The sequence below is a fragment of the Leopardus geoffroyi genome, chromosome E1 (genome assembly GCF_018350155.1).
Source record: "Leopardus geoffroyi isolate Oge1 chromosome E1, O.geoffroyi_Oge1_pat1.0, whole genome shotgun sequence".
Lineage (NCBI taxonomy): Eukaryota > Metazoa > Chordata > Mammalia > Carnivora > Felidae > Leopardus > Leopardus geoffroyi.
The window spans coordinates 27516655-27577602 of NC_059330.1; the positions used below are offsets into that span (position 1 = coordinate 27516655).

Consider the following 60948-nt stretch of genomic DNA (forward strand, 5'->3'; position numbering starts at 1 on the left):
CATTCCTCTTGCTCTAGATCTCAGTGTAAATGCCACCTCCTCAAAGAGGCCTACTTGACCGTTTTACCTGAAATAAGCTTGACTTTATTATTTATCGCAATCCCTTGTTTATGTCCTTCAGAATATTTGCTTCAATTTGAAGCTATCATGTTTGTTCACTCTATGTTTGTATTCCCAAGTGAAATGTAAGATCCATAAGCCTATATACTATTTTTCTCTTGCTTACCATTATAGCATACCTCCAGATCTAATAAGTGACTAACTATAGGAGGTGCTCAATAAATATTTATTGCATAAATGAATAACATCAATTTCCTATTTCTTCCAGAGAGGGAATTCAGTTACTGGAGGATAGGAAGGAGAAATGTCACTGTGTACCCTTTTGTACTCTATGAACCAGTGACTATATTACCTATTCAAAAATAAATTATATTAAAATCATAAAAAAGAAAGCAGTTGTATGGTTTCAGTCTAGAGATGATGGTGACTTGTACTGGCATGGTGGCACTGGGGTTGGAAAAAAGCAAATAGATTAGATATCTAGGATTTTATGATTGTTTGGGTCTGATGGAATGAGGTATACATAATAATGTCCATCACAACATTATTCATACTTATAAACAATTAGAAACAACTTAAATTTCCATTGTCAGAGTACTAGTTAAGTAAATCATGGCACATCTACTTGATTAAACAGCATACCGTATTTTTATTTTTATTTTTTTTTTATGTTTATTTATTTTTGAGAGAGACAGAGTGAGAGCAGGAGAGGGGCAAAGAGAGAGGGGGGAATCCAAAGCAGGATCCAGGCTTTGAGCTGTCAGCACAGAGCCGAACATGGGTCTTGAACTCACAGACTGCAAGACCATGACCTGAGCTGAAGTCAGATGTCTAACTGACTCAGCCACCCAGGTGCCCCAGAAAGGCTTTTATTTTTAAGTGATTTTTTATTAATTTTGATTAATTAAAATTGATGTCTATTCATTGTAGAAAAGCTAGAAAATCTAGACAACTGAAAATAAGTCACTTGTAATTCCATCAGCATAAAAAACCACAACTGAAACTTTTATATCATTTCAGCTTTATTTATTTATTTTTAAAGTTGATTTATTTATTTTGAGAGAGAGAGCATGCACAAGCAGCAGAGGGGCAGAGAGAGAGAGAATTCCAAGTAGGCTGTGTGCTGAACCCAACGTGGGGCTCAATCTCATGACTGTGAGATCATGACCTGAGCTAAAATCAAGAGTCAGACTTTTAACTGACTGAGCCACCCAAGCACCCAAGTATTTCAGTTTTAAAATGCATATGAAGGGCTGCCTGGGTGGCTCAGTCAGTTAAGTGTCTGACCGGCTCGGGTCATGATCTCCCAGTTCGTGGGTTCTAGCCCCACATTTGGCTTTGTGCTGACAGCCCAGCCTGGAGCCTGCTTCAGATTCTGTGTTTTCCTCTCTCTCTGCCCCTCCCATTTGCACTCTGTCTCTCCCTCTCTCAAAAATAAACATTTAAAAATATAAAATGAATATGTGTATTTTTGTTTACACAGTATACAGCTTTATGACCTAATCTTTCCGCTTAATAATATCTTATATCAGTAGATATAGAACAGTAATATGATACCATTGTATGTATCTATAATTTATTTAACTAGTTCCTTAATGTTGCATGTTTAGATTGTTTCTAATTTTTCACTCTGCAGATGTACTGTTAGGGCACTTACCCTGTTATTTTCTTAGGATGTTATTCTTAAGAAATGTATTTAAAGATAGTGTCAGGTCGATTCTCAAAGTGTTCTGCCAATTTATATTTCCGCCAACAACTCCTGAGTGCCTGTTTCTCCATGCCTTTTCATCAAAGCTTTCACTCTTGCCCATCTAAAGAGTTGGAAATTGGTATTTCACTCAATGTTGTTTTATTTTTTATTATCTTAACATATTTTGGGGGTGCCTGGGTGGCTCAGTTGGTTGAACATCTGACTTGGCTCAACTCATGATCTCATCGTTTACAGTTTCGAGCCCCACGTCGGGCTCTGTGCTGACAGCTCCGAGCCTGGAGACTGCTTCAGATTCTGTGTCTCCCTCTCTCTCTGCCCCTCCCTGACTCATGTTCTGTCTTTCTCTCTCTCTCAAAAGTAAACATTATAAAATAAAAAATAAAAATTTTGCAGGCGCCTGGGTGGCTCAGGTCATGATCTCCCGGTTCATGAGTTGGAGCCCCACAAAGGGCTCTGTGCTGACATTTCAGAGCCTAGAACCTGATTCAGATTCTGTGTCTTGCTCTTTCTCTGCCCCTCCTCTGACCATGCTCTTTCTCTCTCAAAAATAAATAAAAACATTTAAAAACTATTTTTTAAAGTTTTATTTATTTAAGTAATCTCTACAGCCCACGTGGGGCTTGAAATCACAACCTTGAGATCAAGAGTCATGTGCTCTTCTCACTGAACCATCCAGATGCCTCTGGCTCAATGTTTTATTTATTTATAATTTTTATTTTTTAATTTTTTCCCAAATTTTTATTTAAATTCTAGTTAATTAACATATAGTGTAATATTGGTTCCTGAGTAGAATTTAGTGATTCATCACTTACCTATAACACCCAGTGTTCATCATAACAACTGCTCTCCTTAATACCCATCACTCATTTAGCCCATCCACTACCCACCTCCCTCCATCAATCCCGTTTGTTCTCTACCATTAAGTCTCTTAGCATTTGCTTTCCTTTCTTTTTCCCTTCCCATATGTTCATCTGTTTTGTTTCCTAAATTCCACATATGAGTGAAATTGTATGGTATTTGTCTTTCCCTGACTTATTTTGCTTAGCATAACACACTCTAGCTGTATCCATGTCGTTGCAAATGGCAAGATTTCTTTCTTTTTGATGGCTGAGTAATATTCCATTGTGTGTATGTATGTATGTATGTATGTATGTATGTATTATGTATTATGTATTATGTATGTATATGTATACTTCTTCTTTATGCATTCATCAATTAATGGATATCTGGGCTCTTTCCATAGTTTGGGTATTGTTGATAATGCTGCTATATACATCAGAGTGCACTGTACCCCCTTTGAATCTATTTTTGTATTCTTTGGGTAAATACCTAGTAGTGCAATTGCTAGATCATAGGATGGTTCTATTTTTAACTTTTTGAGGAACCTCCATACTGTTTTCCAGAGTGGCTGTACCAGTTTGCATTCCCACCAGGAGTATAAGAAGGTTTCCTTTCTCCACATCCTTGCCAACATCTGTTGTTTTCTGTTGTTAATTTTAGGCATTCTGACAGGCGTGAGGTGGTATCTCACTGTGGTTTTGATTTGTATTTCCCTGATGATGAGTGATATTGAGCATCTCTTCATGTGTCTGTTAGCCATCTGGATGTCTTCTTTGGAAAAATGTCCATTCATGTCTTCTGCCCATTTCTTAACCAGATTATTTGTTTTTGGGGTATTGAGTTTGTTAAGTTCTTTACAGATTTTGGATACTCTATCAGATATGTCATTTGTGAACATCTCCCATTCTGTAGGCTGCCTTTTAGTTTTGTTGTTTCCTTCACTGTGCAAAAGCTTTTATCTTGAAGAAGTCCCAATAGTTCATTTTTGCTTTTGTCCCTTGCTTCTGGTGACATGACCAGTAAGAAGTTGCCAAGGTCAAAGAGGTTGCTGCCTGTGTACTCTAGGATTTTTATAGTTTCAGGTCTCACATTTAGGTCTTTAATCCATTTTGAATTTATTTTTGTGTATGGTGTAAGAAAGTGGTCATTCTTCATTCTTCTACATGTTGTTGTCCAGTTTTCCCAACACCATTTGTTGAAGAGACTGTTTTTTTTCCATTGGATAGTCTTACCTGCTTTGTCGAATCAATGTTTTAATTGATAGGTCTTTGACTACTAGGGAGGTTAGACATTTTTGTTGCCTGTTTATATTTGTGGATTACATGTTTATGTCTTATGTTCTTCCCCCACCCACTGATTTTTCTTGAAAAGTTTTTGACCATTAACGCTTAAAGACCTGATTAAATGAAAAAGGCTTAAAGTGGGTTAGGAAGTTAAGGGAAGGAAGGAGAAAGGAAAGGAGGAAGGAAAGAGAGGTTCTATTCAAGCCTGACAGGGAAAAAGACCTTAGATCAAAGATTATAAAAGCCAATTTTTTCCCCCAGAAAACTCCTATTTTAAATCAAACCTTATATGGAACTCATATGTGAAACAGAAAGAAAAGTAGAGCAGTTCTAGTCAAATTGGGAATGTGTAACACAAAGCTATACCTGCCTCAGCCTCCTCTTAGCATAACCATCCCCATTCACCCAGCAGAAGCTGTCTAGGTCCCATCTTATCTTACGATGAAGCCCTATTTCTAAATTTTAAAACGACTAGACAAATAAGATCAATATAGAGCTACTCACAACATAAGCATTCGGTGGAAGAGCAACCTATTCAAACTGCTAGTAGAATACCGAACAGGAGGGGTCCCTGGGTGGCTCCGTGATGCTTTGGACTCTTGATTTCAGCTCAGGTCACGATCTTGTGGTTCATGGGATCAAGCTCCTCATTGGGCTCTTGTGCTCACAGCATGGACCTGCTTGGGATTCTCACTTTCCTCTCTCTCTGCCCTTCCTCTGCTCACACATGCATGCTCTCTCTCAAAATAAATATTTTAAAAAATATATTGAGGGACACCTGGGTGGCTCAGTCAGTTAAGGATCCGACTCTTGATTTCAGGTCCTGATCTCATGGTTCATGGGATCGAGCCCCATGTCAGGCTCTGTGCTTGGGATTCTCTCTCTCTCTCCCCTTCATGTGCTCTCTCTCTCTAAATAAATAAGTAAATAAGCATTAAAGAATAAAATAAAATAAAATAAAATAAAATAAAATAAAATAAAATAAATACTGAGAAGGAACTAACATCTCTAAAGTACTAGTTTTGCAATTTCATACCTACGAAGTATACAAAACTCCTAATCTATTCCTCCAGGACTAGACTTTCCTCCAAGGACTAATGTACTTAAAGCACAGTCACTCAAATGTCTTTCTGTCATTTCAAACTTTCTGTCATTTAAAGAGCACAACATAGTCATCAATTTTACCACCCGATTCCCCTCTTCAAGTTCCCCATTTTTTTGCAGCTTTGGGATTAGTACTGACTTTCCCTTCTCCTTTTAAGCTCTAGTCACTAATGCTCAATAATTCTTCCCTTCAGAGACACATAGATTCATTGTTTCCCTACTTACATTGTCATTACTTTCTTTTGGACGCTTATTGCCTCAGGCCTGGATTGCTGCAAGAAGTCTCCCATTCTGTAGACTATTACCAAATTAATTACTAATTTTTGTGCAATCTAGTATCAACTGGATCTGGTTAGCCTTCTTACCTGGTTTCAGGATTTTCTCTAGCTTAGGCTTATACCTTTCCTTCACATAATAGGATGTTCCCACTTTCCAAATAGTGTGTCTGCTGCATAGGAGTTAGAAAAGCTAAGTATCACCAGTGGCTTTATGAATTGTATGCTCTCACCATTCTGATCTCTTTGATTCCTGGATCTGACTGCTTTAGTTCTGATGTTGCTTTGGTGCCTGGTCTGACTGCTATTTCCATTTTCCTTTTGGTACAGAAATTATTATGTCATATTACTGCCTAGCAGTTTTGGTTCTTACTTTTAAGGTCTTGAGTTCAGCCATCTACTTAAGAGATGAGACTTTTAGGGGCGCCTGGGTGGCGCAGTCGGTTAAGCACCCGACTTCGGCCAGGTCACGATCTCGCGGTCCGTGAGTTCGAGCCCCGCGTCGGGCTCTGGGCTGATGGCTCAGAGCCTGGAGCCTGCTTCCAATTCTGTGTCTCCCTCTCTCTCTGCCCCTCTCCCGTTCATGCTCTGTCTCTCTCTGTCTCAAAAATGAATAAAACATTAAAAAAAAAATTTTAAAGAGATGAGACTTTTATTTAGAACAAACTCTTCAAGCTGGCATTCGTGATTTTCCTTTATTTGGAACTCTTATCAATGGCAGTTCCTTGTGTATTTTTTATTTTTATTTTTGAGAGACAGGGGGAAGGGGCAGAGAAAAAGGGGGACAGAGGATCTGAAGCAGGCTCTGCCATTTTTTTTAATATTTATTTTTGAGGGGAAAAGAGGAAAAGAGAGAAGGGGACAGAGGATCTGAAGCAGGCTCTGCACTGACAGCAGAGAGCCCAATGCAGGGCTTGAACTCACAAACTGTGAGATCATGACCTGAGCTGAAGTCAACTGCCTAACCAACTGAGCCACTCAAGAGCCCCCTTGTATGTTTTTTAAATGTACCTGTCCATCCCTACTATGTTGCACACCTCTAAGCAGAATCATTCAAGTTATGACTCATTCCATGTTAATGGTTTCCCATATGTACAACTGTTCTTCAGTTCTATTACATGAGCTTCTTTCCAAGACTTGGGTCCTAGTTCTGGTACCTTGTGTTCTGTTTTGCCTTGGTAACATGCCCCATACTTAAGTCCTACAGGGAAGCTCTCACTACTTCAATTTTTAAGAAAAATTTTTTAAAGTTTATTCATCTATTTTGGAAGAGAGCAGTGGGGGAGAGACAGAGAGAGAGTGGGAGAGAGGGAGAGAATCCCAAGCAGGCTCCATACCGCCAATGCAGAGCACAATTCAGGGTTCAAACTCATGAACCATGAGATCGTGACCTGAGCCAAAGCCCGATGTTTAACCGACTAAGCCATCCAGGCACCCCTCATACTACTTCATATTAAAACTCCCTCATGCCAATTACTTACTAAAATGCCTGCCAACTTTTTTTAATGTTTTATTTATTTTTGAGAGAGAGAGAGAGAGAGAGAGAGAGAGCAGGGGAGGGACAGAGAGAGAGAGACACACACACACACAGAATCCGAAGCAGGCTCCATGCTCCGAGCTGTCAGCACAGAGCCCAATGTGGGGCTTGAACTCATGGACCGTGAGATCATGACCTAAGTCGAAGTCAGATGTCCAACCAACTGAGCCACCCAGGCGCCCCTCATACTACTTCATATTAAAATTCCCTCATGCCAACTACTTGCTAAAATGCCTGCCAACTCTTGCCCATTGCCACATACTTGGGCTACTAATGGCATACGGGACTTGACCTATAGGTGAGCCTGTCACATCTAGTGACAGCCTTATCCCAGTAGAAGGGTCTAATCACATCTTGTGACCACTTCTCTACCTTCCCCACTATGCTGTTCACTATGCCTAGCAATATCTACCTCAAAATGAAAGGGTATTTAAGCTTGTTTAAAATGTGATGCTCCAGGGGTGCCTGGCTGGCTCCAGTTGGTAGAGCATGTGACTCTTGATCTTGGAGTCTTGGAGTTGGAGTCCCACAATGGGCACAGAGATTATTTTAAATAAATAAACAGGTAGGGGTGCCTGGGTGGCTTAGTTGGTTAAGTGCCTGGCTCTTGATTTTGGCATAGGTTTGTGGGTTCAAGCCCGCATCGGGCCCCATGCTGACACAGCCAGAGCCTGCTTGGGAATCTTTCTCCCTCTCTCTCTGCCCCTCTCCCATTCATGCTCTCTCTCTCTCAAAAATAAATAAACATGAAAAAAAATAGGGGCGCCTGGGAGGCTCAGTTGGTTAAGTGTCCAACTTCAGCTCAGGTCATGATCTCACGGTTTGTGAGTTGGAGCCCCATGTTGGGCTCTGTGCTGTCAGCTTAGAGCCTGGAGCCTACTTCAGATTCTGCGTCTCCCTCTCTCTCTGCCCCTGCCCCACTCACACTCTGTCTCTCTCAAAAATAAAATAAACATGGGGTGCCTGGGTGGCTCAGTCAGTTGAACGTCCGACTGCAGCTCAGGTCATGATCTCGCGGTACGTGAGTTCGAGCCCCGCATCAGGCTCTGTGCTGACAGCTCAGAGCCTGGAGACTGCTTCGGATTCTGTGTCTCCCTCTCTCTCTGCCCCTCCCTGGTTCATGCTCTGTCTCTCTGTCTCTCTCTCTGTCAGAAATAAACAATAAAATAAATAAATAAATAAATAAATAAATAAATATTTAAAAATAAATAAATAATGAATAAAATAAACATTAAAAAAGAATTAAATAAATAAATATAAATAAATAGGTAGGTAGATAAATAAATAAATAAAATGTGATGCTCCAATCAGAAAAGCAGTATTGAGATGTTATAATGAATACAAACTCTCTTATTATAGAGACTATATACTTACATTAAGTGAATTAAGGTCACCTCGACTATAAAATTAGCAAACTTTTTTTTTTTAAAGTAAACTCTACCCCCAACATGGGGCTTGAACTCACAACCCTGAGATCAAGAGTCACATGCTTTACCAACTAAGCCAACCAGGTGCCCCCAAATTAGCAAACTTTTAAAACATAACTTTCTAAACATCTTTACCATATTGGGTACTTTATCTTCTACTGGTTGACACAAAATATATGTTTGCCCTATAATATGAGCTGCTTGGAATCATAACAAAGCAAAATTCAGAACGAAAAAATAACAAAAAGAATCATATCTAAACAATCAAAATGATCCCTAGCAACCATAACCATAAATTATAGTAAGCACAAGTAAAAATGACTGATTTATTGGATTACCTGCCCAAGTTATTATTCAAATGCCAAGAAGCAACTTTTTACCATAGAGTGTTTCCGTATTTTCTTTTGTTTTCCTTATTCTAGAGAGAAATATCAGGTGTATTTACTCATATTATCAATTTATCACTTCATTAAATTCTGCCCCCCCAGAACCTATAAAATCTATAAAGCATATTTAGAATTACAACTGCAAAAAAGCAATGAAGAACCCTTATTTTGTTCTTGTAAAATTTTATTCCAGTTTAAACAAAAAAGCAAAATGTTATTTATGTCATCCAGAGACTGATGGGAGTATAATCATCCTTCATAGCTGCTGACAACTCCAAATGAGAGATGCAATCTAGGTAAAAGGCCCTTATTATTCCAGATTATATTTACCTCCCAAAGAGGTCATGAAAATTAGTCAAAAAGATTAGAAACAGATTTACATGAAGTCATATCAGAAAAGCTGAGAAAGTGATGCCTAATGCTTTGAGAAATTGTTTCCACTTAATATTCAGAAGACTAAATCCTTAAAGGTCAGGAACAGGTGGTTTATACCATAAGTATTAAATCAATGATGTGTACTTTCATCAGTTTTATAGGTTTATTAAGATTCAAGATGTTATTTAAAATCTAGATGTAGGATCAAACAGTTAGTCATTGCCAAAAATGGAAAATTTACACTTCTTTAGAGGAAACATAAATATATGACTATTTGGATCTTGTCTTAATTTACATTTAATAATTCCCATTTTAATGGTTACCAAAAAGAAAGGACATGGTAGCGCTGCTACACTGAAGAAGATTCCGAGATTCCATTAACAACAGCAGCCAAGAAATTTAATTGTCTACAGTTTTTACTTCTGATCAAGTAATAAAATTTCAGTTCCTTGAGTTTGCCTTCTGTTAACAAGGGACAGCTTGTCAAATAGCTATATCACTGATTTCTAAGCTCTCCTCCCACTGTATTTTCCTTCCTCTTTATTCAAGATGTACCTGGAAATAATGAGACAACTCAGAATAGCTGTAGTGGCCTTCAGTAATTTTGCTTTACTAATTAGTTGATCTTATTCCAGTGAAGGCTAATGTCAAATTTATCCAAAAGTCTTTGATTTTGGAATTACTTATAATAGTAGAACAATGCATCATATACAGAACTCTTGATCAATAATCTTCTACTTCCAACTCATAACCAGTTATCTTTCTAAACAAACTATTTACAAATGTAAAATATGTAATATTGTTTAAAATAAATATACAATATATAGTTTCTACATTCTCAGACAAGCTTAAAAATGAGGTAATAAAAACTTAACTGATTAAACCTTTACCATTCTGGAAATGGCTTAGGGAAATGATGGCAAACTTGTTTTGTTTTGTTTTGTTTTCTTAGGTCTCTTCAGGTTTTCTTTGAATGCTTCTGAGTACCTCCTTTTCTATGCTGAAAAATTATGCAAAAAATCCTTAAGTTTTGTTGGATAGTCTGTCATCACCCCAGTTGCTCCCAAATCAAAAGCTCGTTTGTATTCTTGTTCTTCATTTAATACCCAAATATACACCTGAAAATTAGAAGTGTGAGAAGTATGAGAAGAAATGTTAAAATAGAAAATTATTTTTATAATAGCATTTATACACTACAATCTCAGCAGACCTAGAAACAACCTATTAAACCTGTAATTTTAAAAAGTTATTGAACCCTTTAAAAAAATTTTACTTTACTCATTAAATATATACTGTCCCACCCTTTAGCTTCAGCTAATCTCACCTATATACATAAGTGGACTCCAGTTATTAAAATGCCAATGCTTTTGGGGCGCCTGGGTGGCGCAGTCGGTTAAGCGTCCGACTTCAGCCAGGTCACGATCTCGCGGTCCGTGAGTTCGAGCCCCGCGTCAGGCTCTGGGCTGATGGCTCCGAGCCTGGAGCCTGTTTCCGATTCTGTGTCTCCCTCTCTCTCTGCCCCTCCCCCATTCATGCTCTGTCTCTCTCTGTCCCAAAAATAAATAAACGTTGAAAAAAAAAATTAAAAAAAAAAAAAAACATTATAAAATGCCAATGCTTTCTTGTTAAACATAAGGCAGAGCTTAAGGTTTTCATATGTGAACCAGTAAAGCAGCAGCAGCAGCAGCAGCAGCAGCAGCAGCAGCAGCAGAGCTGGGCCCAAATTAAGTCAGTTAAAAGTTCCTGTCCTTTACACTTGTGTTACACTGATGAGACATATTGTTTCCAAAATGCATCATTCCAGAAACTTACCTGAATGCCTCTGGCAGTGAGGTGGTCAAACAAGGCTTTTCTCATTAGTAAGCTAGAAAAGAAAAGCAGAACAAATTTAGTTATTTCTTAGTTCTAATGAAAGACCATAATTAGTCTTTAGAACTAAATTAGCCTAACATTTAGAATTTATAATTCTGATTTAAAGCAATGGCCTCAAGTAATAACTACTGTGGATATATTCATGTCCTAACTGCTGGATCTCCTTTCACTGTTGGCTGCTTGCTGGTGGACAACCAGAACCTCCTTTCTATTCCTTCTGTAACTAGATCCTCAGGAGACCCATTCTTATTGAAGCCGCTTAGGAGAGAAGAGGCTTCTTCACTTTCCCTGTTGACACCATAATGAGAGTCAGAAAGAGCTTGGAAGTCTGTTTATAACTTTCCAAGTTAAAACAAGGTAGTGAATTTGGGCCAAGTTCTATAATATCATTATTTATTTACATAATGGATTGGTCTTTCATGTGCAATCTTAGAAACCTAATGTTCCTTATTTACACTATATATACTGTATATATATCATTTTTTAGAGTTTGAAATAATTGATTTAAAAGTGAACTTTTAGAATACAAATCACTTGAGCATGATGGGAATGAACTATATGGGAAAGTTATACATATTATTTCTACTCTGTTTATGTCTATTAGAATGATTAAATAACAGAAACCAAACATAACAGCAACACTGTGGTATTTATCTAAAATTAAACTCAACATGTCTTAGAAATTAAAGTATCTTTTTTGAAGTAGATGCCCACCCTACAGGTGGGGCTTCCTTTCTGCTATTAAACGTTGGTGCAGATTTTTCTGGAGAAATGTGCCAGTAGTCAATGTATACTTTTACCTATACTGTATTGCTATACACTTCTTTCACCACATCTTTCTTTGACTGCAGGTTACTGAAAACAGCAAACAGGTGGAAGAGAGTGGTTATATATGCCAGCTCTATATACTAACTAGCTAGATCACCCTAAGCTAATCATTTACCTTTGGGTAGGAGGGCACTCAGTTTTCTCTTGAAGCTGGCTGAAACTGTCTCTCAAGATTCCTCTTACAGTTTTGCGGCTGGTAGTTAAAGTAGTTCTAAATGATTCATATACATCCACCTATGGAGTAGGTGCTCAATAGGTCCTTGTTACAAATTATATGCAGCAAGCTTGCTCTAAATTATAAACATAGGACGTAATACATATAGCTAAAGCAATAACTTGTATATCAAGAAAGTAAAATTCTTACATATCAGAAAGCCAGATGAGAAACTTTTGACTTCTGGACATAGTGTGTGGTTCTTTTAGCCTGAAGCAAAATAAAATTTGAAACATACATTAGAAACACAGGAAGGTATCAGTGTGATAAAATAAAATGAGTCCAAAAACAAACACAGTGCCTTGAACTTAGTATGTGCTCAAAAAAATTTTATAAAAAAAACACAACAAACCAAAAGTAAATTAAAATAAAGCCCATTTGGGTCTCTGTTTCTATTGATTTCAAGCTATTTTTTTGCTGCCACTACTGAAAGGTAAAATAATAATAATAATAAAAGTTATGTTTCCAGACCCTGCGTGCCTAGAGCTCATGTGTCTTCTCTTTTTTGGTGAAGCGTCTTTCTCTCACTTTGCTATAACTGAGTACATGGTAGATTTAGTATATGTACTGTCAAAGCAAGCACACCTAGTATATAGTAGATGTAAACATACAACCAAACTTTACTACAAATTAAAAGACATATGGGGTAAAAATGAGACTAAAAAGACCCTGAAAGCATGTTTTTTCTTCCCCTTTCAATATTTGAAGACCTGGGCCCTGTTCTTCTTCTTTTTTTTTTTTTTTTTTTTAGTTTTTATTTAGTTTCCAGTTAGTTAACATACAGTGTAATATTAGTTTTCAGGTGTACAATATAGTGATTCAACAACTCCACATATCACCCAGTGCTCATCACAACAAGTGCTCTTTAATCCCCATCACCTATTTAACCCATCCCTCCCTACCATCCTCCCTTCTGGTAACCATCAATTTGGTCTCTATAGTTAATAATCTGTTTCTTGGTTTGTCTCTCTTTTTTTCCCTTTGTTTTGTTTCTTTTTTCCCCTGCAAATGTTTAAATATTTATTTATTTTTGAAAGAGAGAGAGAGAGAGAGAGAGAGAGAGAGGGCATGAGTGGGGTAGGGGCAGAGAGTGAGGGAGAGAGAGAAACCCAAGCAGATTCCCCACTGTCAGCACAGAGCTGGATGTAGGGCTCAAACTTACGAACCATGAGATCACAACCTGAGCCGAAATCAAGAGTCAATCGCTTAACCAACTGGGCCACCCAGGTGCCCTGTTTGTTTTATTTCTTAAATTCCACATATGAGTGAAATCATATGGTATTTGTCTTTCTCTGATGGACTTTTTTCACTTAGCATAATAGTAATATGTCACCTTCTTTATCCATTCATCAGTGTATGGACATTTGGGCTGTTTTCCATAATTTGGCTATTGTAGATAACGCTGCTATCAATGTCAGGGTACGTGTATGCCTTTGAATTAGTATTTTTGTATTCGCTGGGTAAATACCTAGTAGTATGATTGCCGGATCACAGGGTAGTTCTATTTTTAATTTTTTGAGGAATCTCCATAATGTTTACCACAGTGGCTTCACCAGTTTGCATTCCCACCAATAGTGCATGAAGGTTAGCTCCTTTCTCCACATCCTCACCAACACCTGTTGTTCCCTGAGATTTTATTTTAGCCGTTCTGAAGGGTGTGAGGTGATATCTCATTGTAGTTTTGATTTTCATTTCCTTGATGATAATTGATGATGAGCATCTTTTTTTTTAATTTTATTTTTTATTTTTTTAAATTTACCTCCAAATTAGTTAGGCATATAGTGCAACAATGATTTCAGGAATAGATTCCTTAGTGCCCCTTACCCATTTAGCCCATCTGCCCTCCCACAACCCCTCCAGTAACCCTTAGTTTGTTCTCCATATTTATGAGTCTCTTCTGTTTTGTCCCCCTCCTTGTTTTTATATTATTTTTGTTTCCCTTCACTTACGTTTATCTATTTTGTCTCTTAAAGTCCTCATATGAGTGAAGTCATATGATTTTTGTCTTTCTCTGATTGACTAATTTCACTTAGCATAATACCCTCCAGTTCCATCCCCGTAGTTCCAAATGGCAAGATTTCATTCTTTTTGATTGCCAAGTAATACTCCATTGTATATATATATACCACATCTTCTTTATTCATTCATCCATCGATGGACACTTGGGCTCTTTCCATACTTTGGCTACTGTTGATAGAGCTGCTGTAAACATGGATGGGGGTGCATGTGTCCCTTCGAAACAGCATACCTGTATCCCTTGGATAAATGTCTAGTCATGCAATTGCTGGGTCATAGGATAGTTCTATTTTTAGTTTTTCGAGGAAACTCCATGCTGTTTTCCAGAGTGGCTGCACCAGCTTGCATTCCCATCGAGCATCTTTTTCATGTGTCTGTTGGCTGTCTGTATGTCTCCTATGAAAAATTTCTATTTATGTCTTCTGCCTATTTTTTAATTGGATTATTCATTTTGGGGGTGCTGCATTTTATAAGTTCTTTATAGATTTTGGATACTAACCCTTTATCAGATAGGTCATTTGCAAATATTTCCTTCCATTCTGTAGACTGCCTTTTAGTTTTGCTAATTGCTTCCTTCGCAGTGCAAAAACTTTTATTTTGATGAAGTCTCAATAGTTTATTTTTGTTTTTGTTTCCCTTGCCTCAGGAGACATATCTAGAAAGAAATTGTTATGGCCAATGTCAAAGAAGTTACTGCCTGTGTTCTCTTCTAGAATTTTTATGGTTTCAGGTTTCACATTTAGGTGTAAAAACCCTTTTGAATTTATTTTTTGTGTATGGTGTAAGAAAGTGGTCCAGTTTCATTCTTTTGCATGTTGCTATCCAGTTTTCCCAGCACCATTTGTTGAAGAGACATCTTTTTTCCCTTTGGATATTCTTTCCTGCTTTGTCAACCATTAATTGACCATATACATGTAGGTTCATTTCTGGATTTTTTATTCTGTTCCATTGATTCATGTGTCTATTTCTGTGCCAGTACCATACTGTTTTGATTACTATAGCTTTGTAATATAACTTGAAGTCCAGAATTGTGATGCTTCCAGCTTTGTTTTTCTTTTTCAAGGTTGCTTTGACTATTGAGGGTCTTTTGTGGTTCCACAGAAATTTCAGGTTTGTTTGTTTTAGCTCTATGAAAAATGCTGTTGGTATTTTGATAGGGATTACATTAAATGTATTGATTGCTTTGGATAGTATAAGCATTTTAACAATATTTGTTCTTCCAATCCTTGAGCCTAGGATGTCTTTCCATTTGTTTGTGTCCTCTTCAATTTCTTTCACCAGTGTTTATAGTTTTCAGAATACAGGTCTTTCACCTCTTTAGTTAGATTTATTTCTAGGTACGTAACTGGTTTTGGGGCAATTATAAATGGGATTGATTCCTTAACTTCTCTTTCTGTTGCTTCATTATTGGTGTATAGAAATGCAACAGATTTCTGTACATTGATTTTGTATCCTGTGACTTTGCTGAATTCATTTATCAATTCTAGCAATTTTTTGGTGGAGTCTTTCAGGTTTTCTATATAGAGTATCATGTGATCTGCAAATAGTGAAAGTTTTACTTCTTCCTTACCAGTTTTATTTCCTTTTGTTGTCCGATTCCTTCCAGTACTATGTTGAATAAAAGTGGCAAAAGTTCACATGCCTGTGTTATTCCTGACCATAAAGGAAAAGCTCTCAGTTTTTCCTCATTTAGGATGATATTAGCTGTGGGTTTTTCATATATGGCCTTTATTATGTTGAGGTATGTTCCCTCTAAACCTACTTTGTTGAGGGTTTTTATTAAGAATGGATGTTGTACTTTGTTAAATGCTTTTTCCATCTATTGAAATGATCATATGATTCTTATCCTTTCTTTTATTAATGTGATGTATCACGTTGTTTGATTTGTGAATATTGAATGTAGGCCCTGTTTTTTTCAATTATCTTTTCTACTGAAAAAGCGTACTTGACCTTTAGACCTACACTGAGTTCCTTCTTCAATTTCCTCAATGCCTAGAGCAGCACAACTACCTGTATCATTAATTTGGCATTGTGCCCATAGCAAATCTCTGGTTAGCCTCTCTCTACTATGAAGACTTCCCAGCTTCTAAGTTTAACAGCACACAGTGATTTTCATTCTCCCCAGATCTTCACTTCTTGTTTCCTTTTTAACTCCTCCTGACTATACTGTTAGAATATTTGAGTCTCCACACTTAAATTCACTTTTTTCTTTCTCTCTGAATTCAGTTTTTATTAGAAGCTCTTCAAATAAAATCCTCTTTTCTTTAACTCTAGCCTAGGTGGGAAGAACTTGTTGCAGTTTTAGGAATCTCTGTTTTTTAGTATCTCAAACATTAATCAGCTCATTAAACAAATTATTATGTTGTCTTAGAAAGCACCCACTGTCATCCATCAAAGAAAAATTAACACACACACACACACACACACAATATTCTACTTTGTCTTAAGCCACAATTAGTTTTTAGGAAAAGATTAATTCTATGAGTTTGTTCATATGTCTGTATTTCGGTAATACCTACTTCTAAAAGGAGCATGTGCACATAATTTAGAGAGCACAATAGTTCATGCCAGGCCAGAGGAAAACCTAAGTACTTTAGGAATAAATGGTTAGGAATCATTTTAATCCAGCAAATTAAAATGGTTTCTTTGTAGGCAAGAAGTGGTTTCTGTTTTGTCTGATAAATAGCTACAAAGACTGCCCAAAAATATAACTGGGAACAGATAAAATAAACATGCTCATCACAAAGAAACTCAAATTGGAAAACAAGCATGAAACATAGATTCTAAATACAAAGGTACCAACCAAACTGTTTTTCTTACCAGTATTTCCCAATCACTGCTGCACTAATGTTCAGTTTGACTTTTTAAAGTTCTGTTTGGGGATGAAAAAAGTTTCCATGCAGGTGAGATCACATTTAATTTTTTTTTTTTTAAGTAATCTCTAGGCCAAATGTGGGGCTCAAACTCACAACCCTGAGATCAAGAGTTGCATGCTCTACTGACTGAGCCAGCCAGGTATCCCAGGTGACATCACATTTAAATGATCTCCCCAGGAGTTCCAAATTCCTTTGTCATGACTCTGATTATTAGAAATTTACAGCTAGAAATCACATTCTATTGGTGCAGGATTATGAGATGAAGCTGTCTTTCTCTGATACTGATGATAAAGACAATGGAACAATAAAAGCTATCATTTATTAAGTGCTTATTATCTGCCAGGAGGTGCTAAGTGTTTTACGTATTTTTATCTTTACAGTAAATGAGTGCGTGAAAAGCAAGGCTTTGTACCCAGGAGAAAGATTATGTAAATATAGAAGTATCTATTATAAACAAACACTATCCTTTTCTTTCTCCTATTTCCCAGAGGTTTTTTTGATTGTCGTTATGGTGGTAGTAGTTGTTTTTCTTCCTCAGTGTATTAATACTAATGGTGAATTTGGAGTTTAATGGAATTTCCACTTCCTATTGTGATGAAGTATAAATACATTAGGGAAGTTGGAGGGCAATTGCTATTATAGGTTAACATAAAAGCTTCAACAATTAAGCTCAATTCTTTGTTTCTGACTTCTGGGTACACAGGCCCATAAAGTTATTGATACCTGAAAAGGGTCCAGATTAAATATTTATAATCCTAAATTGTTCATTTTAGAAAAATATGTCTTAATTATTTCAAAAGGCATTATTAATATAGGCCAGTTTATCAAACATGTAAATAACTACAGCAATCTATTCTTTTTTTTTTTTGAGATTTTATTTTTTAAAGTAATCTCCATACCCAATGTGGAACTCAAACTTACAATACCAATATCAAGAGTCACATGCTTAGGGCACCTGGGTGGCTCAGTTGGTTGAGACTGTGATCTCAGGTCGTGATCTTGTGGTTTGTGAGTTCGAGCCCCGAACTCGGCTCATTACTATTAGCGCAGAGCGTGCTTCAGATCCTCTCTCCCCTTCTCTCTCTGCCCCTCCCCCACTCATGCTCACTCTTGCTCTCTCTCTCTCTCTCTCTCTCAAAAATAAATAAAACATTAAAAAACAAAAAAGAGTCACCCGCTCTGCCAACTGAGCCAGCCAGGTGCCCCTACAGCAATCTTTTATTTCACTGATATTGATATTAATGAGCCTTGATCTTAGTCCCCCTATAATGATAATTGATGCAAACAGAGTAACCACTTACTTCAATATGATAGAAGGCATTGGGATTTCAAAAAACTGTTCTCGAATGGGCACAAAGGGCAAGAGACCAGTGAAGAACAGGCCAAGAATGAGCAGAACACGTTGTAGACTGAAGAGTATAGGAATATCTGAATTCTAAAAGACACAAACAATATGTTACTTTACAACTGCTCAATAAAGAAGATTATTTCACATCCTCAAAATTTCCAAGACTGTATCTGGACACTTGTTAAAAGTACTCCCTGAGTTATCAATATCCATCTCTAAACACACCACAGTTAAAAATAGTTAGTCCTGGGGCACCTGGGTGGAGCAGTCGGTTAAGCGTCCGACTTCAGCCAGGTCACGATCTCGCGGTCCGTGAGTTCGAGCCCCACGTCAGGCTCTGGGCTGATGGCTCAGAGCCTGGAGCCTGTTTCCGATTCTGTGTCTCCCTCTCTCTCTGCCCCTCCCCCGTTCATGCTCTGTCTCTCTCTGTCCCAAAAATAAATAAACGTTGAAAAAAAAAAAAATTAAAAATAGTTAGTCCTTGACAAATGGGTTAGATCTATCTTGGAGCCCTATACCATCAATGATGATATTAAAGTTTCTTTATTCCCTAATCTCTGCGTTTGCAACACCTCTTCTGTCTGTTGGTAACAGTACTTATTATTAGAGATTAAACACACTGAATCTAACAGAACAAGATAAAGAAATGAAAATATGAAACATTCAGTAACCTTACTGCCAGTTAAAAAATATGTAACTGAAGATCGACATATATTCATATATATCTATATATAGATATATATGTATTCTTATCTATAGATATAGTTATACATTATTTAAGTAAGATATGACATTGATATGAATATCTATAGATAAAATATATTAGCACTGTTGTAAATATGTCATCTTTCAGTTACATTATGGATCAAATATAGATAAGATTTTGTAAGCTAGTCCAAGAATCAAGCCATCATTTTAGGTTTCTACTGGAAAATATGTTCAAGATCTCAAAACTCTTAGAATGTAAGCTTCATATAGATATGCACTCTTTTTATCTTGCAAAACTGAAACTCTATGCCTGGTATACAATTCCTCGTATCCTCCTCTCCCTAGCCCCTCCTATATTTGTCTTTAAAACATAGAAATTGTGGTAGAGTTGATTTTTTCTATACAAAAATAATATATTGAAAAAGTTATGCAAAAAAGTAATTTATTTTATTATTTTATTTTATTTTTTAGCAGGCTATATACCAGCACAGAGCTCAGTGCGGTACTCGAACTCACGACCCTGAGATCAAGACCTGAACTGAGATCAAGTTGGATACTTAACCTACTGAGCCACCCAAGTGCCCCACAAGTAATTTATTTTACATATTAGCTTTAAATTACTCACTTCTTTATTTAAAAAAAAAAAGAGAATAAAAGAGAACAAATAAGTTTGAGCATTTCTTCTCTCTGTTCATATGTCTCTCTGTAATATTTTAGGCTTATTTATATACAGGTGTTTCAGCTGTAACACAATGTACAAGTCCCTGAAAAACTTGATTTCTGCAAATTCATGCACTGAAAATAACAGAGCTTATGGGAAAAATAGGGTTAGGAGCTGACCCTCAAAACTTACACAACTTTGGACCCAGAGAACTAAAAAAAATAATTGGTATTTCTGGGAGCCATGCAAGGCTGCTGGTGGTGGGAGAGGGTGGGGTTTGGTATGCTGGCACACCACTGACATAACAGCTGGTGCCACTCTGTATCTTCTAAATTAGAATATCTGGAGATCTTGCCATTTGCGACAACATGGATGGACTGAGAGGGTAATAAGTTAGACAGAGAAAGACAAATACCATATGATTTCCCTTCCATGTGGAATCTAAAAAACAAAATGAATAAACAAACAAAAAAGCAGAAACAGACCCATAAATACAGACAACAAACTGATGGTTGCCAGAGGGGAGGAGAGTGGGAGAAATATGTGAAGAGAAGTAAGAGATACAGGCTTCCAGCTATGGAATGAACAGCTCATGGGGATAAAAGGTACAGCATAGGGAATGGAGTCAGTGGTATTGTAATAGTGTTATATGGTTGACAGATGGTGGCTACACTTGTGGTGAGCACAGCATAAAGTACTGATTTGTCCAGTCACTGTGTTGTACGCCTGAAACTAATATAACATTATGTCGACTATATTTGAACAAAATAAATAGAATTTAGGGAATGGGACCTAAGCATTAGTATCTTTATTTAGGATTTAGGATTCCAACATCCAGCCAACTTTAAGAACCACTGCATTAAGTGGGGCACCTGGGTGGCTCAGCTGGGTAAGCATCTGACTTCAGCTCAGGTCATGACCTCACGGTTCGTGAGTTCAAGTACACTTGGGTGAACTGGTGCCCTGCATCGGGTAAACACAAGCCCCGCCTTGGGTAAGTTCCACTTTCTCTCTCTCTCTCTGCCCCTTGTGGGATTCTCTTTCTCCCTCTCTCTCAACACCCTCGTTCACTTGTGCCCTTTCTCTCTCAAAAAAGAAAAAAAAAATTCTCTCTCTCTCTCTACCCCTCTCCCCTCCCCACGCGCTCCCTCTCTCTCTCAAAAAACAAAACAAAACAAACAAACAAACAAAAGAACCACTGCATTAAGTTAGAATGAATTAAAAGCCATTAAGTGGAAATAAGCTCTACATGTTTTCCTCTTACCACGGTGTGCCGCTTTTTTTTTTTTTTATTTTTATATTTTTAGTTGCTAGCATTTGGGAATTAAAGGACTAATGTAAAATTCTTATAAATTGTATTTTAAGAATTGTAAAAGAGGGGTGCCTGGGTAGCTTAGTCGGTCAAGCTTCCGACTTGGGCTCAGGTCATGGTCTCATGGCTTGTGAGTTCGAGCCCCACATTGGGCTCTGTGCTGACAGCCTGGAGCCTGCTTTGGATTCTGTGTCTCCCTCTATCTTTGCCCCTCCCCCACTCACACTCTGTCTCTCTCTTTCTCAAAAATAAATAAACATTAATTAAAAAAAAAGAATTGTAAAAGATGTATGACTTAATTATATGGTATGTTCATGATATGAATGACAAATATTTTGAGACATGTTTACTATGATGTCTGAAAATGACTGCTGGAAGTTTGGAGTTGTTAAATTCTAAAATGACTGAAAGCCAGAGGCTTCTAAAAAAAATTGGTGAATCAAAGGAAAAGTTCTATAATTCTGGGTCAAAAGTGGACTTTTTATTTCGAAATAATAGATTCACAGGAAGTTGAGTCTCATGTGCCCTTAGCCCAGCTTCCTCAAATGGTAACATTTGACATAACTGTAGTATAATATCACTATACTGGTATATCATTTAGACCATAGACCTTATGCAGTTTTCACCTTTTTTAAAATCTCCATTCACTTGTGCATGTGTTTGGTTTAGTGCAGTTTTAACAATGTACTGATCCGTGTAACCACCACCACAGTCAAAATCCAGAGCAGCTCCCTCACAAATGAGAACTCCCTCCTGCTACCTCTCTGTATTTGCCCCCAGTCCCTGTCCCCTGACAGCCATTTATCTGCTCTGTGTGTATAGTTTTGAGAATGTTACATAAATGGAATCATACAATATGCAACCTTTTTGTTTTGGTTTGGTTTTTGTTTCTTTAGGTTTTTATTTTAATTTTAATTCCAGACAGTTAACATACAGTGTTATATATGTGAGTTTCAGGTGTGCAATGTAGGTGATTCCAGTATGTAACCTTTTGAGGTTCATTTTTTCCAAGTGAAATGACATCAAGGATGAGGGCAGCCCAGGTTGTTGCATGTATCAGTAGTTCCTTTCCCTTTATGGCTGAATAGTATTACATCATGTTTAGCCATCTACCCACTGAAGGTCATTTTGGTTGGTTTCTAGTACTTTGCTATTATAAATAAAGCTGCTGTAAACATTCATAGACAGGTTTTTTGTGCATAAGTTTTCACTTTTCTGAGATAAACGTCCAAGAGTGAGATTGCTGGTTAATATGGTAAGTGTATGTTTAGTTTGGGTACACTATCCAACTAATTAAGAGAGTGGTTGTAGTATTTTACATTCCTACTAACAATGTAGGAGAGATCCAGCTTCTCCAAATCTTCTTCAGCATTTGCTGTTACCACTATTTTTTATTTTAAGAATTTTTAAAAATTTTTATTTATTTATTTTGAGAGAGAGAGCACGCATGAGCAGGGAAGGCGCAGAGAGACAGGGAAAGAGAGAATCCCAGACAGGTTCTGTGCTGTCAGAGCTTAATCTCATGAACTGTGAAATCATGACCTGAGCCAAAACCAAGGGTCAGAGACTTAACCAACTGAGCCATTCAGGCGCTCCTATTTTTTATTTAAAAAAATTTTGAGTGGCTCAGTCAGTTAAGCCTCTGACTCCTGGTTTCAGTTCATGATCTTGCAGTTCATGGGATCAAGCCCCACATCAGGCTCTGCACTGACAGCACCTCCCCTACTTGCTCTTTGTCTCAAGTAAGTAAGTAAATAAATAAATAAAAATGCAAAACTTCAATAATACAGTCACTTTTAATGACATGTGAAAATACCATTAGACAATGATGAATTATGGAAAAATATTAGTCCTAAATTCTCAGGAATCTGAAGCCATTTGTCCCAATGACTACTTTGTTTTCTCCTTTTGTACACAAGCTACCTTGGGATCTCAGAGAACCTGTGGCACATAAATAAAACTTACTTGCCTTAATGAGGCCTTCAACTGTACTTTTAATTGTAGTGGTGCCAATTCTGGATCTATGTTTTTACCTTTTTTGTGAGGAAGGAGGGCCCTCCCCAAAGAAAACTTTGTATTTTAAATTGCTACTTATGTCACAATATTTCTTCTGCACTATCACTTGTATTTTGAAAGAGAGTCTTCAATGCTTAAGGTTTTTTAACATTTTGAATTTCATATTCTCCTAGTTATACTTGATATAGTATATAACTATATAAGCTATACTTATAGAAGCTATAGTACAGAGCTAAACTTGCTTATAGAGGCTTAGCAACCATGTCAAGATATATCAAATTAACTTTTTATAGATATATTTTCTTTAAACAGAAAGATCTCAGTAGGTGGATGGCCCTACTTTTATATACCACCTGATAATTATGATCCTGGATTAATTTGATTGATTCTGTTTGGGAGGCAGGGAACAGAGAAGCTTGAGCTATAGAGTTGAATGACTAAATACTTTCCTCAATTCAAAATTACACAGAAAATTTCAATAACCGAACCAAAAAAACAGACATTAAAAGATAGGAATCATATTTTGTTTCATAATGTACATAATAAAGTGTTGGCAAACAACTAATATTAGCATGTGAAAATAAATTCTGTGAGCCAGCCCAAGTACATAGAACTTAAACTGTAAGGTCCATTATTTCTATTAAATCCATTATCTCTATTAGTAAACTTCTGGTTAGGTGCCTCTACCCAGTACCATCTGTCTTTGTATGAGGCTTTGAAATAAGGTAATTTAAAAAATTATTACTGTAAGACCATGTATAGATATACAACAACAGCAAGAAAGATCTTTCTGTATCATTTTTGAAGCTTACCTCTTTGTAGCACTTTTCTACAATTTCATAACTGGCATTGCCCCACACTGTTATGTGTTCTCGTCTGTACTGCTTCACCAACTCTGAAACCTACATGTGAAAATTCAAAAGTTGATGCATGCGCCTATTTGTAAATCCATTTACATTATTTCACTTTACAAATGGGTTACAACTGACTTTCTGCTAGTGAGTCATATAAACTTTTGGACGAATATAGGAATCCAGAGTATTTTATAAAATATAAGCAATTACTTACATTTTACCATTATATGATTTATCTAAGAGAGTACCACTATTTAGTCATTTGATATAAACTACCAACAAAGCAAGTTAAATCTGAAGAAGTTAATTGCCAGAACAATTGGTTCACAGGAGCTCACTTTTATGCATGACTGAGACAAGACAACTCACTCTGAAAATAGGCTTTCCTACAGTAAAGTGATCTCTTCTACCAGGGCATTATTTAAAACAATACTGATCCCTAGAGTATCACATTTCGTTAAACAGTAGCAATCTATGAAGTCACTTACTCTAGCCTCATTTAGTTTGTGAAATACAATACAGTCAGAAGAGGCAATGCCTTAAGTACCTTCTTAATCAGCACATTGTTGTTGACTTTGATATCGATGTTAATGGGAGTATTAGGAAAGGCCTCGAAAACTTCCTTCAGTAATGGGATTCGGTTATCTTTTCCTTCACATTGGCATGCTGAGAAAGCAAGATTTTTAAAAGTATTTTTAAAAGATAACTTTCACTTTTTTGATGATTAGGAAAAAAAGATAAAGTATTGTTTTCACAATAGTATGTATTCATAATAAGGCATTTACAAAATGATGAAAAGTATGAAGAAAAGAAAAATCATCTAAAATCCAACAACTTAGATATAAGCATTGTGACCATTTTTATCCCATGCATAATTTTTTAAAGGTTTTATTTTTAAGTAATCTCTACACCCAACATGGGGCTTAAACTCACAACCCCAAGATCAAGAGTCACATGCTCTACTGACTGAACCAGCCAGGTGCCCCTTCTATGCGTAATTTAATAAGAGTTATAATAGCATACCTACAGACCTTAATCTGATCTTTTACATAAGTAAAAAAATAAATGTTGCATGTTCATACACTATATTTAGAATTATGATTTAAAATTTTTTTCATTAAACTTTTTGAAATAACTATAGATTCACTTGAAGTTATAAGAAAAATAGAGATCTGTGCACCTTTTACCCAGATCTCCCAATGATAACCTCTTGTAAAACTATACTACAATATCATAACTATGACATTGATAGTGTTAATCCACCAATCTTATTCTATTATTTTGAGAGAGACAGAGAGGGTGCGAGCAGAGAAGGGGCAGAGAGAGACAGAGAGAATCCCAAGCAGGCTCTGTGCTGATAGCATGTGCGGCTCAATCTCAAGAAACTGAGAGATCATGACTCAAGCCGAAATCAAGAGTCGGGCACTTAACTGACTGCACCACCCAGATGCTCCTTAATTATTTTTTTTAAGTTTTATTTATTTATTTTGAGAGAGAGATAGCATGAGCAAAGGAGGGGCAGAGAGACAGAGAGAGAGAATCCCAAGCAGGCTCCACATTGTCAGCACACAGTTCAATGCGGGGCTCAAACCTACAAACCGTGAAATCATGACCTGAGCTAAAATCAGGAGTCAGGGGGCGCCTGGGTGGCTCAGTCGGTTAAGCAGCCGACTTCGGCTCAGGTCACGATCTCGCGGTCCATGAGTTGGAGCCCGCGTCGGGCTCTGTGCTGACTGCTCAGAGCCTGGAGCCTGTTTCACATTCTGTGTCTCCCTCTCTCTCTGACCCTCCCCCGTTCATGCTCTGTCTCTCTCTGTCTCAAAAATAAATAAACCTTAAAAAAAAAAAAATTAAAATAAATAAATAAATACATAAAAAAAATCAGGAGTCAGAAGCTCAACCGACTGAGCTACCCAGGTGCCCTGTCCCTTAATTATTTTAATTTAACCATTCCCCCAGAAAGGTAACAGAGTTTACCACTTCCAAAATATGGCAGTTTGGCATTAGGATTATTTTGAACGTAAGGCAACTGAGATGAAACAGATATGAGAAAATCTCGGTCCTTTCCCATCTGCCTAGAAACAAGACTTAAATTTTTCCAAAACGTAATCACCAACAACCTTAGACACTTATCAGCACCACAGGACTCCACAATACAAACTGTTGACTAGCCTTTATCTTTCCTTATTCACCTTTATATCCACCTTCCCACAATTTGCCACCCTAGAAACTTAAAATCCCTTTTGTCTTGTCATTTCTCTGAAAATGTATTGGATTTGTTTAAAATGCTATATAAACTCAAGTTCTAGCCACCTTTGAGTTACTCATCCCTGAGGTTCTCCATGACACACATATATTAATAAACTTCTGTCTTTCTCTTGTTAATCTCTCTTTTGTTACAGAGCCTTGCTGAGAACCTAGAGAGTAGAAGGGGAAAAAAATGTTTCCTTCCCTATACCCTGCTAGTGGACACTGAGGTTGTTTGGAAAGTTTTGCTAAGCTATCACCACTGAAATTTTCAGAGATTGAGAATATATATATATGTTCAGGCAAGGGAAATACATGCTAATTCAGTAATAAAGAATTGTATCAATACAGCTACTCAAAGAAAATTGAATCACAAAAAAAATAAGAAGAGGATTTTTTAATCATTTTTTACATTTCCTGAGGGTTATTTTCTTAATTTTTTCCTTAATCTCTTTTGCCTTGAATCATTTACATAATATACTATACATGCTATATAAGTAATTTTTAAGTTTATTTATTTTTGAGAGAAACAAAGACAGCACGCAAGAGGGGGAGGGGCAGAGAGAGATGGGGTAGGGGATTAGAGAGAGAGAATCCCAGGCAGGCTCTGCACTGTCAGTGTGGAGCCCAGTGCATGAAATCATGACCTGAGCTAAAGTCAGACACCCCTTTGCTATGCAAGTCTTATAAAATTTCCCCTTCCCTCTGAAACTGCAATTCCACTACCATGTGAATAACAAAATGGTAAAAGAGCTTTTATTTCATCTTTATTGTTCAAAGAAGTATATCAACAAAGTAAATTAAATCTATGCCAAAAAGTGAAAAAATTATCCATAATAAAGGGTCATATGAAAAGGCAGCATGTAAATGGGGAAAAAAAAGGAAAATGTGTTACTGTTTTGTCTGTTCTGTATTCCATTCTTTTTGTCTTTTTACTACTCCTTGTAATTCAGATGGTAGGACTCTGGGTCATACTGACTAGCCTCTCAATCATTTGGCTCTGCCTCCTTGGCCACAAAGAGAGCACATGAACTTTAAGCATAACAATATGAACACGGGGAGAGGTCTCCTGAAATCCTCAGCTGGATGGATCAGGTACTTTTGATGTTGTCAGAGTCCATCCTCATGTGTAGAAGGTGTGCCTTAAGGGGGGCCTGGGATGAGCACTGGGTGTTATACATAGGGGATGAATCACTGGAATCTACTCCTGATTGCACTATATGCTAACTATCTTGGATGTAAAGTAAAATAAATAAATAAATAAATAAATAAATAAATAAAATAGTCACGTGATTAACTGTCTAACAGTGCAAATATAGAGCATTTCTATTGCTACATTCCATTTAAACAGTACTGTTTTTTAGTTAAAGTTAGTTAAGTAAAATTTTTCATAGCTTGTTAAGGGTGAAAAATTAATTTAGCAGTCAAAAGAATTGCCATGGGCATTAGCTATTCACATGAAGGTAAGGTTGCAAGGACCAACTTAGAAGTCAAACAGACAAAACTAACTTTGGAACATTATACAATAAGAATAATATTGCATCTAATTGTGGGAGAAACAAGGAAATTAGGGGAGCCTGGGTGGTATAGTCAGTTAAGTGTGTGACTCTTGATTTCGGCTCAAGTCATTATCTCACGGTTTGTGGGTTCCAGCCCCACAATGGGCTCTGTGCTGACAGTGCAGTCTGCTTGGGATTCCTTCTCTCTCCCCTCTCTCTTTGCCCCTACCCCACTTGCTCTCTTTCTCTCAAAATAAATAAATAAACTTAAAAAAAAAAAAGAAAGAAAGAAACAAGGGGATTTAAGTTACATTAATAACTAAAAAAAGGGGGGGGCACCTGGGTGGCTCAGTCAGTTGAGCGTCTGACTTTGGTTCAGGTCATGATCTCATGGTCCGTGAGTTCAAGCCCCGTGTTGGGCTCTGTGCTGACAGCTCAGAGCCTGGAGCCTGCTTTGGATTCTGTGTCTCCCTCTCTCTCTGACCCTGCCCTATTCATGCTCTGTCTCTCTCTGTCTCAAAAATAAATAAACATTAAAAAAAAATTTTTTTTAACTAAAAGAAAAAAACGAAGTATGTTAAAGTGATGTGAAAATATTTAAATTAATGCCTCAGCTAACACAGAATATAGAAAATGAGTTGAGGAAAGAAGTTTGTCCCCAGTATCGTTCTGGGCAGAAGATAACCACCTAGGAAATACTACAAAAAGGGAAAGAGGAAAACTAGAGTGACAGGCAAGGAGTAAGCGATAGGATGTGCTGGGTGATGGGATGAGTGAAGTAGCCTCTTATTTTTTTATTTTTTTTATTTTTTATTTTTTTTCAACGTTTATTTATTTTTGGGACAGAGAGAGACAGAGCATGAACGGGGGAGGGGCAGAGAGAGAGGGAAACACAGAATCGGAAACAGGCTCCAGGCTCTGAGCCAGCAGCCCAGAGCCCGACGCGGGGCTCGAACTCACGGACCGCGAGATCGTGACCTGGCTGAAGTCGGACGCTTAACCGACTGCGCCACCCAGGCGCCCCTGAAGTAGCCTCTTATAAGCATGCAAGAACTTTTAAAGTGATCATTCTGACCAACCTAGACTATCCAGAATGTGTATTTTCCATGAAAAAAAATCCACTTTCAAGTTAGCAGGATAGATTAGAACAAACCCTTTGGTTAACACATTTTTATATTCTTTCTTTACATTTATTTTTTAATGTAGCCTGTGGTAGACCAAAGCACCTTTACCATCTCTGGTAAAATCGTGAATCACAAAGAAAGCAAGAGGCCTAAAATCTGTATTCCTCTGAGAGTTGACAGTCTCTCTCTCTCTATCTCTAATATTTAAAGAAAAGTAAGCCAGAATTCTGAGGAAGGGAATAGGACGCACACGCACACACACAAAGGAACAACTATCTACCTAATCTGAATCAAGTACTGTATATTAGCCTAAATGCAGTAAATTTCACATGTAAGGCATTCTTAATTGTAATATGAACTGAATGTAATATGAATGAAAATTATCCTTTTTAGCTGTCTGAAACTTGAATGTACATGGCATTGCTATTAATAAGGCATTAGAAAAGACTTTTAGGGCACCTGGGTGGCTCAGTCAGTTAAGCATCTGACTCTTGATTTCAGCACAGGTCATGACCTCCCCATTTGTAAGTTTGAGCCCCACATCTGGCTCTGTGCTGACAGCACCGGAGCCTGCTTGGGATTCTCTTTCTCCCTCTCTCTGCCCCTCCCCTGCTTGTTCTCTCTCTTAAAATAAATAAATAAACATTAAAAAAGAGAGAGAGAGAGAGATACTCTTTAGGAATGCCTGGGTGGCTCAGTCGGTTGAGTGTCTGACTTTGGCTCAGGTCATTATCCTGTACTTCATGAGTTCAAGCCCTGTGTGGTGCTCTGTGATGACAGCTCAAAGCCTGGAGCCTGCTTCAGTTTCTGTATCTCCCTCTCTCTCTGCCCGCTTGTGCTTTATCAGTCTGTCTCTCTCTCAAAAAAATAAAATAAAATAAATATTTTTTAAAATTAAGAAAAAAAAAAAAGATTTTTTTAGATGGCGAGGCCAGATAGTACAGCTGAACACTGACCTGGTTAGATGAAGGCCTAGTTTCAAGTCCTAGCTCTGTCATTTATTTGTTGTATGCCTGCCCTTAATCAAGTTAATTTACATCTTTATGCCTCGGTTTCCTTATTTATAACAGGAGGAGATAGAATTATATAGTCTCAAAGGTCACTGCATATTCAAATATTTTATGACTTTATGAGAAAGGTATATAAATAAAAACTTAAAAAAAAGAAAGAAAGGAATAAAACCTGAAAAAAAAGTAAAAACATTTTTCCCCTCAAAGGATCTTTTAATCTTCGTGAGGCTTTGCTCTATAAACATAAAAAAAGAAACAAAAACAAAAACAAAAAAACAAAACACTTCACTTACGAAATGTTTTTAACCTTCACAAATCCACAATGGACACAAATATTATAATAGCTTGGCAAGTATAATCCTGTTAAATTACAAGAATGAAAAAAGTGATTCCTCAAACCAACCCAGCTTAGTGATACTTGGAAAGTAAAATCAAACCATTTTCAGATCGAAACATCCTTTAGAGATAGCTAATTTAAGCAATTTTCTGATTTTTACTTGGCTTTCTTAAATTTTCTAACCAAACGGAAATTACATTGGCCAGTTTTAAATCTAGGTCACAAAGTAGTTACATTTCTTTTTTAATATTATTATCAATAGATCCTTGACATTTAACCAAGGTTTTAACTAAATGCAAGCCATTCCAGGGGCACCTGGGTGGCTCAGTCGGTTAAGCATCCGACTTCGGCTCAGGTCATGATCTCACGGCTCGTGAGTTCGAGCCCTGAGTCATGCTCTGTGCTGACAGCTCAGAGCCTGGAGCCTGCTTCATGTTCTAGGTCTCCCTCTCTCTCTGCCCCTCCCCTGCTTATGCCGTCTCTCTCTGTCTCTCAAAAATAAATAAACATTAAAAAAAATTTTTTTTAAACATAAATGCAAGCCATTCCATACAAAGGACCATAATATGTACCATCTTGTAGTTTTACTGAGTTACATTTGAATCATTCAAAACATGAGGCTGAATTGTGATAGTGTGGGTCCCTGTACCTGCTCAGCAACCTTTATCTCCAGGTGGTCTATTTTCCACTCTAACAAATCTAACAAACTGGGCCAAGGGACATGTTCCTTTGTGAGAAATATTCCCTCAAAAGAGAGAAAACTGCTATGCTTGTGATTAAAAAGTGACAATGACCAGGAAATGGGTGGTTTATTTGAGTAATAGAATTCTCTTTAATAATTTAATATAGGGAGCAGTGAAATGACATAAAATCAAATGTTACAGAATCAGTAATGATCTGAAAGGGGTCCTTTTCAATGTCTTTTCACTTATTGTTTTTGCTTATGATGGATTATTACTGCAAGTTATAGTAATCGTCTACAATTTGAAGCTTTAGAAATGCAAAGCATCCCTAATAGTATCTGGGTTCCTTATAATTAGTATTCAGGCTTTTTTTTTTTTTTTTTTTTTTTAAGTATACAGGCTTAAATTACCTGTACATAAATTTAAATAGAATGAGCCAGTTAAATCTCTAGCCTTTATCATCTTAGGGTCCAGATTTCAGATCTGTAGGTCTGAAAGAGTAGGTACTGAGGGCAGTACTTTTAGCTGGAATTTACTATGACAAGAGAACACACATGTATATCTAATGCTCAGTATAAACAAATACCAAATACACTTTAATGTAAATGTTTAAGCTGCAAATGGAAATATTACCTCTTTGAAATGTGACATCCAGTTTGCCAAGGTAAGGTGGGAGTTCCTTTAAAAGATATGATTTAAAAAAAAAAGTTAGCTCTCAAAATTTAAAAGTATTTAAAAAAATTTTTTAAGTATTTTGGTGTCTTACATTAAGATAAAGATATGCTTCTTCAAAAAATAAAAGAATAAAACATTACCTATGTTTACATAGGGCACTCTTTAGCAGAATATCCCAAACAGCAAATCAATCATAGAACTACTTTCTTTCACAACTTATAAGAAAAGAAATCTGTACTATTTAATATGGACCTTTTCTCAATAATAAATATACAAATATCTCAGTAGATAAGGGTCAAGAATAGACTATTTTAAACAATGACAATCAAACAGAAAAATCTTTAAACTCACAAATAAATAAATGCTAATTAAAATTAAAATTTAGGAAATTTTTGTTATAATATTCAATAATGGTAAGGGTCCAGAAAAATGGGAATTCCTCTATTATCACATTTTAGAACTCTCTTGTTTTTTGTTTTTTCTTTTTTTTTAATTCTTACTTTGTTTTTAGATAAACTCTACGACCAACATGGGGCTTGAACTCATGACCCTGAGATCAAGAGTCACATGCTCCACCAACTGAGCCAGACAGGAGTCCCAGATTTTAGAATCCTTAAAACACTTTTTTTAAGTGGCATTTTATTTTATTCTTAATTAATTAAATAAAAAAAAAAAAACTTAGAACTAATTCAAATGCCCAACAACAGAAGAGGAATGGTTAAAAATAACTCCATATCCAATCAATGGAATAACTGCAGTCATTTAAAATGCTGATGAAAAATAAGCATGGAATCTGAAAAGGCTAAATACCAAACAATTCCAACAATATGACATTCTGGAAAAGGTAAAACTATGAAGACGATAAAAAGATCAATGGTTGCCAGGGGTTGGGGGGCAGGAAGGATGAACAGGCCAAGGATTTTTAGGGCAGTGAAATTATTATGTATGATACTTGTAATAGTTGATACATATTATTATACATTAAAACGTACATGTCATTATATGTTAAAACCTACAGAACGTACAACATTAAGAATAAACCCTACTGGGGTGCCTGTCTGGCTCAGTTCGTTAAGCGTCTGACTTCAGCTCAGGTAATGATTTCGCGGTTTGTGAGTTTGAGCCCCACGTCAGGCTCTGTGCAAACAGCTCTGAGCCTAGAGCCTGCTTCGGATTCTGTGTCTCCCTCTCTCTGTCCCTCTCCCACTCAAAAATAAATAAACTCTCTCTCTTTCTCTCAAAAATAAATAAACATTAAAAAAATAAAAATAGGGGCGCCTGGGTGGCGCAGTCGGTTAAGCGTCCGACTTCAGCCAGGTCACGATCTCGCGGTCCGTGAGTTCGAGCCCCGCGTCGGGCTCTGGGCTGATGGCTCAGAGCCTGGAGCCTGTTTCCGATTCTGTGTCTCCCTCTCTCTCTGCCCCTCCCCCGTTCATGCTCTGTCTCTCTCTGTCCCAAAAATAAATAAAAACGTGGAAAAAAAATTAAAAAAATAATAAATAAATAAATAAATAAATAAATAAATAAAAATAAACCTACTGTTACCTATGGATTTGGGGTGACAATGATGTGTTAATGCAGGTTCATAGATTGTACCAAATGTAACACTCTGGTGCAGGATGTTGACAGGGGGTTGGGGGGAAGGGATGGCTGTACATGTACAGGTTCAGAAGTTAGTGGAAACTCCGTACTTTCTGCTCAATTTTGCTGATAACTGCTCTAAAAACTAAAGTCTATTAAATGAGAAAGCATGGAAAAATGTGTATCATGCCATAATGTTAAAGTGTTTAAAAACACAATATACATAATATACAGTAGGATCATAACCATGTAAAAAACATACAAGATATACATACAGATAGTATCCTGTTAACATAAGTTTTCTTTAGGTGGTAAAATAAAGCATTTATTTTTCCCATCCATTTATCAGTCTTTACTATAATGGCATGTAAACCACTAAAATCAGATTTCCTATCCTCGAAGACTAAAATTAATTCATATATTTAATCTGAATCAAATAAATTGTAGAATACTTCAAGCAAGTTGAATTTTAGTAGTTTTACATTTGAAGACTTTGGTAATTTTGTTAAAATATTTATAAAAATAAGTCTCCAAAATGTATCCACAGGTGTCTGTAGTAAGTACAAATCCTCACTGGAAATTAGAATAGTTTTCTTTTTTTTTTAATGTTTATTTATTTTTGAGAGAGAAGGAGAGAGAGAGAGAGAGAGGGAGAGAGAGCATAAGCAGGGGAGGGGCAGACACACACACACACACACACACACACACACACAGAATCCAAAGCAGGCTTCAGGCTCTGAGTTGTCAGCACAGAGCCCAACACAGGGCTTGAACCCATGAACCGTGAAATCACGACCTGAGCTGAAGTTGGATGCTTAACAAACTGAGCTACACAAGTGCCCCTAGAATAGTTTTTAAAATTTTCTTTGACATTCATTATTTAATCACTATCATTTATTTTTTATTATTTATTGAAACACTATCTGGCATTCATTGCTTTTAATAATCTTACAGGCTCTAGTATCTATTAGATAGTAGTTCATCATGCATTGTTACTTACACAGTACTTGAGATCAGAGATGTTTACATTGACTCCAGTTGATCTCTTTAGATTCTCATCATGTGACACTACAACTTGTTCATCTTTTGTGATATGGCAGTCCAATTCCAGCATATCAGTTCCAATTGTAACTGCACTGAAGAAATGCAAAGAATAATGACATTCTGAAAGTTAAGTAAACTTAACTTTGTCAGATGTAAAAATTCGGAGTTATAAATCAAATAGCAAAAAAATCTCTTAACGCTAAAATTTCTCTACACTGTCATCTACTAGATTTATTGATGTGAAAATATTCTAAAGTAAACACATAACAAGAGAATCATGTTACCCCTTTCCATAACCCGCTATCCATATTCCTGACAACCCAGTATAATGGAAAGAACACTGGATCAGGGGGCACTTGGCTAGCTCAATCAGAAGAGCATGCAACTCTTTTTTTTTTTTTTTTTTTAAGTTTATTTATTTATTTTGAAAGAGAGAGAGAGTGGGGGAAGGGCAGAGAGAGAAGGAGAGATAGAAACCAAAGAAGGCTCCATGCTGTCAATGCAGAGCCTGATGCAGGGCTCGAACTGACAAACCGTGAGATCATGACCTGAGCCAAAGTCAAGAGTTTGAGCCCCACATTAGGTGTAGAGATTACTTAAATAAAAACTTAAAAACAATAAAAATAATAAAACACTGGATCAGAAGTTAAAAAAAGTCTGGATATCAGTTCCTGCTTTGCTATGAACTTGTTGTATAGGGGTACCTGGGTGGCTCAGTCGGTTAAGTGTCCAACTCTTGATTTCCACTCACGTCATGATTTCAAGCCCCATGTTGGACTCAGCACTGACAGTGAGGAACCTACTTGGGATTCTCTCTCTCCCTTTGTCTCTGCCCCTCCTTGCTCATGTACTCTCTCTCTCTAAACAAATAAATAAACTTAAAAAAAATCAACACACAAAAATCAGTTATGTTTCTGTATACTAACAATGAACAATCTGAAAAGGAAATAACAGAACAATCCATTTACAATAGCATCAAAAAGAATAAAAAATTCTTAGAAATTAACTTAACCAAGGAAATAAGAGACTTGTACAATGAAAACTACAACACACTGCTGAAAGAAATTAAATAAGATACACATACATGGAAAGACATCCCATATTCATGGATTAGAATGCTTATTATTAAGATACATTGATCTACACATTCAATGAAATTCTTATAAAAATCCCAATGATTTTGCAAAAATAGAAAGATCCATCCTAAAATGCATATGAGAAGCACCTGGGTGACTCAGTCAGAAGAGCATGCAACTCTTGATTTCAGGGTTGTAAGTTTGAACCCCACTATGGGTGCAGTGATTACTAAAAATAAATAAATAAACTATAAAATGCATATGAAATCTCAAGGAAACTCAAAGAGTCAAAACAATCTTGAAAAAGAACAAAGTTGGAAGACTCACACTTCCTGATTTCAATATTTACTACAAAGCTACAGTTATCAAAGCAATATGGTGCTGGCATAAAGACAGACATATAAATCAATGAAATAGAATAGAGTCCAGAAATAAACCCTCTCATATACTGTCAAATGATTTTCAACAAGGGTACAAAAGACAATTCAATGAGGAAAGGATAGTGTTTTCAACAAATGGTGCTGGGAAAACTGGATATCCACACGTAAAAGAATGAAGTTGGATCCTTACCTAACACCACATTGAAAAATAAACTCAAAATTGATCAAAGACCTAACCATAACTCCTAAGAAGAAAAAAACCTTTAGAAGACAACATACAGGAAAAGCTTTACCACACTGGATTTGGCAATAATTTCTTGGCTGTGACAACAAAAGCACAGGAAACAAAAGAACAACAACAACAAAAAAGACAAACTACTTCATCAAAATTAAAAATTTTTGTGTACCGAGGATGGTATCAACAAAGTAAAAAGGTAGCCCACAGAATGAGAGAAAATATGTGCAAATCATCTACCTGATAAAGGATTAATATCTACAGTATATAAAGAACTCCTTAAAAAAACCTCAACAACAAGAAAATAACCCAATTCAAAAATGAGGAAAGGAACTGAATAGATATTTCTATAAAGAAGACATGCCAATAAGCACATGGAACGAAGATAAACATCACTAATCATTAGGGAAATCCAGTCAAAACCACAATCAGAGGGGCACCTGTCTGGCTCCACTGGAAGAGTATGTGATTCTTGATCTCGTGGTCATAAGTTCAAGCCCCATGTTGGGTTAGAGAATACTTAAACTTTAAAAAAGAAAAAAAATCCCACTATTTCACACACTTTTGGAAGGAAGGAAGGAAGGAAGGGAGGAAGGGAGGAAGGGAGGGAGGAAGAAGGGAAGGGAAAAAGAAAAAAAAAAGTATTGGCCAGGATGTGGAAAAATTGGAACCCTTGTATACTGTTGGTGGGAATATAAAATGGCAGTTCCTCAAGACAACTAAACATAGATTTACCATATGATCCAGCAATTTCACTTCTGAATACACAAAGAAAAAACTGAAAGCAGGTACCTGAAATATTTATACAACCATGTTCATAGAAGCATTGTTCATAATAGTGAAAATTAGGAACAACTTAATTGTCTATCAGCTGATGAATGGATAAACAAAATGTGATATACCTACAAAGAAATATTATTCAGCCTTTAAAAATGAAGGGAATTCTGGGTAGCCTGGCTGGCTCAGTCGGTAGAGCATGAACTCTTGATCTTGGGGCTTGAGGCCTATGTTGCATGAAGAGATTATTTAAAAATAAAAAAAAAAAAAACTTAAAAATAGGAAGGAATTCTGATATATGCCACAACATGAGTGAATCTTTAAGGTACTATGCAAGGTGAAAAAAGCCAAAAATAAAAATACAAATATTCAATGATTCCACTTATATAAAGGTACTTAGAATAGTCAAATTAATAGAAATAGAAAGTAGAATGGTGATTACCAGGGCCTGGGGGGAGAAGGTAAGGGAGTTATTAATTGAATGGGTCCAGAGTTTTGATATGGAAAGATGAAAAAGTTCTGGAGATTAACAGTGGTGATGGTTGCATAGTAATGTGAAGATTAAATGATACTGAACTGTACACTTAAAAATAATTAAATGGCAAGTTTTATGTTGTGTATATTTTATCATGATAAAATAAAATTTTAAAAATTGGGGAAAAAAAGAAAAAGTGAAAGGATCAGATCAGACAATCTCTAAGTTTCCTTTCACATCTAAGATCCTATCACTTTTATAAAGGATATATCACAGTGGTTAAGAGCACAAACACTGAGCAAAAACAGGGTAACTATGTGAGGTGATGGATGTGTTAATTAACTTGATTGTAAGAATCCCTTCACAATATATATACATATCTATTCATCACATTGTATATTTTTTTGATGTTTATTTTTGAGGGAGAGAGCAGGGGAGGGGCAGAAAGAGAGGGAGACACAGAATCTGAAGCAGGCTCCAGGCTCTGAGCTGTCAGCACAGACCCTGAACGGCTCGAACTCACAAACTGGGAGATCATGACCTGAGCTGAAGTCAGACGCTTAACCAACTGAGCCACTCAGGCACAGTGGTTAAATACCTTAAATATATTATAATTTGTCAATTATACCTCAATAAAGTGGGGGGGGGGGCGGGAAGTATAGACACTGGAGTCTGTGTTCAAATACTGGGTCTGCCACTTACTTGGGCAAGTTATTTAGCTTCTTTATGCTTCAGTTTCCTTGTTCCCAAAGCCGTGATGACACTATTAGCTCTCTGTACCTCCTTACAATGTACCTTACCTTCCAAGCAGCCCCACACTCTTTCAATACTCCCTTTGCCTGGAATGCCTGGGTGGCTCAGTCGGTTAAGCATCTGACTCTTGGGTTTTGACTCGGTCATGATCTCACGATTCATGCGTTCACATCTGGCTCTGCACTGACAGCACAGAAGCTGCTTGTGATTCTCTCTGTGTCTCTCTCTGTCCATCCCCCATGCTCACTCTCTCTCTCTCAAAAATAAGTAAATAAACAACAAAAAAGAATACTCCCTTTGCCTGAAATGCCTTTTGCAGAAAGACAATATACAATAAAATAATAGACACAAAGTTGAACAGGCACTTCACAGCTGAGGATTTCCAAATGGCCAATAAGTATATGAATAGATGTCCAAAATCAAATGTCAAACAGGGAAATGTAAATTAAAACCACAATGAGATAGCATTACATATCCACTAGAATGGCTAAAATTAAACAGCCTGACAATAAATTAGCAAGACAGTGGAGCACTGGAATCCTCATGTATTGCTGGTGTGAATATAAATTGGTACAATCACTTTGGAAGGTATAAATATACACTACCATGTGATCCTGCAATTCCACTTCTGCTAAGTATATATCTGAGAGGGATGAATGCATTTGGCTATTAAAAAACAGATAACATTACTTCACACATCATGGGTGAATCTTACAGATATAAACTGAAAAAAGAAAAATCTGACACAGAAGTATAAATACTGTATGATTACATTTATGTTTTCAGGAACTAGCAAAATCAACTTATCATAAAACAATAGAAATATAGAATAACAGAAATTGAGTAATGGCTATCTAGGGGCAACAAGTTGTACAAGTGTCCAACAAGTGTGGACTGGGAAAGGTCACAAGGACACCTTTAAGGGTGCTATAAATGTTCTGTATCTTTATCTGGGTGGTGGTTACAAAGGTACATACATACTAAAATTCACTGGGCCAGGGGCTCCTCGGTGGCTCAGTCGGTTAAGCATCCAAATTGGGCTCAGGTCGTGATCTCACGGTTCGTGAGTTCAAGCCCCATGTCAGGCTCTGTGCTGTTAGATCAGAGCCTAGAGCCTGCTTCGGATTCTGTCTCCCTCTCTCTCTGACCCTCCTCTGCTTGCTCTCTCTCTCTCAAAAGTAAACATTAAAAAAATTCATCAGACTATATACTTAGATTTTGCATTTTATGGGATGTATATTTTATACAACACAAAACAGTTTTTTAAATGTTTATTTATTCCTTTTTGAAAGAGGGAGAGGAAGAGAGAGAGCAGGGGAGGGCCAAAGAGAGAGGGAGACCAGAGACAGAGAATCCCAAGCAGGCCCTGTCCTTCAGCCCAGAGCCCAATATGGGGCTCCAACTCATGAACCGTGAAATCATAACCTAAATCTAGTTTACTACTGTATTCCTAGTGCCCGGACACAAGACCTTGCACAGCTGGTACTCTGTAAGTTACTTGTTAAAAAACCTCTGAATGTGTAAAATGCCCACATAGCACTTTATGCACTAATCATCGCGGGTGACACTTCAAGATGAAGAAAAAGTAAACATGGGTGAAACAGGGAGAAAGTTCTAGAAACACTTTTTTAAAATTCAAGAATGGAAAGAGTAGAGCTGTGGTGAGCAGAGGAGGTGAGAAGACACAAAAGTAGATAAATTACGTTTGTGCAATATATTCCCATGCACTTAAACCACAAATACCAGTGGTTCATAAGAGGTCAGGTCTCTACAACTGTATATTAAATTCTTAGAGGAAAGGCCTGTGTCTGTTAGATATTTTCTTTTTTTTTTTTTTTTTTTTTAATTTTTTTTTCAACGTTTATTTATTTTTTGGGGGACAGAGAGAGACAGAGCATGAACGGGGGAGGGGCAGAGAGAGAGGGAGACACAGAATCGGAAACAGGATCCAGGCTCTGAGCCATCAGCCCAGAGCCTGACGCGGGGCTCGAACTCACGGACCACGAGATCGTGACCTGGCTGAAGTCGACGCTTAACCGACTGCGCCACCCAGGCGCCCCTGTTACATATTTTCTAATGTTCACGATGTGGAGCATATTGTAGGTATCCAACACATTTCTTTCTTTTTTTTTTTTTTTTTTGATATAGAGAGAGAGACAGTATGAGTGGGGTAAGGGCAGAGAGAGAGCGAGACATAGAATCTGAAGCAGGCTCCAGGCTGCCAGATGTCAGCACAGAGCGCACCCAACACAGGGTTCAAACTCACAAACCACGAGATCATGACCTGAGCTGAAGGTGGACACTTAATGGACTGAGCCACCCAGGCACCCCATTTCTTAATTTTTTTAAAATGTGTGTTAATTCACTTGGTTAAAAAAGAAAGAATGAGGGACACCTAGTTGGCTCAGTCAGTTGAGCGTTGGACTCCCAGTTTTGGCTCACGTCATGATCTGTAGGTTCAGGAGTTTGAGCCCTGCATTGGGCTCTGTGCTGACATCACGGAGCCTGCTTGGGGTACTCTCCCTCTCTGCCCCTGCCCCACTCATGCTCTCTCAAAATAAATGAAAGAAAGAAAGAAAGAAAGAAAGAAAGAAAGAAAGAAAGAAAGAAAGAAAGAAAGAAAGAAAAGAAAAGAAAAGAAAAGAAAAGAAAAGAAAAGAAAAGAAAAGAAAAGAAAAGAAAAGAAAAGAAAAGAAAAGAAAAGAAAAGAAAAGAAAAGAATGAAGTCATGGTAAGTGGAATCCAGTGGGACCTAGATTAGAAGATTAAGATCCTTGGCCATCCCAGATCTAATGATTCTAAAATTATGTAACTGCCAAAATTTGCCTTTGGAGTCAACCACTTACCCATTTTCTCTGACTTCACCTACCTCTGATGATCCACTCCAGTTAGGATCCCATTCCCAATTCCCATCCTAGGGGCGCCTGGGTGGCTCAGTCTGTTAAGCATCTGACATTTGATTTCAGCTCAGGTCATGATCTCATGGTTTCTGGGTTTGAGCCCTGCATCCGCCTCTGGGCTGACAGCCTGCAGAGCCTGCTTGAGATTCTCTCTCCCTCCCTCTCTGCTCCTAATTGTATGCACATGCTCTCTCTCTCTCAAAATAAATAAATAAACTTAAAAAAAAAAAAAAAAAAACACCAATTCCCATCCCAAAGGCCACTTGATGCCTTATGCCAAAATCTCATACTGCTCCCCTACTCCTCCCTAATTAACACTCCTTTTCAGTGTCCTAATTACTACTAGTTGTTAGGAGAAAAACAAACCTGGCTCCTTAATGTAATTCTTACTAAGATGTAAATAATTACCTTTATGTGTCCTCTTCTAAAGGATATCCACCTTTAAAAGAGAATATTTGTTTGTCAATTGTGTTTGCTAAAACCACAAATGGATAAAAATAAAATCCAAAAAGAAATAAGCAAACAAAAACAGATTTTAGGTTCATAGAATTACTTTTCTGTATTTTTAAATTTCCTTAAATGTTGTTGTTATTGTGTTCAGTTTTTTTTAAAAAGAATAAAAAATGTAGAAACTGTAAGCAATACATACAGCCAGCAAACAGTTTTGAAATAAAACCCTAAAATCCTTTAGATAACTAAAAAAAAATTGCTACTACTAATTTTTGGGCTTGTGCATATCTTCCTTTCTTTTTCTTTTGTTATTTTTTTCTATGAGTATGTGAAGGGAGAGTAAGAGCAGAGACTATATTTTCCTGTATTAAAAAAAAAATTATACCTTCTACCTAAGAAATCTAAGTATTAAGCTTGCCATTAGCTGAAATGTTGGCTATTTTTAGAAATGTTTAGGAATTTGTATAAAAAATACTTTCCACTTATTGTATGCTTATCTCTTATTAATAAGCTAATAAAAATTCAGAGCAATAGTAAGTGCATCCAGGACAATTTGTAAATTATCCTAATAAAATTATCCCAAATTTGATACAGAAATAGCTAGAAAATAGCAAGAAAAAGGAAAATTTTTTTATTACTTTGGCCTTCAAAATTTTCCATAAATAACAATATGCATCTACTTCAATTGAAGCACTAGATATTTTATAGCTGAATTTCTTTCTTTTTATAATATAGCTGAATTTCTAACAAGCTGATTACAAACATAGAAAAAAGGAAGCCAAGACTTCAATACTACCAGAAAAAGAAATAAAAACTCTAGCTCTAAAAGATATGAAATTACTTGAAATTCCAGAGAAACAATACATAACAACTTAAAACAGACCCTATATTAAGGAATTTATTTGAATCTCTTTAATTCCTCACAACATTGAGGTTTATTATTATTTCCATTTCATAGATGAGAAATTAGTACTGTATTAATTATTCTGAAAAACATAGCATGAGAACTAGGTCACTGATTAATTACTTTGACTGCCTGCCAACTTACACTTCCAGCTATTGCTAAAACAATTTGTTTCTTACTTTTACCATTCATGTTAATACCATGGGGATCAAATTGTCCCATGGGTATTTACAAAGGCGGCCTGGTTTAATAACCTAGTTTTATTACCTCTTAGGAGCCATATTTTATATACTCAAGGGCTTAGTAAATGTGTGTGTGTGTGTGTGTGTGTGTGTGTGTGTGTGTGTGTGTGTGTGTATTACAGTTCCTTAGCTTTTGGTTCTATGCTTATTATGGATGGGGTTCTGTCTCCTTCATCTGTCTTCTGTTAATATTCTGCTTTGTTCTTAAGTTCCCCATTCCATGTATCATTTGGTAAGCAACTGGTGAGTCTATTAGCACCAGAACTAGGTGTTAGGGACTGAGAGATCAATATGGAAGGATTCTTGCTACCAAAGGAATCACAGAGGAGCTATATTCATAACCTAAGGTGTTTGTGAAAGCATTTTATAAACCACATTACAGGACATTTTGTAAATTGTGAGATGCAAAAAATAAAGAAAGAAAGAAAAAGCAAGCAAGCAAGCAAGGAAGCAATTGTGAGATGCAATTATTTCTTTGTCAGTCCTAATTACTTCTTTAGCCCCACTATAATGAATTAATTTTCCATACATTCTTAAAGGTCCTTTCAGTTTCCTAGACATATCTTGTCTGCATAGCCTCACATCTTAATCTGAAATATTGCACATTTTTTCCGCTTTCTTTCTTTCTTTTTTTTTTTTTTTTTTGACTAATCTCTGCACCCAATGTGGGGCTCAAACTCACAGCCAGAGATCAAGAGTTGCATGCTCTACCAACTAAGCCAGCCAGGCACCCAAACACTTCACATTTTAAAAATAGCTTCTTCCTCTGTACCAAATGATAACTCTTCTAGACCTGGTATCTTTTCGATTTTCTGGTGAATCTTAACCAGGCTTCCCTGACCAACTATTTATATTTTCTTTAATATCTTCTTCTCTTCACTTCTGTGTCATAATATATATGCTCTGTAAAGTGTATGTCTACACATGCACATAAATAAGATCTAAATTTTAGCTGTTCATTATATTTTTACTATCTCTCTCTCAACTACTTATCCTATCAAAGATATACCGTACTTAAGCACAGTATCTATCTTTTGCTGGTTATGTATTATAACTCCTTTTAAATATACTGTACCTTGAAAATAGTATGTTTACATGATTTTTTCTTGCTGCTCATGAAGCAGCTATTTAAAAAAAAAAAACTCCTAGAAGTTAAGAACTAATAGAATATTAGTTAAGGAACTAACAGAATATTTCTAAATGAAAACAAAAGTATTGATTGATAGCAAAAGCACTGATACATACATAAGATAAAACAAAACACAAAAACCACTACCAACAACAAATCTTAAAAAGAGGTTAAAATTAAGCTTATTGGGGAAAGGACAGTCTCTTCAACAAATGGTGCAGAAAAAAGTGGACAGCTACATGCAAAAGAATGAAACTGGGCCACTTTATTACATCATACACAAAAAATAAAGTCAAAATGGATTAAAGACTAAATGTGAGGCCTGAAACCATAAAACTAGGAGAAAAACCTAGGCAATAATATTTTTGACATTAGCCTTAGAAACATTTTTTCTAGATATGTCTCCTCATACAAGAGAAACAAGAGCAAAATTAATCTATTGGGACTACACCAAAATAAAAAGCTTCTGCACAGCTAAGTAAATAATCAACGAATCTAAAAGGCAACCTACTGAATGGGAGAAGATTTGCAAGTGTCATATCCAATAAAGGGCTAGTATCCAAAATATATAAAATATGATACAACTCAACACCCCCAAACCCAAATAATGCAATTTAAAAATGGGCAGAAAAGGGGCGCCTGGATGGCTCAGTCGGTTAAGCGTACAACTTTGGCTCAGGTCATGATCTTGTGGTTCATGAGTTCGAGCCCCAGATAAGGCTCTCTGCTGTCAGTGCAGAGTCCACTTCAGATTCTCTATTTCCCTCTCTCTCTGCCCATCGCTCACTCATGCTCTGTCTCTCTCTCCCAAAAATAAATAAAACATTTTTTAAAAAATGATCAGAAGATATGAAAAGACATTTCCCCAAAGGAGACATACAGATAGCCAAGAGACCCACGAAAAGATGCTCAACATCACTCATCATCAGGAAAATACAAATAAAAACTACAATGAGATATCACCTCACACCTGTCAGAAGACAAGTCACACAAGAAATGGGGTACCTGGGTGGTTCAGTGGATTGAGCATAAGACTCTTGGTTTCAACTCAAGTCAAGATCCCAGGGTCATGGGATTAAGCCCTGCATCAGGCTGCATGCTGAGTGTGGAGCCTGATTAAGATTTTCTCTCTCTCTCTCTCTTTCTCTCACTGCTTCTGCCCCTCTTCTCCACTTGCTCTCTCTCTCTAAAATAAAAAAAACAAAACAAAACAAAATCCCCACAAGAAACAAGTGTTGGCAAAGATGTAGAGAAAAAGCAACCATTGTGCACTGTGGGTAAGAATGAAATTGGCACAGCCACTGTGGAAAACAATATGGAGGTTCCTTAAAAAGTTAAAAATTACAAATAAAATTACCATATGATCCAGTAATTCCACTACTGGATATTTACCCAAATAAAATGGGTAATTCAAAAAGATATATGCACTCCTATGTTTATTACAGCATCATTCACAATAGCCAAGATATAGAAGCTACCCAAATGTCCATCAACAGATGACTGAATAAAGATGTGATACACACACACACACACACACACACACACACACACACACAGTGGAATATTACTCAGCCATAAAAAATAATGAGATCTTGCTACTTACAACATGGATGGACCTAGAAGGTATAATGCTAAGTGAAATAAGTCAGACTGAGAAAGACAAATACCATATGATTTCACTCATATGTGGAATTTAAGAAATAAGACAAATGAACAAAGAAAATAAAAAGACAAACAACTAAACATAGTAAATGTAATGTTGTATCTATCAAGTAAAAACCACCTAAATCAGACATTCTTTTAACATCAAAAAACTTATCAGACGATCACAGTCTTCAAAGATAAAATTATTTACATTCCATCCTTATAAATAACTTATTATACAAATACAGTATCCTTAGGAATAGTTTATTCTAACCAAGTATTTTAATGTTACAAATAAGGGTGGTTGGTAAAAATTTAACCAAAAATATGGAGAAAAACTTACAAAATAATATACTTTAAACATAAAGAATGCTTAGAATCACTCAAAGTTATAAGCATTTATCCCCCAGATATTATATATATCACTACATCCCAGGCATCAAATATTTGATAAATCATAGTATATTGGGTGCATACCCAATATGCGTCTCAGTGTAAACTGTACAAATAAAGTGATTCGTTGATTTTTTTTTTTTAACGTAGAGTAATTTAAATGAGTCTGGAAAGGTTTTTCCACAGACAGGAGGAAAGTTTTTGCATTTTTAGAGATGTAAGAGAATTTGGGGATTATAGCCAAATGCACTGTATTATAGAACAGGAAGAATAAACAATGACAAACACAGGAAGACAGGATTTAGATGAAACTAGAATATGGAAAAACAGTACATTTGGACCTGATAATATGAAAAATAAACTCTAAGGTGTTTTTTGTTATTTTTATTTTTAAGTAATCTCTATGCCTAAAGTGGGGCTCGAATTTACAGCCCCAAGATAAAAAGTCACGTGCTCTATTGAGTCAGCCAGCCACATCTACGTTTTAAGGTGTCTTTGAATGATGAGAAACAGAAACAGAACAAAAGCTTAAGCCAAATTCTCCTGATTTCTTAGCCCCAATTGTATGCATAAACATGGCTGAATAAATATATAAGAAAATATTTTTCTTACTAAATATGGAAAGGCAATGTCTTCCATGGGTTTAACTTTTCATATTCCCTGCCTTATTTTCCAGAGAAAATAAAACAGTGTTTTCACCATTACCACAGACTGATGATGATCATTTACTCTAAGACAAAGAACAAGGTATCAATCAGCTTTCATTCCTGTCTCTCCTGCTGCTTCTCTGTGAGGTGCCCTAAAAGAGATCTATGTGAAATATGAATAATTGAAACACCGAAAAAAGTTTATCTTATTCAGAAAAATAAGATCAGCACTCATAAAGCTTCAAACAAGAAAGACCAGATTACAGGTTCAGGTCTGTAGAAGAATTACAGGGTAGACACATAACCCTATTCATAAGCAGCAATCAGTGTAACAGTTGTTTCATTTTCTCCTTTTCTCTTTCTCTCCAAGACTAATTAGCATTACACACAGTATGTTCCTTGTTACAAATGTCTTCTTTCAGCTTTAGAACTATAGTATCTTTTGATTACCCACAACTCTGATCTAGTTTTTCAGTTATGCAGAAGCCAAACACTCTTTTTAACACTTCAGACTAGCTAAATTAAAAAAAAAAAAAAAAAAAAAAAAGCGATTTTAATAAAATAGAAACAACTGTCACAAGTGGATGCTATGTGTATACTATCTTCACTTTGTGAATCTTTATCATAAACTGTAAAAGAATACCTTTTTATATACTTACTGCTGAAAGGCTGCCATTGTATTCTCCAAATTTTCTCCAGCACCTGTGAAAACATTCCATTTAAACTTCATTTACTTAGCTAATTTGAACTTTTTATTTTTCTAGAAATTCACTTTAATAAGATACATCTAGTGAATCTTGATGTCTATATACTATGAAGACATCATAAGTGTTTTAAAGAATGTAATGGTATTTTGAATTTTTTTTTTTTTTTTTTTTTTTTTGGCTGCACCAGGACGAATGAAAGATTAAAACAAAGCCACAGCAACACAGAAAGGTTAGAAGAACCTAAACATGATTTTTAAGCTACAATATCTTGACAGAAGAGGACTCGGTACATATACACCTCCTCAGAAAGGGTTAAACTATCTCTCCTCTGCACGCGCATACTTTATTATGCATCTCTCTAATAAAGACATTTATTATATTACAGCATAAATTATTAACCTGGCTCCTCCTTTTCCTCAGAATTAACTGAAAAGAAGTGACTGGTTTAATCACCCTGGCTGAAGGCAGTATAGGGTAGTAGTTGAGGGTGGAGTTAGGATCTTTGTTCTCAAATTATTTGATATTTGGATGACCTTGGTAAAAGCTACATAACCTCTCAGTGGCTGAGCTTCTTTATAAAAATGAGGGGCGCCTGGCTGGCTTAGTCAGTGGAGCACTGACTCTTGATCTCAGCGTTGTGTGTTTGAGCCCCACAATGGGGGTAGAGATTACTTTAAAAATATATAATTAAAAGATTTTTTTTTTTAATTAAGTAAATTTACCCTCAATGTGGGGCTCAAACTCAAGACCTAGATCAAGACTCACATGCTCTACTGACTGAGCCAGCCAGGTGCAGCCTCCCTCGCCGCACTCCCTCCTGCCAAATAAAATCTTAAAAAAAAAAAAAAAAAGAATGAGGTTAATGATGGCACCTGTCTCATAGGATTGCTGTAATTAAATGAATTAACATTGTCAAGTGCCTATGTCAACAATTTTAAAACATGATAGTTTTTCCCTTTTTAATATCTCTGAAGCTAGGGTGATTTTACAATGGATGGTATATACTAGTTTATTTGACAAGATTTTTTCTTAGCAGCACATTAAAAATGTGCATTTTATAACTAATGGCATTAGGTTCAATGAAATACAGTAAAACCCTGGTTTGCAAGCATAATTCATCGGGAAACATGCTTATAATCCAAAACACTCATATGTCAAAGTAAATTTCAAAGACCACTAGCTCAATTGTGACATTCAGTGTCATGTACTACTCGTATTGCAAGACATTGCTCATTTATCAAACTAAAATTTATTATAAATGTTTGCTTGTCTTGCAGAACACTTGCAGAACAAGTTGCTCACAATCCAAGATTTTACTATAGTGAAAATTCAGTAAAAGTAAAGGATTACTGCTATTATTATTACTAGTAATTAGTGCTTGGTGAATGTCCATTGACTAATGAATGAATAATATTGCAATAACAAAAAGGACACAGTATATTATATATACTAGGCAGAATCAATATAACATGCTAGCCACAAGTTTTAAAATATTTTAAAACTAAAAGATTTCAGTATTACTAATTAATGGAATGCACAGTTCAAATACTTAGGAAATATCTTTCCAAATACTTCAGAAAACAATTTCTTCTTAACAAAAAGAAACACTTCAAGTTTAGGGTACTGTTCAAGTATTACCATTAACATGTTTTACATACAATACCGTCTGGACATATTTGTGAGAGTATTAAAATATTCTTCTTTTATACTGCTAGATTGTATTTTTTTGACAACCTAATGATCAATGGAAACACAAGGTATGAAGAAATGAATATATTAACCTAATGTTCTAAAGCTCCATAGTTTAGCAGAGAGAAAAGAATATCCATATGAAAAAAGCTACTTTGATTTTAGGTTCTCTTAGTTACTAGAGTTGATGTAGATGAAGTAAATAGGATGATTATAGTTTTTTTTCAAAAGTAAGTGCTCTTTTGGGGTGCCTGAGTGGCTCAGCTGGTTAAGCGACGGACTTGTGGTCATGATCTCATGGTCTGTGGGTTTCAGCCTTGTATTGGGCTCTGTGCTAACAGCAAGATGCCTGCTTGAGATTCTGTCTTTCCCTCTCTCTCTGCTCCTCCTCACTCGTGCACACAAGCTCTCTCTCTTTCTCAAAATAAATAAATAAACTTAAAAAAAAAAAGTAAGTGCTCTATTGAGGTTAAATGACTTTTATTTTCTTTGATAGATTAAATGACTTTTAAAAATCTAGCTGGTGTGGGGCGCCTGGGTGGCTCAGTCGGTTAAGTGTCTGACTTCAGCTCAGGTCATGATCTCACAGTTTGTGAGTTTGAGCCCCACGTCAGGGTCTGTGCCGACAGCTCAGAGCCTGGATCCTGCTTCGGATTCTGTGTCTCCCTCTCTCTGCCTCTCTTAGCTTGTGCTCTATGTCTCTCTCTCTCTCAAAAATAAACATTTAAAAATAAATAAAAAAATAAAAATCTAGCTGGTGTTTGTTTTAAAAACTATAGAAATATGTTATATTTGGATAATCAATAATCAAGAACAAAGCACTCTAGAATATGACCAAAAAAGACAAGAGTGCTCTAAAATGGTTATCAGTAGGTTAAATAAGTTAAACTACTGACTGCTTTTTGTGCCAAAAAGCAAGGAATTTAAAAGGATACAGAAGCCAGTTTGAAAAAGTTCTCATTGGGGCGCCTGGGTGGCGCAGTCGGTTAAGCGTCCGACTTCAGCCAGGTCACGATCTCGCGGTCTGTGAGTTCGAGCCCCGCGTCGGGCTCTGGGCTGATGGCTCAGAGCCTGGAGCCTGTTTCCGATTCTGTGTCTCCCTCTCTCTCTGCCCCTCCCCCGTTCGTGCTCTGTCTCTCTCTGTCCCAAAAAATAAATAAACGTTGAAAAAAAAAATTTTTTTTAAAAAAAAAAGAAAAAGTTCTCATTGGCCAAACCAGGGACAATGTTATCACCAAAATAATGACAATAATCATCAAATAAAACAGAATATGTTGAACCCACTCCCGAAAAAGAAAGAAAACATTGAGCCCATTTTACTAAGTACACTGAAAGTCTGATGAAGAATGGGATACACACGTAGTTTCAAAGAACCTCCCTACAAAAATACTTATCCATTACAAAGAAAAAAGGAGTAATTTCAAATGGAAAAGTTTGGCAGACACCAGCTTCCCTTTTCATCAAGAGATCGAAGTAAATAAATATCATTAGCTTTCAAGCTGACTTCTTGTGTCTTTCCATTTTCTTTGCTTTTTGGCACAATAAAGCAGTTGGTAGTTTAACTTAACAAATCAAATAGCAGTTATCTCCAGGTGGCTGGAGTACAAGTGATTTCTTTTCTAATATGCATTCTTTTAATCTTACAATCCCTCTACAATGAAAATGCATTACTTTTACAATAGTTGGGAGAATCAAAATCTTAAACACATGGCATATATGCTGAAACCTGGAAAATTCTCCTCACCACAGCCTCCCAATATTTCTTAACCTTAATACCAGAATGAATTCAATTCTCAACTCCTCCATGAAGTAGTACTTTCTTACCACTTCAGATTACAATGATTCTTTTTACAGTCCAGAGTTACGGCCTTAAACTGTTCCCAACCATTTCAGTCTCAGGATTCTTTTACTGAGTACCTCAAAGAGCTTTTAATTATGTGGATTATATCCATTAATAATTACATATTAGAAATTGAATATTAAAAAATTGTTTAAACTTTTTTTAAAAAAGTAATCTCTATGACCAAAATGCGGCTCAAACTCATGACTCCGAGATCAAGTCACATACTCTACCGACTGAGTCAGCAAGGGGCCCACACTATAAAATTTTTAAATTTGTTTACCTGAAATAACAATAATAAACCCATTACATGTTAACAAAACATTTTTTTGTTAACATAACATTTTATGAAAATGAACTCTCTTCCAAAAAAAAAATGTAATGATAAGAGTGACACTGTTTCACATTTTTGCAAATCTCTTTAATGCCTGGCTTTATAGACGGCAGATGCTCATATCTGCTTCATACATGTATATCAACCTTCACCCAGATAGGCGGTTGGAAAAGAAATATTCTTTTTTTTTTTTTTTTTAATTTTTTTTACATTTATTTTTGAGAAACAGAGTGAGACAAAGCATGAGCGGGGGAGGGGCAGAGAGAGAAGGAGACACAGAATCTGAAGCAGGCTCCAGGCTCTAAGCGGTCAGCACAGAGCCTGACGCGGGGCTCGAACCCACAAACTGTGAGATCATGACCTGAGCCGAAGTCGGATGTTCAACCAAGTGAGCCACCCAGGTGCCCCAAGAAATATTCTTTTTTGATACTGCACCAAAATTTAACAAGTGGTAGTTTCTTAAAAGTTAGCTGCAATATGGAATCTGAACCATATGAATGACGTTTTCATACTCTATTACATACATGAAAATCCATTGGTCCATCTTGAACTTTGAATGGATCTTTCACCCATGCATACTTTTATATCATGCATTGGTCTTTTGGAAAATACGAATTTACTGAATCATGCTGCTCTTCTAAATGTTCACATGTTTTATTATACAATAGGTTTTAATTTTTTTTAATGTTTATTTATTTTTGAGAGAGAGAGACAGAGCACTAGTGGGAGAGGGGCAGAGAGAGAGGGAAACACAGAATCCGAAGTAGGCTCCAGGCTCTGAGCTGTCAGCACAGAGCCCTATGTGGGGCTCGAACTCAGAAACCGTTGAGATCATGACCTGAGCAAAAGTCAGACGCTTAACCCGACTGAGCCACCAGGGCACCCCTATACAACAGATTTTAAAGACACATTTGTTAATACCTCATCTCATCAGGAAAATCTTTAAGAAAGCTATGAAGCTTGCAGTGGAGGATACAAGTTCTCTAAATTTCTAATTTTTGCTTGAAAACTCAAATGTAATCATTGGCACTGCCTTCAGACAAGGCAGCTAGCTTATTTTTTTTTCTAATGACAGACTCATTTTATAATTTTCAAGAACACATCTGCCAAATACTCAAGTCTGAATAACCAGTTTTAGTTTTTCAAGGCTAATTCAGCTCAAAATTCAAATGATTGCACAAGTAAGTGCTTTTCCTCAAGACAACCACCATCATACTTTGATATGCAACAAAAGTGTTTTGTGTGTGTACTTCCAATTTGTCACACAAAATATTAAAAGTTATGTGTACCTGAGGTGCCTGGCTGGCTCAGTTGGTACAGCATGTGACTCTTGATCTCAGGGTCATGAGTGCAAGCCCCACACTGGATGTAGAGTTACTTAAAATAAAATTAAATTAAAAAAAAAAAAGATATTTGCTTTAAAAAAAGTCATGTGTACTCAAGGGTTGAAATTTAATAACATAATTTTTATTAATGCATGAAAGGTATTAAGTGAAGTTGCTTTTTAAAAAAAAAACTGTGAGTCATTGTATTTGGGTGATGGGTTCGTGGAGTCTTAATATGTTTGTACGTTTGACTTGAAATTATCTTTTGGTTTGGGGTTAGGAAAAATAGGATAGCGATTTGGTACTCTGAAATACATTTTCCCACAGTTAATTTTTACTAATATTTACATTCAAAGTCTGCATGTTTGTCTTTTATGTCTGCTTTCCATATTAATTTTAATTGTAATTCACTAAAACCTAACAGTTTAAGCATGAAAACATTGTTACTTAAGATCTTTGATTTTGTAAGTTTCTGAAATAGCTAGAACTAAATAAAATATTGAAAAGTCAATCAAGATATTAATAATTAGTAGAAGCTATCTATACATGGTGCTTAGCATTTTACATATTATTTCATTAAAACTCCACAACCAGAAAAAAATTGGATATGGTCACATAGCCAACAAGGGGAACTACAATTCAAGCATAAGCCATGATTTCAGATCCCATCCTTTTTATCACTATGTGGCAGCTTCTATGCTGCCATTCATAGAACACCTTGATTTCAGTTTTACAGATAAGTTGTTCATATTGATCCTTACTCCCATATTCTTCTATTTGGTATTTGTTTGTAAAGCTTGAAGATAAATTCCACGGTGATAATACCCACAAATTACTTGTTAGATTCATATGGTGAAAGCCTGGAAGAGTAACTAAGGGACTAATTAAAAAGCATGCCATTCCTCTCCAAGGAATTATTTGGTGGTAGCTCTTCTTTCATGAAATTTTTGAATTCCTTTTGTTTCCAGTTAGCATATCATTTATGGAAGCACACTTGCCAGTAATTTTTCTTTCCCTTCAACAATCAGTTTAAACAATGCCTGGTTTGTGGGGTGCCTGGGTGGTTCAGTCAGTTAAGTGACCAACTTGGGCTCAGGTCATGATCTCATGGTTCGTGAATTCGAGTCTCACGTTGGAGATTGGAGCCTGCTTTGGATTCTGTGTCTCTCCCTCTTTCCGCCCTCTGCGCTTGCGCTCTCTCTCTAAGTAGGTAAATGTTAAAAAAAATTACAGGGTGCCTGGGTTGCTCATTTGGTTAAGCGTCAAACTTCAGCTCAGGTCATGATCTTGCGGTTCATGGGTTCCAGCTCCATGTTGGGCTCCGTGCTGACAGCTCAGAGCTTGGAGCCTGTTCCAGATTCTGTCTCCCTCTCTCTCTGCCCCTCTCCCACTCTCTCTCTTTCTCTCTCTCTCTCTCAAAAATAAGTGAACATTAAAAAAAAGTAAAAAAAAAAAAAAAAATCTGACTTCAGCTCAGGTCATGATCTCACAGTTCGTGAGTTTGAGCCCCATATCAAGCTCTGTTGTCAGCACGGAGCCCACCTCCAGATCCTCTATCTCCCTCTCTCTCTGCCCCTTTTCCCCTCTCTCTCTCACTCTCTCTCCCTTTAAAAAAAGAATAAACATTAAAAATAAAGGAAATAGCATTCTGCAGTTGCACCCTGAAACATGTTTCACATCAGGATATCAATTCTTTCTCTTCACCTCTTGTTCCCTCATTCCCTTGTTCCTATTTCCAGGGAATCTTCTTCACCTTTCAATGAGGTGTTTTTTTGTTTTGTTTTTGTTTTCTGAAGTTTCTTTTTTTAGTAATCTACACCCAACATGGGGCTTGAACTCACAACCCCGAGATCAAGAGTCGTATGTTTTAACTAAGCCAGCCGGGTGCCCTTTCAACAAGAACTTCTTTCTCACTCATTTACTCAACTGGCTCACTCATTCCTACTGATGCCTTATTAATAATGGAGTCATTTATCATTTACTTAATAGTACTTTCCTGTTTAACAAAGCAAACTAAAATATACTTATTATTGGCAATGGCAGAATGATCTGAATACAATGCCAAATTTTCTATAATGATATTTTTTATATTTAACTTTTCTAAATCTGAATACAATTTAAGATACATATCTATATATTATATATATCTTAAATCTGAATACAATTTAGATTATATTATATATATCTTAACAATTTAAGATATATATCTATTATATATATATCTTAAGATATATATCTTACATATATATATCTTAAATTGTATTCAGATTTAGAAAAATTAAATATAAAAAATATCATTATAGAAAAATTATTGGTTACTGGTTGGCTCAGTCGGTTGAGCATCCGACTTCGGCTCAAGTCATGATCTCGAGGTCCGTGAGCTCAAGCCCCGAGAAGGACTCTATGCTGACAGCCTTGAGCCTGCTTCAGATTCAGTGTCTCCCTCTCTCTCTGTCCCTCCCCCATCCTCTCTCTCTCTCTCAGAAATAAACATTAAAAATGTTTAAATAAAAAAAGGAAAATTATTGAAATTATGACGAGATACACAACAAAAACCACTTATAATTAAAGAGAGCATACATGTGGTAGTTAGTTGGTAAATGCTGCCTATCAATATACAATTTGAATATCAATATACAGATTTGAATATCTTATGCTTTTCTGCTATTGATGTGTTTAATTTTTCTTATACCTGTAAATACATATTTCACTAGTTTTTTTTCTCCTTGAGATACAGAAACAGTTCTGCAGTGTTCCAGGGAACCCCTATTGAGAAATGCTCTTAGTATATGCCATCTCTAGTCCTTACAAGCTCTTTATGCTCTTATGTAAGTCATATATACTGTTTCCAAGGTGAACTGTAAATGTTGAATGAACAAATGAATTTAGAAATGGAGAAGAAACTTACTTTGTTGTTTGATTTACTGAATAATTTCATTTTTTAAAATGTTTATTTATTTTTGATAGAGAGAGAGATACAGTGTGATGGGGGGGAGGGGAGTGGTACAGGGAGAGAGAGAAGGAGACACAGAATCCAAGCTGTCAGCACAGAGCCCAACGCAGGGCTCAAACTCATGAACCATGATATCATAACCTGAACCGAAGTTGGAGGCTTAACAGACTGAGCCACCTAAGTGCCCCCTGAAGTGAGACTCTTAACCAACTAAGCCACCCAGGCACGACCAGAATGCTATTTCCAACGACACTTTTGAGACTCAAATCCATGCTTCAATTTCTTCCTTGAACAACCAATTAAAGTTTAGGACCCAGCAGCAGCCAGTGCCCAAGGGCAAACTAATTACTTGCCAAATCATTCTGTGGCAGGATACCCAGATAGTGACAGTACTCTGCCTCAAGATCAAGGGTAAAAGGTTAGGAAGGTGGAGATTTGATGGGTTGGTCATTTTTTTTTTTTTAATTATCTGGCCATTGAACCATAATAAATAGACTTTTTAAAAAGGGCTGTTGCGGGGCGCCTGGGTGGCGCAGTCGGTTAAGCGTCTGACTTCAGCCAGGTCACGATCTCGCGATACGTGAGTTCGAGCCCCGCATCAGGCTCTGGGCTGATGGCTCAGAGCCTGGAGCCTGTTTCCGATTCTGTGTCTCCCTCTCTCTCTGCCCCTCCCCCGTTCATGCTCTGTCTCTCTCTGTCCCCCCAAAAAAGTAAATAAACGTTGAAAAAAAAAAATTAAAAAAGGGCTGTTGCTTAATTCAGTTGACTCACAGAGATAGATTAAGGAGTACTAAAGCAAGTTATCTCCCTACTTTCCTACAATTGTATCTCTATCCAACTCAGTCGGCATCTGAAATAAATGTAAATACATTATGATTCAGAAAACATGTATTTAAAGGATATACTTCAAAATGTTAACAGAGATTGTGTTTTGATAGTAAAGTCTGAGGAATTATTTTTTCTTTTTTCATTTCTAAATTTTCCAAATTTTCTACAATGAACGAGTTACTTATGCAATTGCAAAGAACATTAATAAAATTCATATTTTTATGGAGAAATTAAGAAAATTAACTTTGAGAGTATTTCTTGCTCTCCATTTAATCCGAAGGGTGTATCTTTGATCTTATTGGTTTTTCATCAATACATTGTAGTTATAAAAGGTGTTCTTTGGTCAAAAATTTAGTAAACACATGGGAGGGATCTAGCATGCAGTAGATAATTAGCAAACAATAAGCCATTATTTTAATTGTGTTAAAATCTGTACTAGAAGTGAGAGACAGAAGGACTAATAAAATCTGAAACCTGCCCTTGAAGAAGTCAGTCTAGAAAAGAAACCAGATGTATTAGCATATCCTATTACAATATAATGTAATACAATGTATGCTTTAAAGAGGCAAGAATAAAATAAGCCTATAGCATTTAATTTTTGAAACCTTAATTCCCTCTTTCAAGGACAATCAATCTTAGTAAAAGGCAGTATGTTCACTAAAACTTTGAAAACATAAGTATAGGGTGAGTTTATTCCTTCCCAATCAACTCAGTTACTGCAAAATACATATGTGGATCTCTCGTATCCGTATTGGTATTTCTAAACAATTTCACAGTTTTCAAAGTGCATTTTATTTAATTTTTTTTAAGTTTATTTATTTACTTTTGAGAGAGAGACAGAAACAGAGACAGAAAGAGACAGAATGAGCGCGCAGGGCCAGGGGCGGGTTAGAGAGACAGGGGGAGAGAGGATCCCAAGCAGGCTCTGCATCATCAGCACAGTGTCTGATGCAGAACTCGAACTCACCAACCATGAGATCGTGACCTGAGCCGAAATCAAGAGCTGGCAGCTTAACCAACTGAGCCACCCAGGTGCCCCAAGTACATTTTATAAACCTAATCCTCATAACAACCTAAAGACAAGCAAAGCAAACAGTCTCCATTTATAAATAAGGAAACTAAGTCTTCTTCCCAAAGCTAACTAGTGGTATAAATTCAGAATCTGACCCAGGTGATAATGCTTTTACAGCAAACATAACATAGAACACATCAAGGGTTTCAAGGTATGGCAATCACGGTGTATATACTTTGTACACATATTTTGATCAATGTTTTTATTTAACTTTGAGAGAGAGAACGAGTGGGGAGGGACAGGGAGAGAGGGACAGGGAAGGAGGGAGGGAGGGAGGGAGGGAGGGAGGGAGAGAGAGAGAGAGAGAGAGAGAGAATCCCAAACAGGCTCCAAACCGTAAGTGCAGAGCCCGATGCGGGGCTGGAACTAACTAACCATGAGATTATGACCTGAGCTGAAACCAATAGTTGGATGCTTAACTGACTGAGCCACCCAGGTGCCCCTTGATCAATGTTTCAATCTCGGAATGGTCATACATCTAGTTTACATGAAATATCAGGTATTTGAAGTTAGGGTAAGAGAGAATTAGCCCAAATGTTAGTAATACACACAAGGAGACTAGTGATAGCTATTAGCAGTGTCCAAGACAAAATTTCAGAGTAAGCAAGGAGAGGACTCCTTCCTCATCTATTATTTTCCAGAAATTTAGTATCTTGAGTTACAAAGTATTTTTTAGTAAATATCTCCTCTATTCAGTCTAGATTCAATTGTATTACTTGGTGCACATACTCAACAAAAGCACTAACAACACAGGAACTTACCACATTGCGTTAGGACCGTCATATAAGCAAACAGATTAAAGTCTGCAGATATTTAACAAGATTCTCATGACAGTTTCAGCTATATGTCTTTTAATATACAAATAATGATGCCATATTTACAAATAATGAATGGAAAATTCTATATAAAGGGTGAAATTTAAACAACTGAAATGACTTAATATCTAGAGAAAAATATTTTTAAAGTATTTCCAACAGTAAATGAGCATTGGAAATCCAGCTTATCCTGGTTTTGATACTGGTTTTGCTCATCTAGCCCATTTTAACCTCAATAGAGTACTGATTTTTTTCACCTGTAGAATGTCACAAAAATTCAAAGATTAACATGTATTTATTCTAAAATAAAATTTAGACCATCCATAATGACAGCTTAGATAGCTTTTTAGAGATCTAGTTTTGTTTTTGGTTTGGGTTTTTAGTAAGCACAGTTTCCTTTTTTTTTTTTTTTAAATCAGTAAACATGGTGTACCTGGCTGGCTCAGTCAGAAGAGGGTGCAACTCTTGATCTTGCTGTCATGAGTTCAGGTCCCACACTGGGTGTAGAAATTACATACATACATACATACATACATACATACATACATACATACACAAACTTAAAAGAGAACAAGCAACTATTTTAAAAAATTATATCAGTAAACACAACTGTAGTATGTGTACTGCCTATCTCCAAAATAAAAGGACTACTACCATTGAAAATTGCTTCTACGGCAACAATTTAAATACTAAAAGCTGGTTTGGGGTTTTAATGAGTGAAGGTACATTAGTGGTCATGTCATCCTATAGTTTAACTATGTATCTAATTAAAACACAGATAAACCAAATAAGCAGTAACATGGCATTTTGCTGGTGAGCGCTTAAAACCTCTGATGCTTTTCATGAGTAAGGAGACTAGCATAACTATTGAAGTCATTCTTTAGAACTGTTTTTAACATAAAATTGTACAGATTATACAGAAGAATGGTAATGTATTTCTGTGATATTTAAAACTGTATTCCTGGCCAATTCTTGTTAAAAAAGGTGTTATGATACTACATCAAGTTTTAGACTGTAAACTCCTAGAATTTACCATTTCAAGTTATTAGACTGTAAATTCCAAGCAGTTTTAACCTAGTTTAACATTCAGCTCTTAACAGTTAAAATTAATTGACTTAATCCAATTTCACAACATTTTACACATCATGCTTGAAATGAAATAAAGACACATTATTCTACAATAACGAAGAAGCAAAGATTTGGCCTGCTGTTTGGTAAACTACAGGGTGGACTATCTAGGCTCCTTTGTAAGATACTTTTCCAAGAAACAACTTCTTTTTCTTTAAACAAATACAGTCCTATCATAAACAACATCATCTTTTCGTCTTTAGGAAATCCAGGTGTCATTGCTGAGGTGCAGGGTGGGGCTAAAAAAAAAAACAAAAACAAAAAAACCCAAAACTGGTGGAAGGCTTGCAGCCTTGGGAACCAGGATGCTCCAGTTTCTGTCCCAGTCCAGCCCAAGCTCGAATTGTGACCTTGGGAAGTGTCCCCAGGTCAGTGACTCGGTTTCCCTCTTTTCTTAATTATCAGTGCTCTGCGACGGGGGTAGGGGTGGGACCAGCCCCAAGGACTGCAGACAACTGGCTGCAGCATGGTCCAGGTTCACGCAGTTCCTCAAACCTTGAAGCATGTCGCCCCGGATCTCCCTACAAGCTCAGCCACTGGTTCCGCTCAGAGCAGTCCATTCAGGTGCCCCAGCTGGGTACCCCTGGCTCTGCCCGGCGCTCCCCCCACCCTCCTGGTGCCTCGCTGATAGGAAGGGACCTTGCGATCATCCTTCCATCTGCCTAGAAACGCTCCATCTGCCCTTAATTCTCACCCTAGTCCTTCCTCCTTCACAGAATCCCTGACACCGCTGCACTCGAGAGATCCCCCCACCTTGGTCTAAAGACCCCTTATCTTTCCTCAGAAGACCTCCCCGTCACAAAGCCTTCACCTCCAGAAAACCCTCTTTCACACACCCCATTCTTCCTCAAACTCTCACGTATTTCCACCCGCCTGCCTTTTGCGGAGCTCCAAAGGACCCTAAGCTCTAGTGGGGAAAAGAGCCTCCCCCACCTCCGCCATCGGGATCTGGGGACCCCTCTCACCTCCACGGTGAGAGATGTGTTTACTGAGGAATCGCTGCTTCTTTCTCGGGTGCAGCAAGGTCGGGTATTTGAGCAACAAGAATGAGGTCACCAAGTACCCTCCTAGGGTGGAGAGAAGGTAAAAAGCCGCGGTGGACGACATTTCAGCCACCGTGTGGGAAGTCTCCCACCTCCGGGCCCTCTAAACTCCGCTGCGGCGGTCGCAACGGCTGCTGCGGCGGCGGCAGCTGCTCGAGGTCTGCTCGCCCCCAGCCGGTGCCAGCGGTGCAGCGCACTTGTAGGCGCCAGCCCTCCACGCAGGCGCAGCCGGACCCCAGCGCCTGAGCAACAAAGGGGCTGCGGTACGCAGGCGCGCTCCGGCTGCTGGGTAGGAGCCTGCAGAGTCCGGTAGTGAGTATTTGTCACCTAGCTCTGTGGTAGACCCAGAGCACTTCAGAAAAGCTCCAAACTGAGGCGAAAGCTTGGAAACCTGCCAGTGTCTTTGCCATCACTCATGCCGAAAAGGCTAGTCAAAGATAGCCTTCAGGAAGGCCTGACATAATTAGAAAATACGCATCAAAAAAGGAAAGTTTCCAGGACACATCTTAGCCCCTACTCTAGGAAGTGCAAAGAACTGTTACCAATGGAGGAGTTAAAGCTTGCTAAAATACATAATAAACTCACCTATTTATCTAGCCGAGATAGAGCTTTCCCTATTGTCACACTTACATAAGACGTACTAGTTTATCAGTCAAATATTTGAGGGACAGACTCCTCTCATTTCACTGAATATGCAGTCCCCATGCTTTATACAGGATAGGCAGTCAAGAAATATTTGTTGACTTGCAAGTCTATTCACAATAAGACAATGTTGACAAGGTTATAGGTTATTACTTAAAAGTTTTACAAAGACAGGAAACTCAATTCCAGAAGGCCCAACTAGTTTTCCTCTCACCCATACTTCCAGGTTTATATAAGGAAAATGTGGGACAAAGGTCTGTGGCCTCATGCCAGAGGGCAGTGAAGGTCAAGTTGATCACAGTCTTAGAGTCAATCCTGGGTGGGGTCTAGTTGGCTCAGAACTGTAGCTGAAAAAAAGATTTCTGCATCAGTTTACCACCACACTAGTCTATTCCTTTTTTTTTTTTTTTTTTTTTAACTTTTTAAAATACTTATTTTTGAGAGAGAGAGTGAGACAGGGTGAGCTGGGGAGAGCCAGAGAGGGAGACACAGAATCAGAAGCAGTCTCCAGGCTCTGAGCTGTAAGCACAGAGCCTGTCGAGGGGCTCAAACCATGAACCTTGAGAACATGACCTGAGCCGAAGTCAGAGGCTTAACCAACTGAGCCACCTAGGCGCCCCTATTTCTTGATGTAATATCAAAATATCCTGAGACGTGATAAAGC

General features: G+C 36.9%; 1 protein-coding gene across 1 annotated transcript; it reads right to left on the reverse strand.

Annotated features, from left to right (window-relative positions):
- Nucleotides 1–8789: 8789 nt before the first annotated feature.
- On the reverse strand, nt 8790–59829 carry GDPD1 (glycerophosphodiester phosphodiesterase domain containing 1). The gene is made up of 10 exons (XM_045488196.1): nt 59565–59829; nt 46568–46610; nt 33860–33995; nt 31237–31282; nt 24251–24369; nt 23662–23751; nt 18106–18239; nt 12063–12122; nt 10811–10862; nt 8790–10116 (listed from the first exon to the last, which is right to left on the reverse strand). The coding sequence occupies exons 1-10, from the start codon at nt 59704–59706 to the stop codon at nt 9994–9996; spliced, it is 945 nt and encodes a 314-aa protein (XP_045344152.1). The 5' UTR covers nt 59707–59829; the 3' UTR covers nt 8790–9993.
- Between the last annotated feature and the right edge of the window lie 1119 nt (nt 59830–60948).

What these genes read in the sequence shown, in the direction of transcription:
- GDPD1 (XM_045488196.1), bottom strand. Translation starts at nt 59,706, where the DNA reads ATGTCGTCCACCGCGGCTTTTTACCTTCTCTCCACCCTAGGAGGGTAC. An exon ending in TCTCTGATCTCAAGTACTGT is followed by an intron (nt 31,283 to 33,859) that starts GTAAGTAACAAT and finishes TATCTTTTAAAG; the next exon opens with GAACTCCCACCTTACCTTGG. An exon ending in TCACTGCCAGAGGCATTCAG is followed by an intron (nt 10,117 to 10,810) that starts GTAAGTTTCTGG and finishes TCTAATTTTCAG; the next exon opens with GTGTATATTTGGGTATTAAA.